This window comes from Panthera pardus, unplaced genomic scaffold (assembly GCF_024362965.1).
Source record: "Panthera pardus isolate Hobbes unplaced genomic scaffold, ASM2436296v1 HiC_scaffold_6, whole genome shotgun sequence".
Taxonomy (NCBI): Eukaryota; Metazoa; Chordata; class Mammalia; order Carnivora; family Felidae; genus Panthera; species Panthera pardus.
This window is the reverse complement of record NW_026526991.1, coordinates 31,336,351-31,408,439: the sequence shown is the minus strand read 5'-3', so window position 1 is coordinate 31,408,439 and position 72,089 is coordinate 31,336,351.

The window sequence follows — 72,089 nt, the reverse complement described above, 5'->3', positions numbered from 1 at the left end:
CCCCATGAAAGACCTTGAGCCAGAGACACCCAGGTAAGCTGCACTTAAATTCCTGACACACAGAGACAGTGAGATAAATGTTCCATTTTTTAACCTGCTAAATTTTGAAAGAATATGTTATAAGGCAATAGATAATTAAAATACTCAGCCATATGGTTTTCTGATATTCTTATATAAGGGAAGCTTTACAAGTATATTTTTATAATTATTTTACCTTAAAAAGGGTGGAAATCTGAGAATTGCAAGATGCTGGACTATGTTTAAGTTCAGAATATACAATTTTGGTTAAAAAAGCTAGATACAATCTTGCATTTTCTAGCATATTATTACTGCGATATTGTCTACTTAGCATGATCAATGAGCCAACAAGATGCACTCCTCCCATGTCTAATGAGCTAAACACAGAGCTACATAAGTGCATGAGAAATCAGCTCTCACTTATTATGGAGCAATCTTGAGAAAGATGAAGCAAAGAAAATAACGGCTACTGTCTATCAACAGAAGCTGGAGGAAAGGGAAGGAGAGAGAAACTTTGACATTAAATTCTAGTAGTAGGCCAGGGATATAGGATTTGGCATACTACATTCTGTTTATTTAAATCAATTTAAGATATATAACTCTACTTCTTGCTTTAGTCCTAGAGCAAACTCAATTGTGGTCAAGCCACATTCTGAGAGGACTCTTCATGCATCACCATCTATTTTTACCTCAAGAGAACATTGCTCTGATCATAAGGATAACCCATTACAGTGATACAAATTGGGACAATGTCTTTGTTTTCACTTCTTACCCTGTACCTTGTTGATGTCAACATCCTCTGCCCCCCAGACACTTACCTGGCTGATTTATCAAGGATCTAGATACCTTAATCTAAGTTAGGCTGCCGGAGTTCAGCCCCAGCCGGTCCAGGGGTTCCCGAAGGATGAATGGCATCGGCGAAAATAACAAATGGACACAGAAAACAGCAGTGTGTTAGACTGGCCGCTTTACTGTGGCAAGCGTGGCATTATATTTGTTAGCAATTTCCTTGTAGCGTGTGTCATCTATGTTTCTCGGCTTTACCTAATTCTAAAAATGTTCTTTTGTGTAATCACCCATTAAGGAACCTCATGGTTATTTCTTTGTAATGTTCCCTCCTGCCTTTTGCTTATTGATTAATTTCTTCATACTACTTTCATTATGTATCTATGTTTATTTATAGTTTATAAAGCGTTTGCTTCGCTATTTTCATGAAAGGTCATCTAGCTCTCAACACCTCAAGTGGAACATTTATAGGGACCTGACTTCTTAATTGTTTCTTTGAACCATTTGCAGTATAAAGAACAAAAGTATTCCCTTTGGTCTGGGGTTCCCGGAGGGAGCCAAGAGGGCCCTGGGAACCCACGCCTTATATGCTCCCGGAGAGACAATGTATACCTAGGAACTAATGAACCGTTCTGTACCTTAACCCACCAGGTCCAGTTATCATCTGGAATGCCTCCTGGGGGCCAAGTGGGACTAGGGGTTGGAGTAAGTAACTTGTATCCATAGATACATTCCTTTGTTGCCAGAGTGGGGATTTTGAACCCATTTGTCCCTCTCTTGGCTGGGAAATATATGGGGCTATCCTTCCTTTAGGTAGAGAAGTCTTTATAGGGTGTCTCAAGGGCTGGATGTAGGGCCGCATAATTTCCCTGTGGAATCTTATTTCTTTCCCCAATGGCTCTTTTCCTGGGGGGCCTGTTGTGGGCAATTCCCCAACCGACAAATCCCCAGGTACTTTCATTGGTAGGGGGGCTGCCCTGACCAACGCTAAGGCCAAATTACATAAAAGCAGGAGTACAAGAAGTTTCACTTTTGGTGGGCCGCCATGCAGTCCTGATCCGTCCACCGCCCGGGCCCTGCCATCAGGCTGGTTGGATAACTTCACATCTGGCATTAGGCAAATCCAATTCTCTTTCTTGGAAACATGAAACTTGATCAGAGCCCCAGAGGGAATGAAGGTTATTAGCACAAAGATAGCTAATATGAACACACAAGAGAAGGTTCAATAGTTTCTGATGTTAAAGACCCACAAACAGTCTTTGTCCTGAGACTGTCAAGGCAAGATGGTGGTTCAATGTTTTTCACTTCTGTGTGTTATCTTAATATTCTAATAAATTTAACTCTTTTGCTTGAGTTATCCAGAGTAATTTTCAGTTATTCAACAGTTATGTATTGACCTACCTATTTTATATACTACATCCCTATTATATAAACCTCTGCTTTAAGATTTATAGCTAAATTGGTTATGATTTTTTGAGTAAATAAGTATAAATTTATTATAGTTGTAGATTGATGAAAGCCAGAATATGTGGGATATACAGAAAAATAATTAAGGCATTTCTACTTAGTGTCTATTTGGTAAGTTTTTCTACAATTCCAGTTAACACTTTCCATTTATTTTTCTTATTTATTTTTATTTGACTTCTATAATTTTACATACATGTAATTACAGATATGGAGTGATATATACACATGGCTAGTGATTTTACTTACATGAGGTATCTAAAGTAGTCAAACTCATGGAAGCAGAAAATAGAATGGTGGTTGCCAGGGCCTCAGGGAAAGGAAAATGAAGAGTTGCTGTTTGGTGTGTGTAAAGTTTCAGTCATGCAAGATGAAGAAGTCCTAGAGATCTGTTATGCACCATGGTGCCTATAGTTAATGTTACTGTGTTGTACACTTAAACATTTTGAAGGCAAAACCATAAAACCTCAAGTTCTTTCTAAAACCCAGCAGAACCCTGTGAACCCTTGATGCATAGGACACAGCTTGAGACCAGATCTTGGTAGCACACTGACTTTCTGAGTTATGTTGCTTTTGTGCATTCTCTCAGGAAGTGTTCTGAATTACTAAATCTTTGCTTAAACGTGAATCAGAGAAGTTCTATTATTACTCTAATTAGTTTAGAGCCATCTGGAAGGACAAGATAGTATTTTAGTCTAATGTTATCTTACAACTCTATCATTACAATTTAATCATTGGGAAGATTACTTGCATCTTCCTTGGAAAAAGACACAGTGCAATACAGTGATTAAAAGCAAAAGATTTCACATTATTTCAAATCGTAAGTTTTTTGGATTTCAGCTGTTCCTCCATTTTAGAGAGTCTGATTCAGATTATCCTGGCAGATTTCCATATCAGTGTAATAGTCAAAGGCTCGCAGGATTTTTACTTGATGGATGAATATTTATGTCTGTTTGGTTAACTTTCCTCTGTGGCTGAGCAGCTGTTTCCTCCTGGTTATGAAACTTGGTTAGGTTAAATTAAAATGACATTACCACTTGGTTTCTCCTTCCATTGCTGCCATTATGTGGGAAGGAAAACAACTCCAGGCATTTATTCAACAAATATTTATTCAGCCCTTATTAGATGCCAGAAACTGAGGTTAAGATTGTTAACAACAACAACAACAACAAAATTATAGTTCCAGACTTCACAAAGCTTGTGGTCTTGTGGTCTAGGGTATCCAAAATGATGACCCATACTTCTCCTGCAACCCATCCAAACTACAAGGGGTCCAATCTCCAAGTAAAGGATTTTTAGGGATACTGCTGACTTTCTTTCCCCAAATAGCATCCCACTCTTGATTATGGGAGATATGTGTCAAAGGTGAGTATCTTTCCCTTTTGTAGATCAAATATTTTAAAAACGGCAAATATATAGTAGATTCTACAGTAAGACATTTTGGTAATTTACTAATGTCTTTATAAATGGAAATTCCTTTATTGTTTTCTGTTGTGCTTATTATTTTGCTTAGTGTGATATTCAGACATGGAGTCATATACCATCATCTTTACTGGAAATCTAATTTGATTCAAATTTGCACATTGAAAAAGTGAATGGCAAGCATTCCTTTGCTGTCTATCTTGGTCACTATTTCAACTGCTCTTCAAAAATGTTTCATATGAATGCAGACTCAGATTTGAATTTTTATGGATAAGATTAATCTTTTTCAATCAAACTTTTTTGAAAATGGAAATAGCTTTACAGATTTTTTTCCTTGAATACATAAGAAAAATATTTATAAAATTTTAGATAATAATAACAAATAATTTTAAAAGAAAATTATCATTGCTGATTTTATCATCCAAAGGTAACCAGTATTAACATTTTTATGTACATCTTTCTAAAATGTGTCATAGTCAAACACACACTTACAGGGACACAGGCAATTTTTCCCTCTCCTTTTAATTTAAGTAACTAAAATTACTTCATGCTATAAGACCACTTTATAATTAGATTTTATCACATAAAATATATCTTGGACACATTTAGATTTCACTTGATCTTAGCCAAAAGGCTGAGAAGCGATTAAAAAAAATAGATCTATAGCATTTTTAAATGGCTGCACCATTTATGCCATAATTTACTTACTCAACCCTCACATTTAGTTTTCTTTGCATTTTTTGTTCTTAGGGAATTTTATGCAGGTAACCTCTAGTTCCTTGCAAGACCTGATCTCTGTTATAAATTTTTCATTTATTTGTATCCATTTAATACTTAATAGAAACTCATCTAGCCCATTATTATTTCTAAAATTAGAAATAATTACACGCCAGCATTGTATTATGAATTGATTTCATACTTTTTATTTTCCATATGCCACAAACATTGGTAATTTGGGTTTAGCATTTTTCACTGGCCATTTTCCATTAGTTTCAAACTGTTCTTCTTCCAAATTTAGTAATGTTTATTCCAGATTGAATGTATTAAATCTGAACTAAAAGCAGCCAACACCCAAAGTAAGAATAAAGAGAAAGACAAACATACCACCCATCCAGGAGCCAGGGCATTACCAAGATAATTTTATCATCTCTCTCTTTCTTCTGCAATGTGAGATTTTTGCATTCTTCTCTACTAGTTTCCCAGGCTGCGGCCAGGAGAAGGAAAGAAGAGAGGTATCTCCATTACCCACCAAACACATTCAAGCAAGCACAAATGAAGGCAGAAGTATTGTGAATTTATCACTGGGTCACATCTTGTCTTTCCTCCCACTATTTGGTACTTTTATTATGGTATTCCTGGTTTAGGGGGATAGGAGAAGAAAACAAGGGAGGCCTCACAAATCTCCCTGATGAAGCAGGTAATAATAATAGCTAGCATGTATTTAGTAGTTACTTAGTACCAGGAATGGGTCTAAGTATTTTATATGTGCTAATTATTATACCAATCCCATGTAGAAGTTACCATTATAATTTTCAGTTTGTAGATGAGGAAATTGCACAGAGAAATTTAACAACTAAAATCAAACAGCTATTGAATGGGAGAATAGGATTAAGACCCAAGTTAGTCTGATTTTAGAACTTGCCTTCCTAACTGATTTGCTATGTTTCTATCTATAGCTTTACCAAGTCAGTTAAATGAAATAAATGCTTGACAGCCCAAGCATCTGGCAGGATTTATCTATTAAACTTAGATTAAGATTAATCATTGGAATCGGATAACATAGTCTTGGGACGCCAGGGTGGCTCAGTTGGTTAAGCGTCTGACTCTTGATTTTGACTCAGGTCATGATCTCACTCTTGGTGAGATTGAGCCCCATGTCTGACTCTGAGCTGACATCATGGACCCTGCTTGGGATTCTCTCTCTCTCCCTCTGTCTCTGCCCCTCCCCAGCTCGTGTGTGAGCTCTCTCTCTCTCTCTCTCTCTCTCAAAATAAATAAACTTAAAAGTCACATTTAAAACTTCTGCTCATATTATGTCCATTAACATGCCATTGGATGAAGCAGGTGCTCAGCTAGGCTGAATATCAGTAATTCAAGGAAATATACTCTGCTTGCTCTAGTGAGGGCACTCCAGCCTTAAATCAAAGGTTATAGATGTATGTTTCTATCACAAGGGAAGAAGTGAAGAATTGGAGGAAATGGTCTAATTTACCATTAAAGGAAATGGAATTGAAGTATTCTAAAGTTCGAGAGTTGTCAGGGAAGCATATAAGTTAATATTTCATATAAGTCCAACATACACATTTTAATCTTTAGAATAACCAAGAAAGAATAGTAAAAGCATGCAGATGGCCTTAAAGGTCAAAAAAAATACCATCTAAAAGCTACGAATCCTGTGGGAGACTTATATATATGAAGTCTGAGGCAATTCTGAGTTTATGATCTGGAAAAGGAAGCTCTGGAATTTGGATAACTTCAAACAGATCAAGTCACTTAAGTCAATTTCAATATGACATCTGTATTATGCCCCTCCACTTCAACCCTCCAGGTTTGAGGATAATGACCTGGAATCTTCTTGTTCATAGAACATCCTTTCACCCTTTAAAGGAACTCTTTCAAAAGAAAACTAAATTGTTTGTGATATAAGGAGATTCATGTTCATAGACAAACTTGAACATGAATATTTTGCCTTAGTATCTCATACAATTTCTTGTGTGCCATTCAGAAAAAGGTAATGCATAGCCAACAACAAGATAAGCTGATGCATATCAAGCAGTGAATATTTGTGTTCTGCTATATTTCGTTGGCACTTCTCTCAGCTCAAAGAGTCAAGGGACAGAGGAATAAAATAGCTGCCTTTGTGTTTCGCTATTCATTACAGATTCTCCATCTGAATTTAATGTTCATCAGAGCAAGGCCAGCAAAAGGTCAATAACCAGTTAGTATGCATCATATTATCTACTACTGAGGAAACTGGTCAAGGACCAAGAAGAATAAAGTATAATTTTGGTTATAATCAGAAGTCATGATGCAACTATGTTTTTATTTAGGGAATGGAAGAAAACAGAGCACTCTTTAAGGATATCACTGCATTAAAAAGTCAAGAATAGTTAGTCAAGAAAATTACAAATATTTTGTATATTTAATTAAGCATTTTATAAGATGAATTTCACCTTTCTAAAATGGATAAAGTAACACAAGATGGTCTAGTATAGCAGTTTGCTAAGTGTTGGTAATAATATTTTAATGACCAGGAAGCTCATATTTAAAATTAACCAATTTATTTACTTTTATTTTTTATTTTTTTCAATGTTTATTTATTTTTGAGAGAGAGAGAGGCAGGGCATGAGTGGGGGAGGGGCAGAAGGAGAGGGAGACACAGAATCCAAAGCAGGGCCCAGGCTCTGAGCTGTCAGCATAGAGGCACAGAGCCTGATATGGGGTTCAAACTCACAGACTGTAAGATCATGACCTAAGCTGAAGTTATATGCTGAACCTACTGAGCCACCCAGGCATCCCTATTTATTTTTATTTTAGAGAGATAGAGCAGGGCAGAGAAGCAGAGGTATATATAGAGAGAATCTTAAGCAGGCTCCACTCTTAGCTTGGAGCCGAAAGGGGGTCTCAATTCCACCACCCTGGGATCATCATCTGAGCTGAAATCAAAAGTCAAATGTTCAACCAACTGAGCACCCAGGCACCACAGAGCTCATTTTAATCTGTTGGTTTCTCCCAGCCAAGAATGCACTACAGCTCTCTCACACACGTAGGTATTTAAGCAGATATAACATGATTCCACATTCCAGAGATGTTAGTACATGTATTATTAGCTTGTGCCAAAACTTTACAAACTTTCCTATTGCGGCTTTCCAAGGAGGAACTAAATTCCACCTTTTTAGAATAACCCAATCATTTTCTTTTTCCTCTCTTGCTATAGAGCATTATAGAACTATAAATTTAGAGTTTTTAATCTCATCTTGACTTTGGCTCCATGCTAAACCTTTCACTTGTATTTGTTAAGTTTTTCTTCTCATTTCCAATTTCTTCTGGTCTCCCCCATCTCTATTCACTCTTCTTATCCTCAGCCTGACCTCACCCTGAACTCAGCAGGTAACAATGACTCTTCTTAGAGAAAGGAAAGTTGATTAGAAAACCCCTTCCACTTCTTCACTATCTCTGGGCTTCTAGTTGACCCTTAAGCAACATGGGTTGGAATTGCATGGCTCCACTTACATGGGGATTATTTTCAGTAAGTACAGTATGGTGTTGTAAATGTATTTTCTCTTCCTTATGATTTTCTTAATAACACTTTCTCTTCTCTAGGTGGAGGGACATGTCTAACCCCTTGTGTTGTTCAAGGGTTAACTGTATACAATTTCTCCCTGTGAACTGGATCTTATATTGAAAAATCAACCATTTCAAATGTCCTCTTTCATGTCTTTAGTATCTATAAAGATACCTAGAAATTAAATTTGCAAAGTAGATCACTTTTTATTTTCTGAAATGTTTTCTTGCTCCTAAAACTACTTGTCTCCTTGAATGGTCCATCTAAGGCAATGATGTCACTTAGGCTTCAAGCTAAAAATCTTCCCAGCTTTCCCAATTCTTACATTTCTGTCTCTGCTCCCTGTTATCTTACCTTCCACACAATCTCACCTGCGTAGGAACCAATCTACAAATTCTACCTCAGAAATGCTTTTCAATTTTATCCTTACCTCTTCATTTCCACTGTCACTGCTTTTTTCCAGATGTGTATTGCTGTTATTTTGAACTTTAGCAACTATCTCCTAACTGGGTTTTCTTCCACCAATGTCTTCTTTTACTCCAGTTCACTTTCTACATAGTAATTAAGGGATGAAGGAAGGAAAAGAGAGAGAAAGAAAGAAAGAAAGAAAGAAAGAAAGAAAGAAGAAAGAAAGGAAAGAAAGAAAAAATTTTTCCAAAAAATAGAAATGGAAGGAAAAACTTCCAAACTCATTCTATGAGGCCAGCATTACCTTGATTCCAAAACCAGACGAAGACCCCACTAAAAAGGAGAACTATAGAGCAATTTCCCTGATGAACATGGATGCAAAAATTCTCAACAAGATACTAGCCATCCGGATCCAACAATACATTACAAGATTTATACACCATGATCAAGTGGGATTTACACCTGGGATGCAGAGTTGGTTCAATGTCTGCAAATCAATCAATGTGATACATCACATTAATAAAGGAAAGGACAGGAACCACATGATCTTCTCAATAGATGCACAGAAAGAATTTGACAAAATACAGCATCCTTTCTTGAGAAAAACCCTCAAGAAAGTAGGGATAGAAGGATCATACTTCAAGTTCATAAAAGCCATATATGAAAAACCCACTACTAATATCATCCCCAATGGGAAAATCTGAAAGGTTTCCCCCTGAGGTCAGGAACACGAGAGAGATGTCCACTCTTACCACTGTTATTCAACATAGAACTGGAAGTCCTAGCCTCAAAAATCAGATAACACAAACAAAGGGCATCCAAATCATCAAGAAGGCAGTCAAATTTTCATTCTTCACAGATGATATGATACTCTATATGGAAAACCCAAAAGATTCCACCAAAAAACTGCTAGAACTGATATTTAAATTCAGCAAAGTTGCAGTATACAAAATCAATGCACAGAAATCAGTGGCATTTCTATACACCAAACATGAAGCAGCAGAAAGATAAATCAAGGAATTGATCCCATTTACAATTGCATCAAAAACCATAAAATGCTGAGGAATAAAACTAACTAAAGATGTGAAAAATCTATACACTGAAAGAAATTGAAGAAGGCACAAAGAAATGGAAAAACATTCCATGCTCATGGATTGGAAGAGGAAATATTGTTAAAATATCTATACTACCCAAAGCAATCTACACATTCAATGCAATACCTATCAAAATAACACCAGCATTTTTTTTACAGAGTTGGAACAAAAATCCTAAAATTTGTATGGAACCAGAAAGACCCTGAATAGTCAAAGCAATCCTGAAAAAGACAACCAAAGCTGGAGGCATCACAATTCTGGACTTCAAAATGTATTACAAAGCTGTAAGCATCAAGACAGTATGATACTGACACAAAAACAGACATGTAGATCAATAGAACAGAATAGAAAACCCAGAAATGGACCCACACATGTATGGCCAACTCAACTAATCTTTGACAAAACAGGAAAGAATATCCAATGGAATAAAGACAGTCTCTTCAGCAAGTGGTGCTAGAAAACTGGACAGTGACTTGAAGAAGAATGAACCTGGACCACTTTCTAACACCATACACAAAATAAACTCAAAATGGATGAAAGACCTCAATGTAAGACAGGAAGCCATTAAAATCCTCGAGGAGAAATCAGGCAAAAACCTCTTAGATCTTGGCGACAGCAACTTCTTAACACATCTCTGGAGGCAAGGGAAACAAAAGCAAAAATGAACTACTGGGACCTCATCAAAATAAAACTTCTGCACAGTGAAGGAAACAATCAGCAAAACTAAAAGGCAACTGATGGAATGGCAGAAGACATTTGCAAATGATGTATCAGATAAAGCATTAGTATCCAAAATCTATAAAGAACTTATCAAACTCAACACCCAAAAAACAAATAATCCAGTGAAGAAATGGGCAAAAGACATGAATAAACACTTTTCCAAAGAAGACATCCAGATGACTGACACATGAAAAAATGCTCAACATCACTCATAATTAGGGAAATACAAATCAAACCACAATGAGATACCACCTCACACCTGTCAGAATGGCAAAAATTAACAACTCAAGCAAAGACAGATGTTGGCGAAAATGCAGAGAAAGACGAAACCTTTTGCACTGCTAGTGGGAATGCAAACTTGGGCAGCCACTCTGGAAAACAGTGTGGAGTTTCCTCAAAAAGTTAAAAATAGGACTACCCTACAACCCAGAAATTGTACTACTAGGTTTTATCCAAAGGATACAGGTGTGCTGTTTCAAAGGGGCACATGCACCCCAATGTGTATAGCAGTGCTATCAACAATAGCCAAAGTATGGAAAGAGCTCAAATGTCCATTGACGGATGAATGAATGAAGAAGATGTGGACTATATATGCAATAGAGTATTACCCAGCAATCAAAAAGAATGAAATCTTGCCATTTGCAACAACGTGGATGGAACTAGAGTATGTTATGCTGAGTGAAACTAGTCAAAGAAAGACAAATATCATAAAACTTTACTCATGTGGATTTTAAAATACAAAACATATGAACATAAGAGAAGGGAAGCAAAAATAATATAAAAATGGGGGGGCAAAACATAAACATAGAGAACAAGCTGAGGGTTGCTGGAGGGGTTGTGGGAGGGGGAGATGGGCTGAATGGGCAATGGGCGTAAAGGAGGACACTTGGTGGGATGAGCACTGGGTGTTACATGTAGGGGATGAATCACTGGATTCTACTCCTGAAATCATTATTGCACTATATGCTAATTAACTTGGATATAAATTTTAAAAATTGATCCATGTTCTTCCTCTTTGTAAAAAGTTATTTTGGCTCCCTGCCTACAGGAAAAAGTTCAATTTTTGGCTTACTCCAAATGACCTTTCACTTTCTGTAGCTAACCTCTTACTCTGGTGTTATTTTACATCACTCCCTGATAAGTACCCTACTGTTCTTCTTAGGAAAATTCTTAGTGTTTACTACCCAAGACAGGCTTGTTGACAAATTTATGGTCTGATATGTTGTTCTTTCTTTCACCCAACCTGAATATTTTCATCTGGTGTACCCTACTCAGCTTTTCCACCTCAGCTGAAATATACCTTTTCTGTGAACACTTCCCTGACTTCTTCAGTGTTTTGAGCCCTTTATGGTCCCATATCACATATTCATACACTTATTGTTGTACTCAACTTTGAATTGCGAGTAATTTGTGTTTCAATAATCAGTTATTTTTCATGGTATCCTGTTTATACCTCTTTAATGTCTATTAAATTATACTGTAATCACTTCTTTATACTCTATGTCCCCACCAGATGTCAAACTTCTTTAAGAAGGGTCTATATCTATCTTTTTTATTTCATTATTTCCAGAACCAGTCATATGTTTAGCACATAGTAAATGTTCAAATATGTTTGTGTAATAAAAACATCCACTCATTCCTTTCCATCCTTCACTAGAGAAGAAGAGAGGTCATTTCTTTTTTTTCCTAGCATCTAATATTTTGCCTGCCACATAAGATGCATTCATACATGCTTATAATTAATTCTTTATGGTTATATTCTAAATCAATTTCTTTTAGCTGGTTTTCAGAGAAAGAGTGATAGTTAACATAGAAGGTAAAAGACATGAGAAAAAATGTTCTCATTGATTAGACTTGGTGAACTCTATGTTTATTTATGCATCTGAATTTTTCTGAGTCTTTTCCCAAGGACAATCTCTTGGTTTTAGAGTCATTGAGCTATTATTAATTTACTAAGTCAAAGCCTGACTAGATTAGAATTATACGCTCTCACCCACTTTTTGAGTCATTTCAGACACAAAAATTTCTATGAGCACTTAATTAAAAATAATGCATGGCCCAAAGCAATTGTTATACCTAAAAGAGGTTAAACAACAAGAAAATAAGGACAGGAGAAAAAGTCATTCACATATTTTATTAATTTTTCCAGCTCCTGAAGGTCTCCCCTCAACAGCCTGACCTTTGAGTTGCCTGAGTTTGGCAGAATAACAGCCGGCTGATGAAGCTGTATAGCATAAAATGGAACCAGCTCATTGGAAAAAACGTGACCCCCTTATGCTGTAGATTGTGCAACTTTGTGAGAAATACATTTTTTCTTTTAAATAGCTTAGGAAGTTTTTTTCCCCCTTTGTTTGAAAACAAACAAAAATTTCCCATGTATCTTGTATATTTGCAGGCATATATTGTTGTATGCTTACCTTGTGCCCACTGCTGTAAAAGATTCAAAAGCAATGCCATACAAAATTTAGTCCCTGGTCACTTCCAAGGAGCTGATAGTTTTGTTGAAGACATAATGTCTTGCTGTAATTTTTTTTCCTTTTCTCCCTCCTTCCCTCTCTTCTTACTTTACATTTCTCTCTCTTCCTTTCATCCTTCTTCCTTCTTTTTCTCTTTTTTTATTCTTCCTTCTCCTTCCAAATAGAAAACTATTTGTGTATTAGCAAGTGTTTATCCTCAGGACATCATAATAATTTACTTTAACTCCTTCAGTCTCTATCTAACCCTTCACTTGTTTTCAGTTCCATGGAAGGAAATAAACTGTCATCTAGGTAAATCTATTTCTTTCCCATGGGTCATATAGGCAAGTTAGAAAATCCTATGCCAATAAAAAGTTGACTATCTCTCTATTTATGATTAAATATGGTCTAAACTGGGAGAAGAAAGGAAGGCACATAGATATAAAGAGACAAATTTCATTTGGTGTGAAATTTCATAATTTGCAACTTGATCTTTAGAAATAAAAATGGTTGAAAAAAATTATAGATTTCCTAAGAGAGAGTATCAGAACTGTTTGCCTTAGGGTGAATCAGCCCAACAAGAATTTCTTCCTCTAATTCACCACTCTTTTTTTTTTTTTAATTTTTATTTTTTAATTGAGGTATAGCTGACAAATAATATTATATTAACTCCAGGTACACAACAGAGTCATTCAACAATTACATACATTATGAAATGCTCATCACAGTAACTATAGTTACTATCTGTTGCCATACAATGTTATTACAGTATTATTGACTACATTCCCTAAGCTGTACTTTATATTCCCCACACCACCTTTAACTATGCTATCTTCACACAATGATGTAGTGATCCGTTGAGAAGTGTCACAAATTTATTACTAGTATTAATACTACTAATATTAATGCTAATAAGGTACTTTAAACACTAGAGAGGATTCTTTTTTTTTTTAGAGCAATACCCTTTTAAGACCTCTGCGTCCTCTAATTGTTTCGTGAGAGAAAAAAGAGTTGAAGCGCTCATGGTTAGAATGCCCATGGGAATTGACTGCGGATGTGAACGTCAATTGCTAGATGTGTCACAGCTGAAGATGCTATAAGTCACAACTTTGAAAGAAAAAAGTATGAAAGTTATTTTGGAACATGGGACAGTGCCTGAATGAGGCAGCTGGGAGAAGAGAATAAAGAGGGCATATCAGGATTGATGTCTGAAAAAGAAAGCAAAAGCAGAGAGAAGTACCCAAAGAAAGAATAGGAGGACTTTGAAAGCAAACTTAGTCTATTTGATACTTTTAATTAAAACTGAACCTGGAGCGCCTGGGTGGCTCAGTGGTTAAGCATCTGACTTCGGCTCAGGTCATGATCTCATGGCTGATGAGTGCGAGCCCTACATTGGGCTCTATGCTGACAGCTCAGAGCCAGAAGCCTGCTTTGGATTCTGTCTCCCTCTCTCTCTGTACCCGCCCCTCTTCCCCCCAACCTCCCCCCACCCATGCTCTGCCTGTCTCTCTCAAAAATAAATAAACATTAAAAAAAAAAAAAACCCTGAAGTTGAATGCCTGTTCAGGCAAAGTTTAGATAACTGATTAATAATAGTGGAGTGTTGTATTTTGTTTTGTTTTACAGAACCATTTGGTTAGTTACCTCAACACATTATCTTCCTTGGGTGAATAGAATCTTTAAATTCACTGAAATTCCATCTTTCTCCTTTTCACACTTCTTAAGTCCTATTTCCTAACCAACCAAGCATAAATCAATTTACCTTTCTACTTCCCTTTATCCTTATTTAGCCAAGAGCATATGCTTCAATAGTTAAAGCACAAATTTTGCTAATAAGCATTATATATTTGAGGCATTGTGATAAAAATCATTACTTGTCCTAATATAAAAACCTGCTTCAAATATCTGGTTTTACCATTGAATCTTCGGTTTAACTCAAGGGTTTAACCTCAACTGTGTAACTACACCAACACTTTAGACATGAGATTTGACTTAAAGGGAATCCTGCTGCACATACAGCAGTTGAGTAAAGAAAATGTGATAACCTATATCTTGCATATGTGATGTATACTTTATTTTATTTAAACCTTTAAATCAATAGATGTTGTCCTCCAAATGCATTTTAACTCCTCAGAAAAATTTCGGTAGAAAACAGACTGTGAAGTAGTACAATTCCCTTCTTCACTTAGGACTTCCACAACACTTCCCTGTTGGTTGTGCTAAGTTTTACCCCAGGAGACAAGATGGGACGAATCTGGAGAAGGCCAAGTATTGTCCAATAAAGCACTTCCCTTAGTTCAGGCTTCTCTTACAACACTATTTTTCCTGTATTCACCAGTTATATGGAGTACTTTTGTTATCAATTGTTTCAGTCTATTAATCATCCTAGATTCTCTCTTTATCTTTCCATTTTTCTAAGATATATTCCTATAGGAAATTGTTCATTTTATCCAAGATTTCAAATTTATTGGTTTAGAGTTGTTGATAAAATAATCTTAATCTCATTTTAGCTTTGCATTTATTGATGGTTTTGATTTATATATTTGCATTTTCTAGTTTTTCTCTTGATTAATTTCACCAGAGGCTTATCTACTTAGTTGGTTTGTATTGTTTTCAGTTTCATTGATTTCTGCCCTTTATTGCCTTCCTACTTCTTTCTTTGGGTTTATTGTGTTCTTTTTAAAAACATACTCAATTGCATATGTAGCTAATTTCAGGGTGTCTTCTATTCTAAGAGAAGTACCTAAAGTTACAAATTCTTCTCAAAACACCATTTTTCCCAGTTTTAAATATGAAGGGTTTTTGTTATCATTCAGTTCAAAATCTTTCTAATTTTCATAATGATTTCTTTTTTAACCATGAGCTGTCTGGAGATATATAACATTATAAAATGTTCAAATGCATTTATTTTGAAAATTTATCTTTTTAGCCTCTAACATAATTGAATTGTGGCCAGAGAATGTCACTATGGAAAACCTTTACTGTGAAAGGTGTTAAGATTTACTTTACAACCCAATCTATGTAAAAGTTCCAAGTCTATTTGAAATACTAAAATTTGCAATTTTTGAACATGACTTTTGACTATTGCTCCTATTTCTTTAATGATTGTTGATCTTTCATGTTTTTTTTTTATTTTTAGCTAGACAAATTTTGATAATTTGTGTTTTTTCCAAATTATGTTTCTCTAGATTCCAACATGTGTGTACCATTTGTGGAAGAAAGAGTATAATTCATAGAGAATCTCTGGTGTGTCCTGACAGGAGAGTTGTAGACCAGATACCTAGGGTTCTAGAGCAAGTCCATACATTTTATAGCATAAAAGCAGAACCCATTCAATATTCAATAGGTAACTCTTGGCATGCTCCTGGGGATTGTAGGATAGCAAGTCATGATGCAACAACTACTTTTCATCTGACCCTGGGCGAGCGCAGCAGCAATCCATGGAAATGGTCTCTTTGGGGTTGGGCCCGAGCAATCACCTATTACAACAGTGTGTCTACTTTAGGTTACTCACCCCTCTGGGTTTCCTCATAACCAAATAAGAAAGAAGGAAAAACTCTGGATTCTTGTCCCTTCCTGAATTTCATGACAATGTTTATTAGAGTTATAATGACTTTTTTCTCCAATTTTATTGAAACATAATTGATTGTATAAGTTTATGGTGTACAAACTAATGCATTGATGTATGCATGTAGTGTGAAATTATTACCACAATAAATAGTGAATATTCATCACTTCATAAAGTTAGAATTTTTTTTCCTTGTGATGAAAACTTTTAAGATCTTAGCAACTTGACAATATATATAAGCAATATATATAGATATAGCAATAATATATTATATATATAGCAATATATAATACAGGATTATTACCTATAATCACCATGCTGTACCTTATGTCTCCAAGATTTATTTATCTTTTTTAAAGTTTACTTTATTTATTTTGAGAGAGAGAGAGAGAATGCACGTGAAAGCAGGCGAGGGGCCAAGAGAGAGGGAGAGAGAGAATCCCATGTAGGCTCCACTCTGTCAGCACAGAGCCTGATGGCAGGCTTAATCTCATGAACCATGAGATCATGACCTGAGCCAAAATCAAGAGTCAAACGCATAACTAACTGAGCCACCCAGGCGTGCCATGGGACTCATTTATCTTATAATTAGAAGTTTGTACCCTTTGATTATCTTTACCCATTTTTCCCACCCCCCTCAACTTCTGCCTCTGGCAACCACAAATATGATGTGTTTCCATGAGTTTGTTTGTTTGTTTTTTAGATTCTGTATATAACTGAGATTATACAGTATCTGTCTTTCTCTCAGTTATTTCACGTAGTATAATGCAAATCAAGTCAAATGCAAATGCAAATCAAAACCAGAATGAGATATCACCTAACACATCTAACACCTGTTAGAAAAGCAATAATTTTTGAAAGTTTTTTTGTTTTGATATATATTTAAATATAGAGTCAAGGATATTAGACCTAATGTAATTAGACCTATTAGACCTATTAGACCTAATATAATAATATTTAAAGATTAATGATGGTTGGAGGACATATCAAATGCCTTTTGACCCCTGTGAAGATGATTAAAGGTTTTTTTTTTCCTTTAACCTATTATTAAGGAAATGATATTTACAGATACCCTAAAATTAAATCTTTATTTCACTTATGAAATTAAGTCTTCTTTATTGTACTGTATTATTCCTGTAATAAGCAGATGAGTTCTCTTTGCTAATATGTTATTTAAGTTTTGCAATTATATTGTATTTGAGATATAGTTTTTGTTTTTTGCATTCATTGTTATGTAGGCTTTAGAATCTCTCTTTCTCTTTGATCCGAAATAGTTTAGATAGTATCAACTCATTCTATTCCTTAAAACTCTAATAAAATTTGCTAGTGACAAGTTGAAATATTTGCATTTTTACTATTTATGAACTTTCTGAATGCATTAGGCATATCCTTTCAATCTAGCAAATAGTTTTAACTAGAAACAATTAGTTTTTTTAGAACTTTAAATAAAGTTGGATAAAGTCTTTACTTCCAGAAAAGACCCACATTTTTAAAAAAGTTTTAACATTTATTTATTTTTGAGAGAGAGAGAGAGAGAGAGAGAGAGCATGAGCAGGGGAGGGGCAGAGAGAAAGGGAGACACAGAATCCAAAGCAGGCTCCAAGCTCTGAGCTGTCAGCACAGAGCCCAACACAGGGTTCAAACTCATGAACCACGGATCATGACCTGAGCCGAAGTTGGATGTTTTAACAACTGAGCCACCCACGCACCCTAAGGCCTACACTTATAATAAGGGCATAATGCCTGAGATTAAATAAAACACATTCTATTAAATTTGAAAAAAATTTTAAAGATCTTAACTCCAGGATTATAAATGATTCTCCTATTTTAGATTTATTTGCTTTATTGCTTTTTTCTCAGCATGGTGGGTACGTTGAGTTTCACAACACTAAAATAAAATTACTAAAATTATTAAAATTTCCAAATGTTAACAAGCTATATACAGCAAGTATTTTGTTCTCCACTATAGAATTATTGTGGATAAAGTAGTTCTGATCAGGTAAAACCACCTTCAGGTTTTTCAACTAATCCATATTTACAGCTAAACTTTAAGAATTGGCTTGGAAATATGGAAAACATTATAACTACAATACAAGGGGAATTTATCATAGAAATACAAAGTTTAACATTTGCTTCTCTATGTATTCCTAAGCATATGCTTTATTCTTGAGTCTCTTTTTGAAATTGGGAAAATACTGGCAACACCTACTTCATAATTTTTATGAAGATTATGTGAATTAGATATTTAAATTTTTTTCTGATTTTTTTTACTTTTGCTTATTAATTTAAACAATATTTAGAATAATTAGAGTAATAGATATAACAATGAAACCTTTACAAAAATCCACAACATTTTAGCTAGCTAAAGAAGAGAAAAATGAAAAGCAAATAGAAGAAAAATAAAAATATGGAAAAGGAAAAAGGAATGCTATCTGCTTTTCCCTGGAAGAAGTAGAGGGCTAAATTGAGTGTGAAAGGGGTTTTATGTATTACATGTCTTTATTTGTACACCTATAGTGTTTAGCTAAGTAGATGCTTACTAATTGGTTACCTAGTGATTCTGCTTTTATAGTTTGCCAGGAAATTTTATGATATTATGCTATAATATATTATGATATTATGTGTGACCAAATGGTACAGAAAAATAAGAATTTTAGACACAGCAAAATCACTTTAGAAGCAACTACAATCTTCTAGTGAGAAAGCAATACACAGATTTGATACAAAAATCACTCCAGTGGGGAGCCTGAGTGACTCAGTTGGTTAAGCGTCTGACTCTGGATTTGAGCTCAGGTCATGATCTCATGGTTCATGGGTTCAAGACCTGCATCAGGCTCTGCACTGATAGCATGGAGCCTGCTTGGGATTCTCTCTTCTCTCTCCCTCTGCCCATCCCCCACTCACTCTCTCTCAAAATAAATAAATAAACTTTTTTTGTAATCATACCATTTGTTCTGTGGAATTTTCCACATTCTAGACTGTCGGAATGTTTCCTTATGTTATTTCCTAACTTTAATACTCCAATATTTCCAGAGAATTTAGATTTAAGCCTTGATTAGATTTAAAGTATGTTTTTGTTCTTGATCTGTTTTTTTTTTTTAATGTTTATTTTTGAGAGAGAGAGAGAGAGAGCGCCAGGGAGGGGCAGAGAGAAAGGGGGATAGAAGATCTGAAGTGGGCTCCACACTGATAGACAGCCTGATGCAGGGCTGGAACTCATAAACCATGAGATCATGACCTGAGCCAAAGTTGGACACTTCACTGAGCCACCCAGTTACCCCAATCTGTTTTTTTTTTTTTAAGTGGGAATTCTTCAAAGGTCATTCTGTGCTGATCATATCCCTTCATATGGGGAAGCATTTACTTTCTGGCTTTTCATGAAGCTGAGATTGTTCACCTCAGTTCAAATGGTGAGAGCTTGATCTCTTCACGTCAGATTTTCCCATGAAGTTTTCATTTATTTTTGTTTTAACTAACCATTGATGATCTTTTCCTGAGTCACTTACTTCTTAAAGGATTGCAAAAATGGTAATTTTCTAATTGTATCATTTGCTTGCTCATATTAGGTGGAATTTTTCAGTGGAAAAATATTTCCTTCATCTGCCAGGGCTATTTGCTTTCTGCATTATACAGTACATTTAGAAAGGAAGGATAAAGTCTTAACATTTTTCTTTAATTATCAATTTGCAAGAGAAATGGTGTCCCAGTAACCCTCAGTGGTAAGTGGTTTGTTGTTGTTGTTTTTGAATATATTTGACATATAACATTGTATAAGTTTAAGGTGCACAATTTGTTAATTTGATACACTTATATATTGTAATTTGTTGCCACTATAGCAATATTAACATCTCTATCACATTACATAATTATCTTTTCTTTTTAGTTGTTTTACTATGTTTTAGTCTCATTAGCAAGTAGTACAATATTATTGTCTGCATTTGTTATACTGTGCATTATATTTCCATGGCCTATTTACTACTCTTTGCAAGTTTGTACCTTAAACAACATCGATCTTATCCCTTGAACTACCATCAGCAATCACCATCACTTTACTCTGTGTTTTTATGGGTTTGACTTTTTTAAAAAAAAATTTTTTTTTTAACGTTTATTTATTTTTGAGACAGAGAGAGACAGAGCATGAATGGGGGAGGGTCAGAGAGAGAGGGAGACACAGAATCTGAAACAGGCTCCAGGCTCTGAGCAGTCAGCACAGAGCCCGACGCGGGGCTCGAACTCACATACCGTGAGATCGTGACCTGAGCCGAAGTCGGACGCTTAACCGACTGAGCCACCCAGGCGCCCCAACTTTTTAGATTCCATATATAGGTAATATCATACAGAACCTGTCTTTCTCTAAATTATCTCACTTAGCATAATGTTCTCAGTGTCCATCCACGTTGTTACAAATGACAGGATACCCTCCTTTCTCATGGCTGTGAAATATTCCAGTGTGTGTGTGTGTGTGTGTGTGTGTGTGTGCCTGTGTACCCAATATACATATATATAGTATGTATATATAATATGATTGTTTCCATATCTTGGTAAATGGTTTTTAAATTCTTTTCATAGCAGGTGAAGATGAAGATGTGGAGAATATTTGTTTATCCATTTTTCTTTTTATTCTTAACAACTGAGTTGTAAATAATTTTTAAAAATGATCTCAAAATCTGTATTCAGTTTTGTAAATTTATTTAAAATATTGTTTACAAATATATTTGTGTTTCATTGGTTTCAGTGTTCACTTTTTTTTTCTTTAACATTTATTTATTATTGAGAGACAGAGCATGAGCATGGGAGGGGCAGAGAGAGGAGGAGACACAGAATCTGAAGCAGGCTCCAGGCTCTGAGCTGTCAGCACAGAGGCCGACACGGGGCTTGAGCCCACAAGCGCAAGACCATGACCTGAGCTGAAGTTGGACGCTTAACCGACTGAGCCACCCAGGCGCCCCTCAGTGTTTACTCTTAATATCAAGCAGTGCAGTGCCTGGCTGGCTCAGTCGGTAAAGCATGACTCTTTTTTTTTTTTTTTTTAATTTTTTTTTTTAACGTTTATTTATTTTTGAGACAGAGAGAGACAGAGCATGAACAGGGGAGGAGCAGAGAGAGAGGGAGACACAGGATCCGAAACAGGCTCCAGGCTCTGAGCTGTCAGCACAGAGCCCGACGCGGGGCTCGAACTCACGGACCGTGAGATCATGACCTGAGCCGAAGTCGAACGCCCAACCAACTGAGCCACCCAGGCGCCCTGGTAAAGCATGACTCTTGATATCTGGGTTGTAAGTTTGAGCCCCATGTTGAGTGTAGAGATTACTTAAAAAAAAAATCTTGAGGGGCGCCTGGGTAGCTCAGTCCATTGAACATCCGACTTTTAATTTCAGCTCAGGTCATGATGCCAGGGTTGTGAGATTGACCCCCACATTCGGCTCCCAGCTGAGTGTGAGCCTGCTTAGGATTCTTTCTCTCTCCCTCTGTCCCTCTCCCCCACTTGTGTTCTCTGTCCTTCTCTCTAACATAACTTTTAAAATATCAAGCATTGATTTCTACATTGCTGATTTCTTCGTTTGATTTCACCCATTGTGTTCAGGCATAAATGATATTTAGATTTTATATTTTCTGTTCCTATACATTACACACACACACACACACACACACACACACACACACACAAATGTACAACTTCAATGTCACTCGTCATAAAATTCTTCATTTAATAATTTTTTCCTTTAAATAAAGGATTCATCAACTGGATGCTTCCTATTCACCAATGCTCTCCCCATATTTTTCTTCCCCATTATAAAACTTTTTATTTTGAAATGAATTGTACATAGTACCTATGAACTATTTAAAAATGACAATAATGTAAACGTCCATGTGAATGATGTATTAAAGAGTAGAACACTTCATGTTAATGAAGCTCCAATGTGCTCTCAATCTTGTGTTTCTATCTCCGTTTCAAGAGGTAACCAGCAGCCTGAATTTTGTTACCTTTTTATTTTTCTTTATAGTTTAACAAATGTGTACGTAATCATAAAACATCACATCATTTAAATTGGCCTACTTCAAGCTTTATATTAAATTTATAATGCATAAAGTTTCCTTGATACTCTTATTTGCTCATTTCTATGGATTTTAGAAGTCATCCCTGTGACAACAAAAATGAAAGCAAACGAATTTAAAAATTGGCATTAGAGAAATGCAAACCAAGGTTACACTGAAGTATAACCTTATACTTGTCAGAAAGGCCACTATGAAAACAAAACAAAACATATGTTAGCAAGAACATGGAAAAATTGGAACACTTGTGGAGTATTTATGGGAATGTAAATGTTCTCTATGGAGAACGGTATGGCATAAAAGTAGAATTAACATATGATTCAGCAATTGCACTTCTAGGTCTATACTCAAAAGAGCTGAAAGTGGGGCACCTGGGCAGCTCAGTTGGTTTAGTGTCCGACTCTTGGTTTCAGCTCAGGTCATGGTCTCACGGTTCGTAGGATCGAGCTCCATATCGGGTTCTGTGCTGATGAGCCTGCTTGGGATATTCTCCCTTTCTTTCTGCCCTTCCCCTGCTTGTGCTCTCTCTCTTGCTCACTTTCTCAAAATAAATAAATAAAGTGAAGAAAAAAAGAGTTAAAGGCAAAATCTCAAGGAGATATTTGTACACACATGTTCATAGTTAAATTATTCAAAATAGCCAAAAAGTGGCAGCAACTCAAGTGTCCATAGATGGATGAGTGGATAAACAAAGTGTGGTATATACATACAATGGGATATTATTTGGCCTTAAAAAGGAAGGAAATTCTGACACATGTTGTAACATGGATGAACCTCGGGGATATTATGCTTAGTGAAATAAGCCAGTCACAAAAAGGCAAATACTATATGATTCCACTTATACAGCATACCTAAAGTTGTCAAATTTTACATACCTAAAGTAGAATGGTGGTTGCCAGAGGCTAAGGGAGTGAGGATGGGGAATTGTTGTTTAATGGGAATAGAGTACCAGTTTTGCAAGATGAAAAGAGTTCTGTAGATTGATTGCACAACAATATGAATGCATTTAATATGACTAAACTGTACACTTAAAAATGATGAAAATGGTAAATTATATGCTATGTGTATTTTACCACAGTTGAGAAATTTTAAAAAGTCATACACGTGATTCTGTATGCGATATCTTCATTATATTTTTAGGAAAGAAATTATTCATCCTTGGGAATATTTTCAAGATCAAGATCTTGCTATTACTTCTCTTTTTACTCTTTTTATGGGGGTCTTGAGTTGAAATTAGTTGTTAAGTTTTTTGTAGCCACACTTATCAATCTTTGTCTTTATGATTGGCATTTGTTTTTTTAAATGTTTATTTATTTTGAGAGAGAGAGATAGAGTGAGAGAGAGCAAGTGGGGAAGGGGCAGAGAGATTGGGAGAGAGAGAGAGAGAGAAAGAGAGAGAGAGAGAGAGAGAGAGAGAGAGAGAGAGAGAGAGAGAGAGAGAATCTCAAGCAGGCTCTGTGCCACCAGCACATGAATCATGAGATCATGACCTGACTGAAATCAAGAGTCAGATGCTTAACCAACTGAGCTACCCGGGTGCCCCTGTGATTGTCTTGTTTAATATATCTTTCTCTACCTTAAAAATTCTCATTAAAGTTTTCTATCTTATTTAAGTCTTTTTTTTCTTCCAAGATTATATTTAAATTCAAGTTAGTTAACCTACAGTGTAGTATTGGTTTCGGGAATAGAACCCAGAGATTCATCACTTCCATATAGCACCCAGTGCTCATCACAACAAGTGCCCTCCTTAATGCCCATCACCCAGTTAGCTCATCCCCCCACTCACCACCCCTCCAGCAACCATGAATTTGTTCTATAGTTAAGATTCTCTTATGGTTTGATATCATATGATATTTGTCTTTCTCTGACTGATACATTTCACTTAGCATAATACACTCTAGTTCCATTCACATCGTTGCAAATAGCAAAATTTCATATATATATATATACATATATATATATATATATATATATATATATATATATATATATATAACGTCTTTATCCATTCATCAGGCAATGGACATTTGGGCTATTTCCGTAATTTGGCCATTATTGATAGTGCTGCTATAAACATTGGAATGATTGTGCCCCTTTGATTGTGCCCCAATTGCTGGGTTGTCGGGTAGTTCTATTTTTAACTATTTGAGGGACCTCAACACTGTTTTCCCGAGTGGCCACACCAGTTTGCATTCTCACCAACAGGATAAAAGGGTTCCCAACATCTGTTGTTTCCTGAGTTGTTAATTTAGCCATTCTGACAAGTGTGAGGTGGTATCTTCTCATGGTTTGGATTTATATTTCTCTGATGATGAGTGACACTGAGCATCTTTTCATGTATCTATTAGCCATTTCTATCTTCTTTGGAAAAGTGTCTATTCATGTCTTCTGCCCATAATAAATAAACAAGATTATTTATTTTGGGGTGTTGAGTTTAATAAGTTCTTTATAGATTTTTGATACTAACCCTTTATCCGATATGTCATTTGCAAATATCTTCTCCCATTCCATTGGATGCCTCTTAGTTTTGTTGACTGTTCCCTTCACTGTGCAGAAGCTTTCTATATTAATGAATTCCCAATGGTTCATTTTTGCTTTTAATTCCCTTCCCTCTGGAGACATGTCTAGTCAGTAGTTGCTACAGCTGAGGTTCAAAGGGTTTGCTCCTTGTGTTCTCCTCTAGGATTTTGATGGTTTAGTGTCTTACATTTAGGTCTTTCATCCATTTTGAATTTATTTTTGTGTATGAGGTAAGAAAGTGGTTCAGTTTCATTCTTCTGTGTGTTGCCGTCCAGTTTTCCCGATACCATTTGTTAAGAGACTGTCTTTTTTCCATTGGATATTCTTTCCTGCTTTGTCAAAGATGAGGTGAAAATATAGCTGTGGGTCCATTTCTGGGTTTTCTATTCTGTTCCATTGATCTATGTGTCTGTTTTTGTGCCAGTGCCATACTGTCTTGATGATTACAGCTTTGTAATACAGCTTGAAGTCCAGTATTGTGATGCCTCTGGAATGTGATGCCTCCAGCTTTGCTTCCCCCCCCCCCCCACATTACTTTGGCTAATTGGCATCTTGTCTGGTTCCATACAAATTTTAGGATTGTTTGTTCTAGCTCTGTGAGAAATGCTGGTGTTATTTTGATAGGGATTGTATTGAATGTGTGGATCGCTTTGGGTAGTATAGACATTTAGCGATATTTGTTCTTCCAATCCATGAGCATGGAATATCTTTCCATTTCTTTGTGTCATCTTCAATTTCTCTTATACGTCCTCTACAGTTTTCAGGGTACAGATCTTTTACCTCTTTTGTTAGATTTATTCCTAGGTATTTTATGCTTCTTGGTGCAATTGTAAATGGGATCAATTCCTTGATTTCTCTTTCTGCTGCATCATTGTTGGTGTATAGAAATGCAGATTTCTGGTTTCATATCCTGCAATTTTGCTGAACTCATGTATCAGTTCTAGCAATTATTGGTGGAGTCTTTTGGGTTTTCTACATAGAGAATCTTGTTGTCTGCAAAGAGTGAAAGTTTGACTTCTTCCTTACTGATCTGGATGCCTTTTATTTCTTTTTGTGGTCTGATTGCTGAGGCTAGGACTTCCAGTACTATGTTGAACAACAGTGGTGATAGTGGAAATCTCTGTTCTATTTCTCAGTTTTCCCCTATGAAGGATGATATTAACTATGTGTCTTTCATATATGGCCTTTATGATATTAAGGTATGATCCTTCTATCCCTACTTTCTTGAAGGTTTTTATCAAGAAAGAATGCTGTATTTTATCAAATACTTTTTCTGCATCTATTGAGAGAATCATATGGTTTTTATCCTTTTCTATTTTATTAAAGTGGTATCTCATGTTGATTGATTTGCAGGTGTTAAACTAGCCCTGCAGCCCAGGAATAAATCCCACTTGATCATGGTGAATAATTCTTTTTAATATACTGTTGGATTTAATTTGCTAGTACCTGGTTAAAAATTTTTGCATCCATGTTCATCAGGAGATTGGCCTATAATTCTATTTAGTGGGGTCTTTGTCTGGTTTTGGAATCAAGGTAATGCTGGCCTTGGAGAATGCATTTGGAAGTTTTCCTTCCAGTTCTATTTTTTGGAACAGTTTAAGAATAATAGGTATTTAATCTTCTTTAAATGTTTGGTAGAATTCCCATTGGAAGCTCTCTGGACCTGCACTCTTGTTTATTGGGAGATTTTTTTTATTAGTGATTCAATTTCTTTTCTGGTTATGGGTCTGTCCAAATTTTCTATTTCTTCCTGATTAAGTTTTGGTAGTTTGTGAGTTTTTATGAATTTGTCCATTTCTTCCAGATTGCCCAGATTTGTTCCAGATAAAATCTTCCAGATTTTATTCATGATTGTATTTATTTGGTTCCTCTCTCTCTCCCCCCATTTACCCATCCCTCCCTCCCTCCTCCCTCCCTCTCTCTCTCTCTTTTGATAAGCCTGGCCAGGGTTTTATCAATTGTATTAAGTCTTTCAAAGATCCAGCTCATAGTTTCGTTAATCTTGTTTCTTCGATTTCAATAACATTTATTTCTGCCTTAATCTTTATCATTTACCTTCTTCTGCTGGTTTTGGATCTTTTTTATAGCTTCTTTAGATATAAGGTTAGGTTGTGTATTTGAGACTTTTTCTTGCTTCTTGAGGAAGACCTGCACTGCAATATACTTCTCTCTTAGGGCTGCCTCTACTGCATCCCAAAGGTTTTGGACTATCATATTTTCATTTTCATCAACTTCCATGTATTTTTTAAATTTCTCCTTTAATTTCTTGGTTAACCCATTCATTCCTTAGTAGGATGTTCTTTAACCTCCAAGTATTTGTGGTCTTTCCAAATTTTTTCTTGTGGTTTACTTCAGGTTTTATAGTGATGTGGTCTGAAAATATTCATACTATGATCCCAAAATTTCTGTACTGGTTGAGGCCTGATTTATGACCTAGTATGTGATCTATTCTGGAGAATGTTCCATGTGCACACAAAAAGAATGTCTATTTGCTGCTTTAGGATGAAATGCTCTGAATATATCTGTTAAGTCCATCTGGTCCAATGTGTCATTCAAAGCCATTTTTTTCCTAATTGATTTCCTGCTCAGATGATCTATCCATTGCCATAGTGGGGTGTTAAAGTCCCCTACCATCATTGTGTTATTATCAATGAGTATCTTTAAGTTTATTAATTTATTTATATATTTGGATGCTTTCAATTTGGAGGCATAAATATTTATAATTGTTAGATCTTCTTATTGGGTAGACCCCTTATTCTGATTTAGTGCCCTTCTTCATCTCTTATTATAGTCTTTGGATCAAAATCTAGTCAGTCTGATATAAGTATGGCTACTCTAGCTTTCTTTTGGTGTCCATTAGCATGATAAATTGTTCTCCATCCCCTCACTTTCTATGTGGAGGTGACTTTGGATCTAAAATGAGTCTCTTGTAAGCAGCATATCAATGGGTCTTATTTTATTTAATCCATTCTGATACCCCATGTCTTTTGATTAGAGAATTCGGTCCATTTACATTCAAAATAATTATTGATAGACATGAATTTAGTGCCATTGTATTACCTGTCAAAAATCTGTTCCTGTAGATTGCCTCTGTTCCTTTCTAGACTTTGTTGCATTTGGTCTCTCTTTCTTGCTCAAAGGGTCCCCTTTAATATATTTCTTGAAGAGCTGGTTTAGTGTTCATGTGTGGGTTCAGCCTTCTCCTTTGTCCAGCAAAGATGAGGGCAGCAGAAAGGATTAAAGACTCCACAAGCCAAAAGAGGTGAGAGGGAGGCTGAGGGAAGTCTACCTCAGCTGCTCTCAAGTTCCCCTATTTATTAGGCATACATTATAGGGAAAACATTGCACAGTATGTCAGTGGCTACCTGCCAGTAGGAACACATAGAAAGCTTACAAAGAAACAAAGCATTCCCAAGACTACAAAAGAGCAGATATCAAAAGCAGGCTGGAGTACAAGATAAGATATTCCATAGATAACATAGTCTAAGGAATTCATGAGCACAGACAGGACCCAACCCCTAATATGCATCAACTAGATACTGGTCAGCTGTTTTCATCAGGGTCAGAAAGCAGTGTATTGCATTCCCTCTAATCTTAACTAGGACATACCTGTTTGGTTTCCCACATACCCCCTTTTTTCTTTGAAAAGTCTTCTTGTTCATGGGAGTTGAGGAGGGTAATCAGTCATCATTCATGATATCTTGAGGAGGCCACTATGACGTAGATCATTCAAAGGGCTATGCAAAATACAAAAAAGATTAACAAGCACAGAGTTCCAATAATCCAAATATGTAAATTGAGGCCATGGAACAGTTGGTTGGAACATTTCATATTGTCAAATAACTCCTGTTCAACTTGTATCTGTGTTTCCTGTTGAATATCTAACACTTGTTGATGCATCTGGGAAGACAGAGCATTAATCTCAGATTGTAAATTGGTAAAAAAAAAAAAAAAGCTCCTTGTGGGTGTTTTTTTCCCCCTAAATCCCAGTAGTGTTAAGACATATTATATTGTAAGGGGGCGACACAAATTTTGTCATGTTGCCAGTCACATTATGTATTTTTAGGATGAACAAGTGCCTGTTGGCAGTACCCCATCTATTCCAGGGCTGCTTCTGCAGCTTGCAGTCTCTGCATGATACTGTTATCAATCTGCATTTGAGTAATCATTGCCTTGGTGATATTAGTCATTATGTGATTGACTACTTTAGCAGTATGGGTAGACTGTCAGGGAGACCACTGCAACAGAGGCTGTGGCTAAGATGACAACCAATGAGATAAAGAAGGCAATGAGCCATCCATCAAACCTTTTAGGTCTCTACATAGAGATGGCTTGGGCTAGTTCTGCAAGACCATTGGACCCTTCCCAGGGCCTTGTTAGATTTCCTGAAGGCCAAATTTGAGGCTGTCTTTTTAAGGTAAAGAAAAGTGTGTTGATATTGTAATGGCTGATACAGTCTGTATACCAAGCCAGAGGAGGTACTTCAAAAACATAATATGGGTTGTCAAATGTTATATTAACCAGCTTAAAGAAAGGGGGGAGGGGTCTATGATACAAGCCCAATACAGTGATGGAAAAGCAGTAGTGGCCTGGATAAAGAAAAAGATTAAGCAAATCTTGCTTAGTCAGGCTTTGAGAAACCATAGTGAAATATGCTAAAAGCCTATTTTCTGGGGTTGGTGGCATTCAAACATGGTGCATGATTTTGGTGACACGTTGATCGAGCTTCTTAAGTTGTACCCAGGTGATCTCATTTGCCTTCATCATTCGTGGGTATGGTATCCCCTGTTGACCTTGTAAGGACACATTGGCCATCTGAGGAAGAGGGTTAAGGGGCTGATCCTTCCAACTCATGGTATGGTTTAATCAGACGGGCAGGCACCCACTGCGGTCCTGATGGGAGAAGAACACATGCATATTCCCTTCCCCATGTTATTAGTTCATAGGGCCCTTTCCATGAACTATCACCTTGTATGTCTTTGAGTAAAACCTTGGCTCTAATATTTGAGCCAGGAGATGACACAAAATGCTGTTTGGCAGCTGTGAGGCCATGGGAATCACACTTTAAAAAATTTAGTGTGTATAAGTCTTTATACAGTGAATTCCAAGCAGAATCATTATGTAGGTTCCCCTTTTTGTTTGTGAAGCATTTGTTTTAAAGTGGCATGTGTATGTTCTATAATAGCTTGTCCAGTAGGGTTATATGGTATGCCTATAATGAGTTGTATATTCCAAATTTGGAAGAATTCCCTTACCATGGAGGAAAGGTATCCAGGCCTATTGTCTGTTTTAATTTGTTGAGGTTTACCAGCTTTTGAAACTGCCATGTAAAAAATGATGAATGGTATTTTTTGCATTTTCTCTGATGTGGATAAAGGCCACTATAAATCCTGAAAAGGTGTCTGTAGACATGTAGATATATTTGTGATGCCCAAATGGGCATAATGTGTAAAATCGGTTTGCCAAAGCTGACTTTCATTTAGACCTCTGGGGTTAATTCCCAATAATCCTCCTGATTGCTGTTGTCAATCAGGGCAGGCAGCAACAATTTATTTAGCTTGAGTAATTTATTTAGCTTTAGTTACGGTAAGATGTAATTAATAAGGGACTTATAATTTTGATGAAAAAAGTCGTGAGATAATTGAGCAGTTTTAAAAGCCATATTGTAGCCAACAAATTGGTCTGCAACCTCGTTTCCTTCTGTTAAGGGTCTAGGTAAGCTTGAATGTGATTTTATTGAGTGATAAAAAGAGGGTGTGTTCGTTCATCTGGTAAGGCTTGTAAAGTTAAAAATAATAACAGTAAGGAAGAATCCTTTAATTCCCCAATAGAGGCCTGTTCTATATTCTGTATCACCTAAACTACGTATTGAGAATCTGCTACAATAGAAATAGATGGGTTAGGAAATTGTTCTGGTCTTTGAGTAGATGTTTGTCCTTTGGAGATTACTTTATGCCATCGTCGGTCAAACCAAGCAATAGCAGATTTAGTAGTTTTCCAGAGCCATCTATAAAAACAGTGATTGCCTGTGAAATTGGCTGTGGAAATACTTTTTTTTTGGTAAAGTTATGTTTAAAAGAGGTAATTATTACAATAATTACAATTATTACAATTGTTATAATAATTATAACAATTTGTCTGATGGCAGAGAGTAAACAAGTTGGCCTACAAAATCTGCCATAGCACTTTTGGAGTTCCATAGATTAAGAATCCATTGAAAGCATTCATAAGACACCCCAAGATATATGGAATCAGGATCATATCCTGTTAGTTGTTGGCAACAATATCTGCCCCTAAATAATAATTCCATAATTTGTTGTATATAGGGAGTGAAGGTTTTCTTAAATGAGTGGGGTGGGGGGGTGGGTAAGCCATTCTAAACAGTGAATTTCTTTTACAACTTGGCCTAGAAGTCCAGCAGGCATATGGAGGGTAGGGAATATAAATAGATAAATGGGGTAAGCTAACTGTCGGTGATACAGTTGCCTGTTTTTAAATGCCTGCTCAATAATAATTAATTATTTTTCTGCTTCAGGGTTTAAACTACAAAGAGAATCTAAAGCAGTGTCTCCTTTTAAAATATTAAATAATTTGGAACGTTGTCCTGTAGTAATTCCCACAGTGGGAAGAATCCAATTAATAGCTCCTAAAATTATTTGAAAATCATTTAAGGTATTTAAATGAGTAGTATTTAAGGAGATGCACTGAGGCTGTATTGTCCAAGCAAAGACTATGTGTCCTAGATACTGCCAAGGCTCCTGCATTTGAAACTTCTCAGGAACTATTTGAAGCCTACGTTCCTTTGTGGAAAGTTGTAAATGTTGATATATTGTGAGAAGTAAAATCTACGTAGGAGCAGCAAGAAGAGTATCATCCATATAATGATAAATTAGACAGGATGGAAATTTTTTACGAGTGGGCAGTAAGGCTTGTTGAATTAATTATTGACAGATAGTTAAACAATTAATTGTTCCTTGAGGTAACACTTTCAATTGATGTCTAGACAAAGACCTGTAGCATTTTCTACTCCTATCAGAATACCCTAATCTTATTATGAATTGCCTGTGCGGCACAACCCTCTTGATATTCTAAAGTCCACACAGCATGCTAAACAGGAGAAGTATGTTTTTTGTTAATGCCTTCCAATCCCAAGGGTCATTTTATATCCATTTCCTATTGTTTCAATTACCCCTTTGTAATTTAGACACCATTCTCAGCAACACTTCGTTTCAATTCCTTGAAGACAATAAAACAATAAAAGGGAGTGACTCATGTCTAGGTTGATGTCCAGCAGTGGTAATGATGGGGAATGTATGAAACTCCCCAGCAGCATATCCCTCTTGTAAATATTGCTGGATAACTGATGGCTTGTATAACACCGATATAGGTGTTAGTTTTAAGCCATCGGGAGGAATAAGGACAGGAGCAGGCAGCAGAGGGAAATCATCCTACATTGTAGGGGGTGCCGTGGGAGAGGCAGGTGTTCGGCTTTCTTTTTTAATTTGTTCCTTCTCTAGAGATACATGTAATGGACATAATGATGTGGGGACTAAACTCCAGGTCACTAAAATGGAAGCAGGAACCTTCTCTCCTTTTTCAAGTTTTCTTTAAAAAAATGTTTCCCACTTGTTCCCATAGATCTAAATCAACTGTACCATGGTTGGGGAAGCAGGAGCAGGAGTCTCATATTGTTCATAACAATTTACTCAATTGATCTTTTTAACAGTACAATAAGCCACCTTTAAAATCTGCTGTGAAGTTTTTAAATATAATAGCTGTTCCTATGTCATTTTTTGGCCCCTGGTAAAGAAAGGAAATACTCACTGAAAACTAGACATGATGGCAGCTATCCCAAGCAGGTATAGCTGTCCCTTACCAGGATGAGGTCTGTCTGTCTGAATTCCGGATGGTTTCACTTTCTTCTCCTTTACAGGTGGATTCTGCCACCTGAAAATCTTCCTCTCGAAGCTGTTACTATCACATCCGGGTCACCAACTGTGGGTTCGGCTTTTGGCTTTGTTCAACAAAGCCAAGTTTGGCAGAAAGGATTACTCAAGACTCCATGAGTCGAGAGAGGTGAGAGGAAGGTTGAGGGAAGTCTCCCTCAGCTGCTCTCAAGCTCCCCTATTTATTAGGCATACATTATAGGGAAAACATTGCACAATATGTCAGTGGCTAAGTGCCAGTAAGAATATGTAGAAATTCTGCAAAAAACAAGGCATTCCCAAGACTACAAAAGAGCAGATGCCAAAAGCAGGCTGGAGTACAAGATAAGATATTCCATAGATAATATGGTCTAAGGAATTCGTGAGTACAGGCACGACCCAAACCCTAAATATGCATCAACTGGATACTGGCCACCTGTTTTCAGCGGGGTCAGAAAGCAATGTAATGCATTCCCTACAATCTCTTTAACCAGGACATAGCTATTTGATTTCCAACATTCACAAGTTCCTTTAGTTTTTGTTTGTCTTAGAAACTCTCTATCTTTCCTTCAATTTTGAATAACAACCTTGCTGTATCAAGTGTTCTGGGCTGCATATTTTTCCTATTTTTCTCATTAAATATATCATGCCACTCCCTCTGACCCACCAAGTTTCTGTGGGCCGGTCTACTGCTAACTTCATGTGTCTAGCCTTCTAGGTTAAGGACCTTTTATCCCTAGCTGCTTTCAGAATTCTCTCTTTATCTTGTATTTTGCAAGTTTCAGTATGATACATCTTGGTGTCGACCTGTTTTTGTTGATTTTGAAGGGCATTGTTGTGCCTCTTGGATTTGAATACCTATATCATTCTCCAGATTAGGGAATGATTTGTTATAATTTGTTCAGATAAACGTTCTGCTCCTTTTCCCCACTCTTCTTCTTCTGGGACTCCTATAATTCAGACATTATTGTGCTTTATGGAATCATTGAGTTCCCTAAATCTACGTTCATGATCTAATAGTTTCCTTTACCTCTCCTTTTCAGCTTCATTGTTTTCCATAATTTTATCTTCTATATCACCTATTTGTTCCTTGCTTCTTTCATCCTCATGGTGATTTTACCAGTCAGTTTTGCATCTCAGACATAGCGTTTTTTATTTCTGGCTGACTAGTTTTTAGGTCTTTTATCTCTGCAGCAAGGGTGTCTCTGGTGTCTTCTATGCTTCTTTCAAGCCCAGCTAGTATTCTTATGCCTATTCTTCTACATTGTTATTCAGATATATCACTTATATCTGTTTTGAGCACATCCCTGGCTGTAGTTTCTCCTTGATTTTTCTTTGGGGGAGAATTCCTCCATCTGCCATTTTGTCTGAGTTTCTGTCTTTTGCATGTTATGAAAGCTTGCTATGTTTTTTCTGCTCCTGAAAGTAATGCTATATTAAGAAGGGGCCATACACTGAGGAAGTGTTTCTGGTATATGCTGTGTTTTACTCTGTTGTTGTGATTTGGCTGATTTTTCCCCCAGGTCCTTCATTTGCATAGTTCCTCTTTGCTTGCAGTGGTGAGTGTTTGGACCTTTAACCTAGTACACTTTGATTTGTTTGTTAAAATAAGCCTGATTAAAAAAAAAAAGGCTGATCCAAAAAAAAAGAAAAGGAAAAGGAAAAACAACAACAGCAAAACAAACAAACAGACAAACAAAAACTATAAGCCTGATTACAAAGAAAAAGAAAGCAAGAAAGAAAATGTAGGGGAAAAAAAAAGAAGCCTGATCTAAAAAATGAGACAAATGAAAAAAAGAAACAAATGGACAAAAAACTATAAGCCTGGTTTCAAAAACAAACAAACAAACACAAAGAAAGAAAGAAAGAAAGAAAGAAAGAAAGAAAGAGAAAGAAAGAAAGAAAGAAAGAAAGAAAGAAAGAAAGAAAGAAAGAAAGAAAGAAAGAAAGAGAAAGAAAAGGAAAGAAAGAGAAAAAGGCTATCCTACTTCTGCCAGAACTGAAGCTAACACTTTGGAGCACCCTATTATCGTTAGACTTGGGGCATGTGCGGGAGGCTGTGCTGGTCCCCTGGGGGAGAGGCCCACTGTGCTGGCTCACAGTCAGATCCATCTAGTAAAGATGCACCTGAAAGGTGCAACTGGTAGCAGTTTGGGGCAAGTGGCTCCACTAGGGGCGCTGGGTTGCTTGCTGAAGTACCATTTGGTTGGTGGTAGAGGTGGGGGAGGGGAAGGAGCTTGGTGTCACCCAGCTCTCTTGCCCCAGGGACCTTGCACCCACCACTGTTCAGGTAGACCACACAGACAAGTGAACAATCTCCCATCCTGTATCCCATGCTTCCATCAGGTCCCTGCCCTCAACCTTTCTTTGCCTGGGCCCTTGACATATCTGGCACCGCAGCTCTTCTGTGTTTTATCTCTGGCTTGTGACTGGGATTCAAAACTTTTAAAAGGACCTGGTAAGGCCTAGACCAACCCCCCTCCTCCTCCTCCTCCTCCTCTTCCTCCGCCGCCGCCTCCTCCTCCAGGGAGCCTCACAACTTTGTGCGTGGCGCCGTTCTGTCCCAGAAAAGCAGTTGCACAGCTGTGCAGGTGCCAAGAGTTCCTGGTGAAGCAGAGTGAAAAGCAGCAACCAGGTTATCTGCCCACTGTGCTGCTTCTGTCCCCTGCTGTTGAGCAGCCATTCAAAGGCCCCAGGGGGTCTTTTATCCTTGAAGAGGCAATATACCATCTTCCAAATGCACTCCAGGAAGGGGAACGTTCTTTCCCAGTGCAACCCAGGGAATCCCCACACCACACTGTCTGCTGTCCTCTCCAGGACCTCCCCTCCTTCTCCTCAGGAGCACTGTTGCCCTCCCAGATGGCTCCAGTGAATGGCACAGACTTCCAAAACTTCAGATAGTCAGTGCCTCCTGATTCCCCAGTCAGTGGTTTGGGGGGAGGTTTTTTCTTGTGTGAACCTGATGCGGTGCTCTCTCTCCCTCTTTCCTTCCACAAAAAAGGCTCCCTCCCTTCTACAGCACTGAGGCTTTTCTCTCCCCCAATTCACTTCATAGTGCATACCTGTCATGTTCTCTCCCTCAAATTATGTGGATTGTTCTTTTAATCCTCAGATTGATTTCCTAGGTGTTCAAAATTATTTGATGTTGACCTACCTGTGTTTGAGGGGCTAGACAAGCTGAGGGCCCCCCTACTACTCTGCCATCTTAACTCCTCCGCTATCCTATTTAAGTCTTTGATCTATGTAAAATTGATTTTGTGAAACAAGATATTTATTTACTACTCCCCCCATATAAATAACAAAATGGCTCTGCAGCATTTACTAATTAGTATTTTCTTTCCTACTAATTTGCATTTACAACTCTGTCATGAATCAAGTTTCTAGATTTTCGTAAGTCTAGTTTTGGGTCTCTCATTTGTTTTCCACCGATCAAAGTTTTATCTCTGCAGCACTACTATCTTCTTAATTCATATATTTTTAGTGTACAAAAATTGTGTTTTCTAATGTGTGTTGCTGGGATATAAAAACTTAGTTGTATTTATATATTGATTTTGATTAAACTCTTAATAATTTGATAATTTTTCTGTATTCTTTGGGGCCTTATATTTAGAGAATCAGACTATTTGTTGATACTTATATTTTCATTTTCTTTCTAAGCTTTATTATTTTCAGTTTTTTTTTCTTCTCTAATATTATAGGCTAGGAACTCTAGTATAATATTTGTATATGCAATAGCATCTTAGTCTTGTTCCTAATTTTTTAGCAAATGCCTTAACATTTCATTATTGTGCTTAATGTTTGCTGTAGATTTTTTTTGCGTATACTTTTTATTAATTTAGGAGTTTCTTCTATTCCTAGTTTGCTGAGTTATTCACATGGATGTATGTTGCCTTATAGCTGATGCTAATCTGGTAAAAATAATTGTATGATATTTCTCCTTTAATCTGTTAAAAAGATTACTTCATGCTGAGTTATATTAATAGATTGTCTAAGGTTAAGCAAATTTGGTTATTACACATTATTTTTATAGACATTTGTGATTTTGTTAAAAAATTTTTTTTAATGTTTATTTATTTTTGAAACAGAGAGAGAGAGAGAGAGAGAGTATTGCAGGGGAGGGGCAGAGAGAGAGGGAGACACAGAATCTGAAGAGGGCTCCAGGCTCTGAGGTCTCAACACAGAGCCCAGTGTGGGGCTTGAACCCATGAATTGTGAGATTATGCCCTGAGCTGAATGAAGTTGGATGCTCAACCGACTGAGTCACTCAAGCACATGCCTACATTTTTGATTTTGGTTCATTATGTTTTTCTTAAGATATTTAATTAATTATATTGGTTTACAATGTTCTTTTTTTTTTTTTTTTTTTTACTGTCCTTGTTTGGTTATGGTATCAAAGTTCCACTTCCACTAGCCATTTAAAATTCATGGTGATATTTTCTCTACTCTCTGGAAGGGTTTGTGTAAAACTGGAGTTAGATGTTACAGTATTTTCTTTTCCTTCTTTTTTTTTTTTTTATTAGGCTCCATTCCCTTGGAAACCAACACGGGGCTTGAACTCACAGCCCTGAGATCAAGGCCTGAGCTGAGATCAGGAGTTGGATGCTTAACGGACTGAGCCACCCAGAAGTCCTAATATTATTGTATGTATGTATGTATGTATGTATGTATGTATGTATTTATTTATTTATTTATTTATTTATAGTAAGCTCTATGCCCAATGTGGAGCTTGAACTCAGGACCTTGAGATCAAGAGTTGCATGTTCTACCCACTGAGCCAGCCGGGCACCCCTGTTATGGCATTTTCTTTGAATGGAGTTTATTTATTAAATAAATAATTCATTCTTTTTCATGTTTATAGGTGCTTTTCCTACCCATTTGTGTCATGAAAATTTTGATGAATATTACTATGGGCTTCTTCCAGTTAGTATTTATATTGTTCATGCTACATTTTTAAAAAATGTCCTCCAAACTTAATACTCTCTTTTCATACATATTATTTACTTGTATTGCTTTTGTGTTTTTTTAATGACTTGAGCTATTATTTATTTTATTCTTTTCAGTCTGTTTATTGGGTGTTTTGTTAAAAACAAATGCCCATATTTTGGGTTCTTTGTTTGTAGGTGTGAGGAAGGGTTATATACTTACCCACACTTTGAGGTTAAAGTGTGGCCATGTGACTGCACTTGCCAATGAAACATGAGGCTATATGATTCATGTCACTCCCAGATGTGTAAATCTTCATGTTCTCTCTCTCTTCTGTGGCACATGCGGAAGCCACTTGTTGAGACGGAGGGCATAGTGGGGACTCTGTCAGCCTGAGACCCTGAGTGGCTCCAATGAGTAGAAATTCCCTGTTGACTCCTAGTGATATGCAGTATGAGTTAGAAATAACTTTATGTTACTTTTAGTCACTGATACCTGTGTGGTATTTGTTTCATAGCATAACTAGCCTATCTTGACTCTTAAAACAACATATTAACATTTGTTATAACTCATGATACTACTCGGATTTCTATTATATTGTTTTACATATTTTTTGTATGTTTGGAATCTTTTATTATATTTAAAATTTAAGTTAAAAATAATATTAAAAGTATGTTGTTTTCATGTTCACATATATTGCTTTATTTTAAGGAATAGGGAATTACAGGCTTGAACATAAAAACTTGTTCCTAGGTCAAAATTGCAAAGCATATCCTCACATATTTAATTCAAATTCCTATGAAAATAGCCCACTGAAAGCACTTTTCTTTTCCTTACTTGAATTCAATTTCTCTATGTGCTTTAATATAGAGGGTTACTAATTAGTGTGCTTGGTTTCTGGTCTCAGGATCCTTGCCCTGGGCCGTATTCTGAGAGAGACACTGTTACTTTGCCATAATTCCTGCAATAAAACACTTGGGAAATGTTTAGGCATCATTGCTTTGTAACTACATTTCATATAGTAGTAATCTGCTCATTCGTTAGTTCATTCTCATGTCTGTATTCCGGGAATTATGACAGAAATATAGGTCACAAATTATGTACCAAGGGCCATGTCCTCTATGTATTCTAGAGTTTCACTGGCTCTAAGCCAGAGTTTTTAATGTTACTCTCTAAGCTTGAGAATCTCCATGCTAAGTACTATTAATATGGATTCACAAAAACTTCTCACAGAAAATTTTTTATTCTTCCCCAGAGTCCAACCATAAATAACCAGAAATTATCAGAAATAACTCGAAATTCTTGTCTCTTCCCTGACCTACCTACCAGGTAGATTTTCATGAATCATTTCTTTTTCTAACCTTTTTTTTTTTTTTTCCGAGTCATCTTTTGCTGCGTACAGCCTTTATGTAATATTTTCTGTTGTGGAGTACAAAACACTAGTTTCTAGATAAACTTTTTTTATGTATAAAATTTTCTAAGAAATCAGCAACAAAAACTTCAAAAGCCCAATAGAAAGATGGGAAAAGGACAAAAGTAGAGCTCAGAGAAGAAGAAATATAAAAGATTCTTAAGTGTATGAAAAGATACTCATCACCATGCATAACAAGATAACGTGTGACATGCAATTTCACATCTAGAAGATTGGAAACAATCCAAAGTTTTGACATGTGCTTTGTGCATCAGCTTGGAGAAGAAGAAACATTCTTTACAGTGCTGTTCATATTATCAAATGGTGCAACCTACATGGAGGACAATCTGGCAATATCACTCACAATAAAACATGAACTCATTCTATAATCCAAGGAAACCACTTCTAGGAATTAATCCTACAGATATATTTACATATATACACTATGATTTAATTACATGTTTATATACTGCAGCAACCTGTGTCCATCAATAAACAATTGCTTTTCACACGAATGAATACTGTGTGGTGGTTTTTTTTTTCACTTTATTATCTTATTTTATTTTATTTTTTACTAATATGAAACTTGTTGTCAAATTGGTTTCTATACAACACCCAGTGCTCATCCCAACAGGTGCCCTTCTCAATACCCATCAATCTCCCTCCCCTCCTTTCCACCCCCCCCATCAACCCTCAGTTTGTTCTCTGTTTTTAAGAGTCTCTTATGTTTTGGCTCCCTCCCTCTCTAGCCTTTTTTTTTTCCTCCCCCTCCCCCATGGTCTTCTGTTAAGTTTCTAAGGATCCACATATGAGTGAAAACATATGGTATCTGTCTTTCTCTGTATGACTTATTTCACTTAACATAACACTCTTCAGTTCCATCCACGTTGCTACAAAAGGCCATATTTCATTTTTTCTCATTGCCAAGTAGTATTCCATTGTGTATATAAACCACAACTTCTTTTTCCATTCATCAGTTGATGGACATTTAGGCTCTTTCCATAGTTTGGCTATTGTTGAAAGTTATGCTATAAACATTGGTGTACAAGAGCGCCTATGCATCAGCACTCCTGTATCCCTTGGGTCAATTCCTAGCAGTGCTATTGCTGGATCATAGGGTAGGTCTATTTTTAATTTTTTGAGGAACTGCCACACTGTTTTCCAGAGTGGATGCACTGTTTTGCAGAGTGGTTTGCATTCCCACCAACAGTGCAAGAGGGTTCCTGTTTCTCCACATCCTCGCCAGCATCTATAGTCTTCTGATTTGTTCACTTTAGCCACTCTGACTGGCATGCGGTGGTATCTCAGTGTGGTTTTGATTTGTATTTCCCTGATGAGGAGCGATGTTTAGCATCTCTTCATGTGCCTGTTGGCCATCTGGATGTCTTCTTTAGAGAAGTGTCTATTCATGTCTTCTGTCCATTTCTTCACTGGATTATTTGTTTTTCAGGTGTGGAATTTGGTGATATAGATTTTGGATAATAGCTCTTTGTCTGATATGTCATTTGTGAATATCTTTTCCCATTCTGTTGGTTGCCTTTTAGTTTTGTTGATTGTTTCCTTTGCAGTACAGAAGCTTTTTATCTTGATGAGGTCCCAATAGTTCATTTTTGCTTTTAATTCCCTTGCCTTTGGAGATGTGTCAAGTAAGAAACTGCTGCAGCTGAGGTCAGAGAGGTTTTTTCCTGCTTTCTCCTCTAGGGTTTGAATGGTTTCCTGTCTCACATTCAGGTCCTTTATCCATTTTGAGTTTGTTTTTGTGAATGGTGTAAGAAAGTGGTCTAGTTTCATTCTTCTACATGTTGCTGTCCAGTTCTCCCAACACCATTTGTTAAAGAGACTGTTTTTTTTTCCATAGGATATTCTTTCCTGCTTTGCCAAAGATTAGTTGGCCATACTTTTGTGGGTCTAATTCTGGAGTTTCTATTCTATTTAATTGGTCTATGTGTCTGTTTTTGTGCCAATACCATTCTGCCTTGATGATTACAGCTGTGTAGTAGAGGCTAAAGTCTGGGATTGTGATGCCTCCCACTTTGGTCTTCTTCTTCCATATTACTTTGGCTATTCGGGGTCTTCTGTGGTTCCATACAGATTTTAGGATTGCTTGTATTATCTTTGAGAAGAATGCTGGTGCAATTTTGATTGGGATTGCATCGCATGTATAGATAGCTTTGGGTACTATTGACATTTTAACAATATTTATTCTTCCAATCCATGAGCACGGAATGTTTTTCCATTTCTTTATATCTTCTTTAATTTCCTTCATAAGCTTTCTATAGTTTTCAGGATACAGATCTTTTACATCTTTGGTTAGGTTTATTCCTAGGTATTTTATGATTCTTGGTGCAATTGTGAATGGGATCAGTTTCTTTATTAGTCTTTCTGTTGCTTCATTATTAGTGTATAAGAATGCAACTGATTTCTGTGCATTGATTTTGTATCCTGCGACTTTGCTGAATTCATGTATCAGTTCTAGCAGACTTTTGGTGGAGTTTATCAGGTTTTCCATGTGTAATATCATGTCATCTGCAGAAAGTAAAAGCTTGACTTCATCTTTGCCAATTTTGATGCCTTTGGATCAGATGGACTTGACAGATATATTTAGAACTCTGCATCCCAAAGTAACGGGATAGACTTTCTTCTCGAGTGCACATGGAACATTCTCCAAGATAGATCACATACTGGATCACAAAACAGCCCTTCATAAGTATACAAGAATTGAGATCATACCAGGCACACTTTTAGACCACAATACTATGAAACTTGAAATCAACCACAGGAAAAAGTCTGGAAAACCTCCAAAAGCATGGAGGTTAAAGAACACCTTACTAAAGAATGAATGGGTCAACCAGGCAATTAGAGAAGAAATTAAAAAATATATGGAAACAAATAAAAATGAAAATGCAACAATCCAAACGTTTTGGGATGCCGCAAAGGCAGTCCTGAGAGGAAAATACATCGCAATCCAGGCCTATCTCAAGAAACAAGAAAAATCCTAAATATAAAATCTAACAGCACACCTAAAGGAAATAGAAGCAGAACAGTAAAGACACCCCAAACCTAGCAGAAGAAGAGAAATAATAAAGATCAGAGCAGAAATAAACAATATAGAATCTAAAAAAACTATAGAGGAGATCAATGAAACCAAGAGTTGGTTTTTTGAAAAAATAAAATTGATAAACCTCTAGCCAGGCTTCTCAAAAAAGAAAAGGAAGATGACCCAAATAGATATAATCATGAATGAAAATGGAATTATTACAACCAATCCCTCAGAGATACAAGCAATTATCAGGGAATACTATGAAAAATTATATGGCAACAAACTGGACAACCTGGAAGAAATGGACAAATTCCTAAGTACCCACACACTTCCAAAACTCAAACAAGAAGAAATAGAAAACTTGAACAGACCCATAACCAGTGAAGAAATTGAATCATTTATCAAAAATCTCCCAACATATAAGAGTCCAGGACCAGATGGCTTTCCTGGGGATTCTACCAGATATTTTTTTTTAATGTTTTTTTTTTTTTTTTTTTTTTTTTTTTTTGAGACAGAGAGACACAGCATGAGCAGGGAAGGGGCAGAGAAAGAGGAAGACACAGAATCTGAAGCAGGCTCCAGGCTCCGAGCTGTCAGCACAGAGCCCAACGCGGGGCTTGAACTCACAGACCGTGAGATCATGACCCGAGCCAAAGTCAGATGTCCAAGGGACTGAGCCACCCAGATGCCTCAGAATTCTACCAGACATTTAAAGCAGAGATAATACCTATCCTTCTCAAGCTGTTCCAAAAAATAGAAAGGGAAGAAAAACTTCCAGACTCATTCTATGAAGCCAGCATTACTTTGATTCCTAAACCAGACAGAGACCCAGCAAAAAAAGAGAACTACAGGCCAATATCCCTGATGAATATAGATGCAAATATTCTCAATAAGATACTAGCAAATCGAATTCAACAGCATATAAAAAAGAATTATTCACCATGATGAAGTGGGATTCATTCCTGGGATGCAGGTCTGGTTCAACATTTGCAAATCAATCAATGTGATACATCACATTAATAAAAGAAAAGAAAAGAACCATATGATCCTGTCAATCAATGCCGAAAAAGCCTTTGACAAAATGCAGCATCCTTTCTTAATAAAAACCCTCGAGAAAGTCGGGATAGAAGGAACATACTTAAACATCATAAAAGCCATTTATGAAAAGCCCACAGCTAATATCATCCTCAATGGGGAAAAACTGTGAGCTTTCTCCTTGAGATCAGGAACACAACAGGGATGTCCACTCTCACGACTGTTGTTTAACATAGTGTTGGAAGTTCTAGCATCAAGCAATCAGACAACAAAAGGAAATCAAAGGCATCAAAATTGTGTGGTGTTTTAAAAGACAAAGGAAATCTCTATGTACTGATATGGAAATATCTCCAAGATACACTGTTCACTGAAAGCAACAGCATCAAATCTCATTAAGATTACATACAAAAGGTGGCCTACATTTTGGGTATAAAGGAGAAACAAATGTACTTACATTGTCTAAGAAACACTGGAAGGATCATAATAAACTAATACAATACATTGTTGATGGAAAGAAGGGGAATTTGTGGATGGAAATTGGGTAAAAGTAAAACTTATTATATAGTTTTTATTTTTTAAACCAGGTAGATGCATCATCCATTCAAACATAAAGTATAAAATAATAACAACAAACCATAGCCCCTAGCTGTCAAAGCCTTTATAATGTCAAAGACTTCTTTAGGCCACTCAGGTGCTTATAACTCTGGCTTTAGATTTTTTCCTTGATTTCTGAAACCTGAAGGTTTTAATTTTTTTTTTGTTTTTTTTCCCCATTTTTTAATTTTTATGTTTTTATTATTTGTATTTATTTTTATTGTTTAATATGAAATTTATTGTCAAATTGGTTTCCATACAATACCCAGTGCTTATCCCATCAGGTGCCCTCCTCAATACCCATCACCCGCCCTCCTCTCCCTCCAACCCCCCATTAACCCTCAGTTTGTTCTCAGTTTTTAAGAGTCTCTTATTTTTTTTATTGTGAGCTCACCAATGCATTTAAAATTAAAAAAAAAAAAGTATTATCCAGCATTATCATGATTGCCACAGGAGAGGTCTCCAGTGTGTTGGCTCCCAGGTTGCTAGAGGCCCAGGATATTCACAGGGTTAAGCAGCCAAAAAGATTTCTCAAAAGTCAAAGAGCAGAATGATTTGAACTGCAAACTTAATACAAGGCTTACCCACGTGGGTGGGTGGGAGATAACACAATTGGTTCTTTGTGATCATCTCTTCTTAAAGAGGTAAATAAAAATGAAAGTCAATATTGGGTTGTATATATCACGAAACTTTTGAAATATGACGTTATGCTTATTTCCCCTTGTCAATAGAGTCCTAGAATCCTACTCTGTGTGTTTAGTTGCAGATAATGAGTACGGCTGACCCTTAAACAACATGGGTTTGAACTGCACGGGTCCACTTACACATTTTTTTTAATAGTACAGTACTATAAATGTATTTTCTCTTCCTTATGATTTTCCTAATAACATTTTCTGTTATCTAGTTTACTTTATTGTAAGAATACAGTATATTCTTAATATAATACATAAAGTATTATACAGTATATAATACATAAAGCATAAAAAATATGTGTCAATTGATTGTTTAGGTTATCATTAAGGCCTCATGTCAACAGTAAGCTACTAGTCGTTAAGTTTCAGCGGAGTCAAAAGTTATACATGGATTTTTGTCTATACAGGGGGTTGGTGCCCTTGAACCTCACATTGCTCAAGAGTCAATTGTATATTTTAATACACATTACATCAGAAGTCATTTGTTCCATGTGGCAAGTTTTAGCCATTAAAATGTTTTAATTCCTGAGTATTATCATCCTAAATTATATAAAGTATTTGAACCAAGCATAGTTAGGTCTTTCACTCTTCAGTTCACCTCCATTGCTGATATAAATACATTGTAAGAGAAATGTTTATGATAAGGATGGAGAGGAGCTCTGTAAGAGCTATCAGAAATTGTGATTGCTGACGGACTGACACTGAATTCAACTGCTACACCAATCCTCATACAGTCCCTTAGGATTAGTCTCATGGAATAAGCAATTTAAAGTGAAGGATCTAAGGATGCCTGGGTGTCTCAGTGGTTAAGCATTAGACCTTGGCTCAACTCATGATCTCGTGGCTCATGAATTCGAGCCTTGTGTTGGGCTCTTTGCTGACAGCTCAGAGCCTGGAGCCTACTTTGAATTCTGTATCTCCCTCTCTCTCTCTTCACCTCATCTGCTCACACTCTGTCTCTCTCTGTCTCAAAAATAAATAAACATTAAAAAAATAAACTGGAGGATCTAAAAAAATCAAATTGTGCATTAAATTATGTCCCACAAAAATATGTTGAAACCTTAACCCCCAGTTCCTGTGAATGTGACCTTATTTGGAGCAGGTTTTTTTCAGATATAAGCAGGTTTTTGGACATAGGGTTTCTGTAGATGTAATCAAGTTAAGATGAAGTAATACCGAATTAGGATGGGTTCTAATCCTATCTGATTTATGAGAAGAGAAGAGACAGACACAGGGGAGAAGGCCATGTAAAGATGGAAACTGAGATTGGATTGATACAACTGCAAGCCAAGAATGCCAAGGACTGCCAGCAGTTACCATCAGCTAGAAAGAGACAAGGAAAGATCCATCCCCTGGAGCCTTTAGAGAGAGCATGGCCCTATCAGCACCTTAATTTTAAACTTCTAATATCTAGAACCGTGAGAGGATAAGTTTTGTTCTTTTAAGGCATTCAGTTTGTAGTAATTTCTTGTAGTCATTCTAGGAAACATGAGACACAAGTCAAGATCAAAAGATGTCATTTACATGATTTCCACTTTCAATCACAGTCATCCCTGTTCTCATGGAATCAAGATTGGAAGAATAGTAGGATGGTAAATTGGTGCCACTATTTCCTTCTTGCATTACTATATCCATTAAAAAGACCTCTTTACCATTTTTAGAGGCTTGGGTTTAGGGGCACTTACTTTTATCAAACTCTTTGGTCATTTGGTAGAAAATATATACTAAACTTTTTATTGTAAAAACAGTATAATTAACACTGTCAAACAGTGCACATGCTTATATGTGAAAAGCATCCTTCCCTCTTCCTACGTCTATCATACCCTTCAGAGAAAAGCACTGTAAAACATATTTTCATACCCTTTTAGAAATGTTTTATGTATATACAAGCATCTTCAAAGTCATATATATCTACACACTATTGTTGTATTCTACACAATAATCTATGCCTTCTTCTCTCTAATATATTTTGCGTATGTTTTTAATAATGACTCTTACAAAAGCTACTTTATTCTTTAAAAAATTGCATAGTATTCTATTGTAAGGATGCTATAACTACTATACCAAACGTCTACTTGTGAGCACTTAAAGTGTTTCCAGTGTGTTAGTTATGCTACAGTAAATGTGTGTGCATATTTTAAGGATCTGTACATATAAATATCTAGAAACAAAATCCACAGAAACAAAATTGCATGTCAAATTAAAAATTTGATGTCTATTGTCAAATAACTCCTAATGAGAAATGTTGATATATTTCCATATCACTCAATTCCCATAGCTAATTCAGAGTGTGTGGAACTATTAAATAGTAAAATCACAACAAGATTTGTTTGGATAACTTTTTTTTTTAAGTTTATTCATTTATTTGTGTGAGAGAGAGAGAGCTAGAATGCACAAGTGGGGGAAGGGAAGAGAGAGAGAGAAGAAGACACAGGATCCGAATCAGGTTCCAGGCTCTGAGCTGCCAGCACAGAGCCCAACATGGAGCTCAAACTCATGAACAGAATCATGACTTGAGCTGCAGTTGTATGCTGCACTGGCAATGAGCCACCCATGTGCCCTGGTTTGGATAGCTTTTATTATTAAGGATATACTCAATTTTAAATAAAAGTAAGTAATCATAAAGTATTTTAAGGATGGAGAAGGCAGAGTCTTTTCTACATCTCAGCCTTAATGTACTATTTCCCATCAATAGTCAAAAATGTCTTTAAGCAACTTTCCAGGGAAGCTTTGAGAAATTATTTTGTTACAGACATTTTCCAGAAAGTGACTCAGAAGGAAGGGAACCTAGTGAAATCTTTCTATTTGCAAGTATCTGTGCTGTATCTAAGAAATACACAAGTAAAGCAAGAGAACCACCATTAATGAAGTAGTTTTTATCCTTAAATTTGAACACTTAGCTTTAACTTAGAGACATAGGAATAGTTATGATTTGTGTATCACCTCTAGTAAAATGAATTGGCCAGTCCAGGGTGGATTATTTCTGTGAGTAATGTGAGAAGTAAATGAGGAGCAGTGGATAATTAAGGGTGTCACCACTTATCCTTTTGAGCAGTTGATTGTTGACACCAGAATCATCATATTCTAAACTCTAAGGTATTAGTATTTTGATGTGAATTTATGGCCAAGTTTTAGGTGTTTATTAAATAACATATATTCTCTATATGTAATTGTATGGTCACTCTACATTTAAGAGACCATCAATATATATCAGTGTCTCTCTATTCTTCTAAAATTAATTCTGTAATATGGATTGCCCTTTTCACTCATAAAACTGCATCTTTATTAAATCTATAAACAAAGATCCCCTTTCAGCTATTGTTCAAAGCAAAGTATTCAAATAAGAAGATCCAGAGGAAATTTGCAATTATCTTAAGTGTCAGCATGCAAACTTCTACAAGAAATTGATTTTCTGATAAAACACTGCCTGAACAAGATGTATATTGGCAAGACTATCAAGCTACCTGACCTGTTTTGCGTCTGTCCTAAAACTGTGAAAAGATGGGCACCTTCCTGCAAAATATATTTGCCTGTTTATATGTGCATATGATGGTGATGGTGGGGATTGGGGAGTAATATAGGTTCTTTTGTGCTGGGCCATCCTACTATCCAGGGTTATTTGTTTTTCTAACCCTGAACACTTGTGGTAGGAAGACATGATGTTGTCTGACTCAACCAGTTAGCTTGAATTATGTCCATTTGCACTTGTCCTGTGTCTATCTCCCAGAACTGGACCCCATCCTTGTTCTCTCATGTCTTATTTTCAAATGGAATTCCTAGCTCTGCAGCTCACTTTATGTCCCCTAAGTTCTTTCCATCTAGCCCATAAATAGCCTGTATCCGCTTGAGTTTCCTTGGAGATAGTCTCACTGTTGCCTCCTCTCCACAATTAGGGCTACGGCCTCAATCCGTGTTTTGCCCACAAATTCACACTAATTGTACTACAGCAAACTTGACACTTTTCCTAGCAGGCTTTATGGTCATTGGAGCACAGTGGTATAGCACCTTGCTGGGATCTAGAGTTGACTATTCAAAGACTTATATAACAAAGAAGTAGGCCCCCTAGCATTTCCAGGTGGTAGGATAGGGAATAAACCCAAAATTTACTTTCAGTGTCCTTCTATAGGGAGGACTGTTTTCCCCAAATTATTAATAATGGATTCCACCTATCAATATGGAAAATTATATGAAACAAGTCTATAAATGCTTTAGAATTTCTCTACTTCCTTTTCATTTCTGCAATATAACTCTTGGCAGCAACATGCGATGAGGACATAAAAGTGACACCAAAGAAGCCTGAGAAACTTCAAGATCAGCAAATTACAGATGTTTATGAATAAAACAATTGAATCAGTGTTTAACTCACCAATAATGGAACTGATTCTTAATATCTTTTAACAATAAAAAAGTTAATAAGCGAATTAAGCAACACTGTCCCCACCTAGACATTTCACTAAAATAGAACTTGGCTGATTGTTCCCAGTTACTTCTCTCTTATTTCCCACTGAAATATCTATGAAGACAATGATAGAAAATGTTACAAAAAGAACACTGAACACTAAGGTTCATAGGTCACCTAAACTTAGATTTTGGAAAGAGTCTTTATTAAGTATGTGAGAGTTAGTATGATTAGGAAAAACAAAAACTAGCTACAGGTCACCGCATAAGTGATCCAGATTTCACCTCATAAATAGAGATAATACTTTACACCTGTCCCATTGAAGTTTTGAAGGTTGAATCCTCAACATCAGTAGCAATCAGAATATTAACTTACTGTCCTTCTATTATTTGACAATTGATAATAGACAAGAAATGCTTAACATTTATTATCTATCAGATCTATTATCAAAATATTTATTGTGTTTTGGGACAACCAGAATAGCATGAGTATACTTCCATTTTTTGTCTCCTGACTCCTATTCTTTATCTACTCAAAGAAAGAAAATCCCAGAAAGTCAGTGGGACAGTGTAGGTCTAGTAATGAAGAAAAGCACTATCACCAACGAAATGTAGTTTCCACAAATCAAACACTATAGCAAGAATTTAACACTATCAGAAATTCCTAGAAAGAATATGTCCTGAGAATTGCAGTAACTTATACAGCTTATCATTCAGAAGAGAACAGAAAACTTTCTGTAGGATTAATAGCAGCCATAGTGGTACATAGCCGAATGAGGGATAGCCTTGTAAGAAAATGAGAAGTGATTCAGGAACTGTTTACATCAACCTTCTCTTCAGCTGTTGATTTGGAAGAGACTTAACCATTATCTAAGAATGTATGAACTGGGCCAAGGGCAAGACACACAATTTTTCTGTTGACAAATACAAAACCTGAAAAGATTTGGCTTCATTCAGTGATGACCAAACAACAAGAACAAGAGGGAGCAATGTGAAAGGACTGTAGAGTATGGGGAAAGAAACAGCAACTAAAAACTCAGAGGAAGAAAATATTTCTGAAAATAACCTAATATATAATCATTCTAAAGCTTAGAAAATGAGTAGACATTCTTAATGGCATGCAAGAAGTCTTTGCCTCTTTGAGACAGGAGCAGAAAACTGTAAGGGGAAAACATGATTAGCTAAAGGGAGGTGACTAAATAAGGATTTCAAGACACAAAGAAAAAAATAGCATTGTTAAAATTCATTGCAGAAGAAAAGAAACAAATAATATTACATAAAATTAAGTCAGTGGTATACAGAAACTTCCAAAGCTTTTCCAGATATAGTGGGAAAGAAGGAAGATGAAAAAATTATGATAGGGAACTGAAAACATGGAATAAAAATAGAGAATAAATATCTAGATTGTAGATTTGACAAAAAAAGAAGAAATCCCCAGCAAATCAGAATAAATAATAATGAAAATATAAATAAAAAACAATTTTCTGAACTGAAAATAGACCTGCATATGCGTTCAAAGAGCTCGTCACATTCCAGGAAAAAGCAACGAAAAGAAAGAAACATTTAGATATATCCTGGTGTAATTTTGAGTTGTAATCATAAATTAAAAGTCCTCTTTTTGTACAGAATACAGAAAACAAACAAGCAACTGAATCTTGACCTCACGACAGAAATTAAAGTTAAGATACATTCACTGTTTATACAACACTAAGTATCAGAATAATAAGCAACATCCAAAAATAATCATATTTACCATTTAATTGAGAGCCTGATGCATATAACATACCTACACATTTTATCTCCTTAATTAAAACAACAGCCTCAAAGATGAGTAATATATCCCCGTTTGGGGAAATTGAGATTCAGACAATTAGCATGACCATGATCCTATAGCCAGAAAATTGTAGAATTGAAATCTAACCTATGTTTATTTGATTCTAAAATATGTGCTCTTTATATTGTAATGTGCAACCTTTATATTACCTAAGGGAAAATGCCTTTGATCTAAAATTCAGGACACAGCTAAGTTGTTTTTAGCAGAACATACTTATAAGAAAGAGGAGTCTATTTAACTTTATGGAAAGGTATCTAAGCTGGATAGATCTTTTGAAAAGAATCTTACCACGGCTTTTGTATTTCTAAATCCAGAACTGCTCCTTAGGTGCAGAAAGTCTCCTTGGTCTGTCCTGTCATTTTGAAATAGACTAGGAATAGAGTCAGGCTACCCTCTTCTTACTTCTTGCTTATTTCTTCCACAAGTCAACCTGCAGAGCAGCAGTGGCTGCCTACCCTTTACTGCTCCTGAGATAGAATCATGTCATTTTTTTCCCCCTTGAACATATAGAGTTTCATATAAATAGATGCAAGACACCAATATTACATCTTTGTGAACTATATCAATGCTGTCAAGTCACCATCCACTTATTTAGATGACCCAGGAAAAAGGAGTCCAGTGACAGACCAGTGGAATATACGATGTGTGATTGAATGAAATGCTACAAAATGAATATATATTTTTTGACATTGAATGAAAGATTAAGAACACTCTGAAATATTTAACAAATGAGAGAAAAATAATTTTCCAGGATTATCTTTGAGGAGATGTTTCTTTGGGTTCAGAGTTTGCTTATCTGTTTGTTCATTTTTGGTAAACATTGTTTTCACACATTGAAGAGAGTTGCTATAATCTTCACATCTCCCTACTCTGAGATAATTTAACTGGCAAATTATTTCCCCAGTGTTAATGTTTTTGAACTTGGCAATGAATAAAAAAGAAACGCATGTTAACGTCACATCAAATGAGGTTGCAGCTGAGCAGAACCTCATTCCTTGGCTCTCAAGGTGAAAGAGATAGGGTAAGTGAAAACAACGAATGAGACAAGCATGCTTATTGATATTGAAAAAAAGGTAAATAGAAGTATAGCTGAGAAAGAATTATGGCTGAGGGAGTGGAAGAGGGCTCTGGTTGCCAACAAGTAGACTCACAAAGAAAAATTAAAAATAATAAAAATGATATCAGCATTGGGTGAGAACTAAAACTGGAGAAAACTAATAGTTAAAACATGGGGAATAATTCAAAGAATATTGAGAGGACTATATTGAGTATAAATATTTGAAAGCAGTACCATTACAACTGGGTTCTGATCATTTTTTCAGTTCATTTCCAAGATATAGCTTAGAACGTCTTAGGATAGAAAAGATAGATGGAAATATACATGCAAATAATAGGACCGAGGAATATGTTCTCAGCATCTGGACATTTACAAATAGGATTGATTGAAGGGACTTGGAGTTTCCATAACAGTTCATGGTTCAATTACTTAACTGACTGATCTATCACAAGGCTTTGTCAGAAAAGATAAGATCATGATAGCTATAGATTACAATAATAGTTGACAGAGAAAATGTGAAAGAAGATAACTGAAGTAATAGAAGACTTCTGAAGGCCTACTCAGATATGTGTACATTTCCTAACACACAGCATGAGTATACTGCATTTTATCATCACCATTAAAAAATGTTTCAAAAAATTGATGTTAAAATGTTTTAATGATTTAAGAAAACATATACAGGTGGTTCTGTATGACACGTTGTTTAACTACCTTTAATAAAATTGGCCGGCTTCTATTAATTTACAGAATGCTGTCCCAATCAGACATTTGCAACAAAAATACTGACACAATAGTTTAAACTTCTGAGTGTTTCCACTATATCTGGTAAATCTGTCCATGTGATGAAAGAATTTGTTGGAAAGATTTGGTTGATTCAGTTTTCTCTCGTTCAGCAAATGAGTATTTAATGTGGAAAATCTTGAATAACACATTTGGCCGGGTCCTTTTTTTTCATTTCAAAAGAATCTCAGAGTCACACTATGCGTTACAAAGCTCATAAAAATAAGCCAGCTGGTCATAACGCCGTCTAAACAGAGAAAAGGAGATCAAACAGACTGGAACGTTTTCATGATATTTTGCCATAAATATTTTCTTGAGATAGATCATTGAGTAGGCATCAATATTTTGGGTAATGAAGACTCTCCATTCTTTGATCCTATCTATGGGCCCTCTGCTCTGGAAAAATGCACATGTGTTCAAGAAACATTTTTACATGTCTTTGAGCCCGTTCCTGGACCTCAGGGGTTTTCTTGCATGACAGGCTAAGAATCTTTATGGTGGAGTACTATCTGAAACATTATTTTTTTGTGATCATACGATTACTAAACTTTGCCATAATTCTTCCTTCTTATCCTAATTTCTCTTCCCTCCCCTTCCAAGCAACAGAGCTCTTCTTTTAATTTTTGTTTATTGAATTTTATTTTTTTTTTTATTTTTTTTTTTTTATTTTTTTTTATTTTTTAATATATGAAATTTACTGTCAAATTGGTTTCCATACAACACCCAGTGCTCATCCCAAAAGGTGCCCTCCTCAATACCCATCACCCACCCTGCCCTCCCTCCCACCCCCCATCAACCCTCAGTTTGTTCTCAGTTTTTAACAGTCTCTTATGCTTTGGCTCTCTCCCACTCTAACCTCTTTTTTTTTTTTTTTCCCTTCCCCTCCCCCATGGGTTTCTGTTATGTTTCTCAGGATCCACATAAGAGTGAAACCATATGGTATCTGTCTTTCTCTGTATGGCTTATTTCACTTAGCATCACACTCTCCAGTTCCATCCATGTTGCTACAAAAGGCCATATTTCATTTTTTCTCATTGCCACGTAGTATTCCATTGTGTATATAAACCACAATTTCTTTATCCATTCATCAGTTGATGGACATTTAGGCTCTTTCCATAATTTGGCTATTGTTGAGAGTGCCACTATAAACATTGGGGTACAGGTGCCCCTATGCATCAGTACTCCTGTATCCCTTGGATAAATTCCTAGCAGTGCTATTGCTGGGTCATAGGGTAGGTCTATTTTTAATTTTCTGAGGAACCTCCACACTGCTTTCCAGAGCGGCTGCACCAATTTGCATTCCCACCAACAGTGCAAGAGGGTTCCTGTTTCTCCACATCCTCTCCAGCATCTATAGTCTCCTGATTTCTTCATTTTGGCCACTCTGACTGGCGTGAGGTGGTATCTGAGTGTGGTTTTGATTTGTATTTCCCTGATAAGGAGCGACGTTGAACATCTTTTCATGTGCCTGTTGGCCATCCGGATGTCTTCTTTAGAGAAGTGTCTATTCATGTTTTCTGCCAATTTCTTCACTGGGTTATTTGTTTTTCGGGTGTGGAGTTTGATGAGCTCTTTATAGATTTTGGATACTAGCCCTTTGTCCGATGTGTCATTTGCAAATATCTTTTCCCATTCCGTTGGTTGCCTTTTAGTTTTGTTGGTTGTTTCCTTTGCTGTGCAGAAGCTTTTTATCTTCATAAGGTCCCAGTAATTCACTTTTGCTTTTAATTCCCTTGCCTTTGGGGATGTGCCGAGTAAGAGATTGCTACGGCTGAGGTCAGAGAGGTCTTTTCCTGCTTTCTCCTCTAAGGTTTTGATGGTTTCCTGTCTCACATTCAGGTCCTTTATCCATTTTGAGTTTATTTTTGTGAATGGTGTGAGAAAGTGGTCTAGTTTCAACCTTCTGCATGTTGCTGTCCAGTTCTCCCAGCACCATTTGTTAAAGAGACTGTCTTTTTTCCATTGGATGTTCTTTCCTGCTTTGTCAAAGATGAGTTGGCCATACGTTTGTGGGTCTAGTTCTGGGGTTTCTATTCTATTCCATTGGTCTATGTGTCTGTTTTTATGCCAATACCATGCTGTCTTGATGATGACAGCTTTGTAGTAGAGGCTAAAGTCTGGGATTGTGATGCCTCCTGCTTTGGTCTTCTTCTTCAAAATTACTTTGGCTATTCGGGGCCTTTTGTGGTTCCATATGAATTTTAGGATTGCTTGTTCTAGTTTCGAGAAGAATGCTGGTGCAATTTTGATTGGGATTGCATTGAATGTGTAGATAGCTTTGGGTAGTATTGACATTTTGACAATATTTATTCTTCCAATCCATGAGCAGGGAATGTCTTTCCATTTCTTTATATCTTCTTCAATTACCTGCATAAGCTTTCTATAGTTTTCAGCATACAGATCTTTTACATCTTTGGTTAGATTTATTCCTAGGTATTTTATGCTTCTTGGTGCAATTGTGAATGGGATCAGTTTCTTCATTTGTCTTTCTGTTGCTTCATTGTTAGTGTATAAGAATGCAACTGATTTCTGCACATTGATTTTGTATCCTGCAACTTTGCTGAATTCATGTATCAGTTCTAGCAGACTTTTGGTGGAGTCTATCGGATTTTCCATGTATAATATCATGTCATCTGCAAAAAGCGAAAGCTTGACTTCATCTTTGCCAATTTTGATGCCTTTGATTTCCTTTTGTTGTCTGATTGCTGATGCTAGAACTTCCAGCACTATATTAAACAGCAGCGGTGACAGTGGGCATCCCTGTCGTGTTCCTGATCTCAGGGAAAAAGCTCTCAGTTTTTCCCCGTTGAGGATGATGTTAGCTGTGGGCTTTTCATAAATGGCCTTTATGATCTTTAAGTATGTTCCTTCTATCCCGACTTTCTCAAGGGTTTTTATTAAGAAAGGGTGCTGGATTTTGTCAAAGGCCTTTTCTGCATCGATTGACAGGATCATATGGTTCTTCTCTTTTTTTTTGTTAATGTGATGTATCACGTTGATCGATTTGCGAATGTTGAACCAGCCCTGCATCCCAGGAATGAATCCCACTTGATCATGGTGAATAATTCTTTTTATATGCTGTTGAATTCGATTTGCTAGTATCTTATTAAGAATTTTTGCATCCATATTCATCAGGGATATTGGCCTGTAGTTCTCTTTTTTTACTGGGTCTCTGTCTGGTTTAGGAATCAAAGTAATACTGGCTTCATAGAATGAGTCTGGAAGTTTTCCTTCCCTTTCTATTTCTTGGAATAGCTTGAGAAGGATAGGTATTATCTCTGCTTTAAATGTCTGGTAGAACTCCCCTGGGAAGCCGTCTGGTCCTGGACTCTTATTTGTTGGGAGATTTTTGATAACCGATTCAATTTCTTCGCTGGTTATGGGTCTGTTCAAGCTTTCTATTTCCTCCTGATTGAGTTTTGGAAGAGTGTGGGTGTTTAGAAATTTGTCCATTTCTTCCAGGTTGTCCAATTTGCTGGCATATAATTTTTCATAGTATTCCCTGATAATTGTTTGTATCTCTGAGGGATTGGTTGTAATCATTCCATTTTCATTCATGATTTTATCTATTTGGGTCATCTCCCTTTTCTTTTTGAGAAGCCTGGCTAGAGGTTTGTCAATTTTGTTTATTTTTTCAAAAAACCAACTCTTGGTTTCGTTGATCTGCTCTACAGTTTTTTTAGATTCTATATTGTTTATTTCTGCTCTGATCTTTATTATTTCTCTTCTTCTGCTGGGTTTAGGCTGCCTTTGCTGCTCTGCTTCTATTTCCTTTAGGTGTGCTGTTAGATTTTGTATTTGGGATTTTTCTTGTTTCTTGAGATAGGCCTGGATTGCAATGTATTTTCCTCTCAGGACTGCCTTCGCTGCATCCCAAAGCGTTTGGATTGTTGTATTTTCATTTTCGTTTGTTTCCATATATGTTTTAATTTCTTCTCTAATTGCCTGGTTGACCCACTCATTCGTTAGTAGGGTGTTCTTTAACCTCCATGCTTTTGGAGGTTTTCCAGACTTTTTCCTGTGGTTGATTTCAAGCTTCATAGCATTGTGGTCTGAAAGTATGCATGGTATAATTTCAATTCTTGTAAACTTATGAAGGGCTGTTTTGTGACCCAGTATATGATCTATCTTGGAGAATGTTCCATGTGCACTCGAGAAGAAAGTATATTCTGTTGCTTTGGGATGCAGAGTTCTAAATATATCTGTCAAGTCCATCTGATCCAATGTATCATTCAGGGCCCTTGTTTCTTTATTGACTGTGTGTCTAGATGATCTATCCATTTCTGTAAGTGGGGTGTTAAAGTCCCCTGCAATGACCACATTCTTATCAATAAGGTTGCTTATGTTTATGAGTAATTGTTTTATATATCTGGGGGCTCGGGTATTTGGCGCATAGACATTTATAATAGTTAGCTCTTCCTGGTGGATAGACCCTGTGATTATTATATAATGCCCTTCTTCATCTCTTGTTACAGCCTTTAATTTAAAGTCTAGTTTGTCTGATATAAGTATGGCTACTCCAGCTTTCTTTTGGCTTCCAGGAGCATGATAAATAGTTCTCCATCCCCTCACTCTCAATCTAAAGGTGTCCTCAGATCTAAAATGAGTCTCTTGTAGACAGCAAATAGATGGGTCTTGTTTTTTTATCCATTCTGATACCCTATGTCTTTTAGTTGGCGCATTTAATCCATTTACATTCAGTGTTATTATAGAAAGATATGGGTTTAGAGTCATTGTGATGTCTGTATGTTTTATGCTTGTAGTGATGTCTCTGGTACTTTGTCTCACAGGATCCCCCTTAGGATCTCTTGTAGGGCTGGTTTCGTGGTGACAAATTCCTTCAGTTTTTGTTTGTTTGGGAAGACCTTTATCTCTCCTTCTATTCTAAATGACAGACTTGCTGGATAAAGGATTCTCGGCTGCATATTTTTTCTGTTTAGCACACTGTAGATATCGTGCCAAGACTTTCTGGCCTGCCAAGTTTCAAAGGAGAGATCAGTCACGAGTCTTATAGGTCTCCCTTTATATGTGAGGGCACGTTTATCCCTTGCTGCTTTCAGAATTTTCTCTTTATCCTTGTATTTTGCCAGTTTCACTATGATATGTCGTGCAGAAGATCGATTCAAGTTACGTCTGAAGGGAGTTCTCTGTGCCTCTTGGATTTCAATGCCTTTTTCCTTCCCCAGTTCAGGGAAGTTCTCAGCTATAATTTGTTCAAGTACCCCTTCAGCACCCTTCCCTCTCTCTTCCTCCTCTGGGATACCAATTATGCGTATATTATTTTTTTTTAGTGTATCACTTAGTTCTCTAATTTTCCCCTCATACTCCTGGATTTTTTTATCTCTCTTTCTTTCAGCTTCCTCTTTCTCCATAACTTTATCTTCTAGTTCACCTATTCTCTCCTCTGCCTCTTCAAGCCGAGCCATCGTGGATTCCATTTTGTTTTGCAATTCGTTTAAAGCGTTTTTCAACTCCTCGTGACTGTTCCTTAGTCCCTCGATCTTTGTGGCAAGAGATTCTCTGCTGTCCTGTATACTGTTTTCAAGCCCAGCGATTAATTTTATGACTATTATTCTAAATTCACTTTCTGTTATATTATTTAAATCCTTTTTGATCAGTTCATTAGCTGTTGTTATTTCCTGGAGATTCTTCTGAGGGGAATTCTTCCGTTTGGTCATTTTGGAGAGTCCCTGGCGTGGTGAGGACCTGCAGTGCACTTCCCCTGTGCTGTGGTGTATAACTGGAGTTAGTGGGCGGGGCCGCAGTCCGACCCGATGTCTGCCCCCAGCCCACTGCTGGGGCCACAGTCAGACTGGTGTGTGCCTTCTCTTCCCCTCTCCTAGGGGCGGGATTCACTGTGGGGTGGCGTGTCCCGTCTGGGCTACTTGCACACTGCCAGGCTTGTGTTGCTGGGGATCTGGCGTATTAGCTGGGGTGGGTAGGCAAGGTGCACGGGGGCTGGAGGGGCAGGCTTAGCTCGCTTCTCCTTAGGTGATCCACTTCAGGAGGAGCCCTGTGGCAGCGGGAGGGAGTCAGATCCGCTGCCGGAGGTTTGGCTCCGCAGAAGCACAGAGTTGGGTGTTTGCGCGGAGCGAGCAAGTTCCCTGGCAGGAACTGGTTCCCTTTGGGATTTTGGCTGGGGGATGGGCGGGGGAGATGGCGCTGGTGAGCGCCTTTGTTCCCCGCCAAGCTGAGCTCTGCCGTCCGGGGGCTCAGCAGCTCTCCCTCCCTTTGTCCTCCAGCCTTCCCGCTTTCCGAGCAGAGCTGTTAACTTCTGACCTCCCAGACGCTAAGTCGCGCTTGCTGTCGGAACACAGTCCGTCCGGCCCCTCCGCTTTTGCCAGCCAGACTCGGGGGCTCTGCTTGGCCGGCGAGCCGCCCCTCCGCCCCGGCTCCCTCCCGCCAGTCCGTGGAGCGCGCACCGCCTCGCCGCCCTTCCTACCCTCTTCCGTGGGCCTCTGGTCTGCGCTTGACTCCGGAGACTCCCTTCTGCTAATCCTCTGGCGGTTTTCTGGGTTCTTTAGGCAGGTGTAGGTGGAATCTAAGTGATCGGCAGGACGCGCTGTGAGCCCCGCGTCCTCCTACGCCGCCATCTTCCGGAACCTGTTTATTGAATTTTAAAGCACAATATAGATGTGTTTAGACATCTAAGAGATTTTAACATCTAAGAATTCCCAATTTTTCACCTAGATCTGAGTTCTTTCTTGAGCATCACTAAGTTGATTTTCTTTCTGATTTGTTTCAGACTCATACTTCAGAAGTGCTGCAGGGTTTAAATTCTGTGGAATAGGGTCCACAGTTAACATCTGGTGACATGATACTTGACATAGTGAAAAATCTTAAATATGTATCCAAATTCTCAGATCAAGCTCAACTAGCACACTTACTGTTTATTGAAATACGAATTTTAGTTCTGAGAACGTGAAAGGCCAAAAACTATTCAAGGATTTGGTTAACCTGGTTTAAAACAGTTTAATTGAGTTATAATTGACACACAATTACTACACATATTTAAGTGCACAGTTTGAAGTTTTCTCATGTGTATACAGCCACTAAACCACAACCACAATCAAAATAATAAACATTATCTATCTCCCCCAAAAGTGTTCTCATGCCCCTTTGAAAGATCTCCCTCTTAATCTCCCTTTTACCCTACCCCCACCATCTTCAGGCAATCACTAATTTAATTTCTGTCATTAAAGATTACTTGGTAATTTCGAGACTTTTTAGAAAAGTAAATCACAGTACATGTATTCATTTTGGTTTGGTTTTTGTTACTCAGAAAAATTATGTTAGGACTTAACCATGTTTTTAATGTGATCAGTAATTCACCTATTTTTTTTTATTGTTATGTAGTATTTCCTTGTATGGATATACCACAATGTATTTATTCATTCATCATGAACCAAAGAATGTGGGGAACCTCTAGAAGCTGAAAAAGGAAGAAAATGGTTCTTTTCTGGAACCTCCAGAAGTAACACAGTCCTACCAAACTATTTTAAACTTCTGACCTCCATAATTATAAGATAATATATTTGTGTTGTTTTAAGCCATCAGCTTTGTGGTATTTATTAAAGTAGCAATAGAAAACTAAAACAATACTTTTTATCAGTTTTTATCAGGTTCCCTTATATTTCTAGTTTGCTGACAACTTTTATAAGAATCAGTGTGAGATTTTTGTCAAAAGCTTTGTCTGCATTTATTGCAATGATTATATGGTTTTAACTTTTTACTCATACAGTAAAGTATATTAGTTAATTTCTAATGTTAAACCAACCTTGCATTTATAGGATTAACCCACATTTAATCATGTATATTACCTTTTTATTCATTCTCTGACTTGATTTGATAAAATTTTATTAAGAACCTGAGGATAGTGGTTTGTGGTTTTCTTTTCTACTAACGTTTTTGGTTGTAATATTGGATTTCCTTGTCTTCAATTTTCTTTGGGTCCTTGATATACACATGGATCTTTGGGTTTTTTTCTTTTTTTTCCTTCTACTCACATAAGGTTTTATTTGTTCTTTTATTCTGCATTTATTGAGGTAACCATGTCATTTTAATTAATTATTTTTAATACATTGAAGTATATTGATTCCGCATTAAGTGTTTCATAAAGTAGAAGTTGAAGCCCTTCGTTTAAGATCTTTTCATTTCTAAAGTAGGAATTTACTACTATAAATGTCTAAGTACTACTTCAGCTATATGCTAAAAATTTTGACATATTGTGTTTTCATTTTCACTTGGCTCAAACTACTTTATCTGATTTTTTTTTTTCTTTAACTCATGTGTTATTTAGAATTGTGTTATTTAGTTTCCAAATATTTGGGGATTTTAAAAAAGTTTTTATTTAAATTCTAATTAGTTAACATACAATGTAATATTCGTTTCAGGTGTCCAGTTTTCACAACACCATTTGTTGAAGAGACTGTCTTTTTTGCATTGGGTATTCTTTCCTGCTTTGTTGAAGATTGATTGACCATATAGTTGTGGGTTCATTTCTGGGTTTTCTGTTCTGTTCTATTATCTATGTGTCTATTTTTGTGCCAGTACCATACTGGTTTAATGACTACAGCTTTGTAATATAACCTGAAATCCAGAATTGTGATGCTTCCAGCTTTGCTTTGCTTTTCCAAGTTTGCTTTGGCTATTTGAGGTCTTTTGTGGTTCCATACAAATTTTAGGATTGTTTGTTCTAGCTCTGTGAAAAATGTTGTTAGTATTTTGATAGGGATTACATTAAATGTATGGATTGTTTTCAGTAGTATAGACATTTTAACAATATGTGTTTTTCCAATCCATGAGCATGAAATGTCTTTCCATTTCTTTGTATTCAATTTCTTTCATCAGTATTTTATAGTTTTCAGAGTGCAGCCTTTTCACCTCTTTGGTTAGGTTTATTAATTTGTATCTTACTGTTTTTGGTGCAGTTGTAAATGGGAGTGATTCCTTAATTTCACTTTCTGCTGTTTCATTATTGGTGTATAGAAATGCAACAGAGGGGTGCCTGGGTGGCTCAGTCGGTTAAGCCGGCGACTTTGGCTCAGGTCATGATCTCGCGGCCGGTGGCTTCGAGCCCCGCGTCAGGCTCTGTGCTGACAGCTCAGAGCCTGGAGCCTGTTTCAGATTCTGTGTCTCCCTCTCTCTGACCCTCCCCCATTCATGCTCTGTCTCTCTGTCTCAAAAATAAATAAGCGTTAAAAAAAAATTAGAAATGCAACAGATTTCTGTAGGTTGATTTTGTATCCTGCAATTTTACTGAATTAATTTATCAGTTTTAGTGGTTTTTTGGTGGAGTCTTCTACCTTTCAATAAATGATTTCAAATTTAATTTCACTGTTGTCAGAGAACATACTTTGTATGGCATGAGTAATTTTAAATTTATTGAGACTCATTTTAATGGCTCAGAATAGCATCCCTCTTCCATATATACTTAAAAAGAATACGCATGCTCTTGTTGGCTGTAGTGTTCTATAACACAAGTGAAGTGTGTCAAGTTGCTCAACAGTGTTATTTTCAAGTTTTCTATATTCTTGTTAATTTTCTCTCTTGTTCAATTCATTTGAATATTTCTTGTTCAATTCATTATAAAGAAGTGTTGAGGGGCGCCTGGGTGGCTCAGTCAGTTGAGCGTCATACTTCGGCTCAGGTCATGATCTTACACTTCGTGGGTCCAAGCCCCTCATCAGGGTCTGTGCTGACAGCTCAGAGCCTGGAGCCTGTTTCAGATTTTGTGTCTCCCTCTCTCTCTGCCCCTCCCGCACTCGCTCTCTGTCTCTGTCTCAAAAATAAACAAACATTTAAAAAATTTACATTTATAAAGAAGAGTTGATTTTACAGAAATTTATTGTCTCACAGTTTTGAAGGCCAGAATTGCTAAATCAAGTGTCAGCAGGGCCATGTTCCTTTTATTATGCTAGATAAGAAACTGTTTCGTCCCTCTATTCTAGTCTCTGGCAGCCAGGAGCATTCCTTGGCCTGCAGATGAATCACTTCAATTGTCTGTCTTCACTTGGCATTCTTTCCATTTTCACATTGTTTTACGTCTGTGAATGTCTGTCCTCTATCTCTCCAAGTGTCCTCTAGGAAGAAGGACACCCATCATATGACCCCATTTTAACTTAATTACTGCTGTAAAGATCCTTTCTCCAAATAAAGCCACACTCTGAGGTATTGGGGGTTAGGATTCCAATATATCTTTTTTGAGGAGACATAATGCAACTTATAACATGGGTCTTGCTTTTTTAAATATCCAATTTGACAATGTATGGTTTTTAACTGAGATGATTGGATTACATACAATATGATTATTGAGATGGTTAAGTTTAAATCTATAATCTTGCTATTATTTTCTATTTGTTTCATATGTTATTTTTCTCTCTTCCCATTTTCTGCCTTTTTTGGTATTAATTTAGTATTGATATTACTTTATCTTCTTTTTTGCTTTGTTATCTATAATTTTATGTTGTGTTACTTAATGACCACTCTATGGCTTAGAGTATAAATCTTTAACTTAATATTGTCTACTTTCAAATAGCATTAAAATATTATGGTACATTTCCATTTTTCTCTTCTGGGACCTTGTGTTACTGTTGTCATTTGTTTTAATCTACATTTGTCGGAAACCCCATGTTACATTATTATTATTATTTTTTTAAGCAGTTGATTATTTTTAAAGGGAATTTATATAGCAAGAAAAATATTTTATAATTTCCCAGGTATTTATCATTTTTAGCACTCTTTATTCTTTTTTTGTGGATCCAAATTTATTTATAATAAATTAATTAGATAAATAAGATGTATTCAATCATCTAAAAGTAAGTAAGAATAATAAAATATAACCTCTGTCTCTTGAGCTTATGTGAAGGATTTTTATATTTTAATATTAATAATGATTGAATTACAAAATATTTTTGGAATTCTTATACTGACAGTATACTTACTTCAAAAATGATAATCGTTATATTTAATTAATACCAGTGGGAACATATAGAAACTTGACAATGTAGTTATTAAGAAAGCATTCCTAGGATGCCTGGGTGGCTCCATCACTTAAGCATCTATCTGACTCTTAGTTTTGGCTCAGGTCATTTTCTCACCATTCATGAGTTTAAGCCCTGCATCTGGCTCTGTGCTGACAGTATGGAGGCTGCTTGGGATTTTCTTTCTCTCCCTCTATCTCTACCCCTCCCCTGCTCATGTTCTCTCTCTCTCTCTCCCAAAATAAATAAATAAACTTTTTTTAAAAAGACAGAATTCCCTTGATTAATTTTTAAAACATTAGGCTAGTGCTTTACAATCATTTTCATATTATGGCAGATACAGAAAGCAATCATATCACTGTGATATACTAAAGTATACTGAGCTTTTCCATGGCTCCAGGGGCTCTAATTATCCTTGGTTTCACAAAGTCACCCAAGAGGTATAAGTATAAATATCAGTATAATTCTGACCTGAGAAATTCCACATTAAGCCACAGTACTTCAGTGTGGTTATTTTACTGACCATCCAGCCTTATTCTACCTTAATTTAACATTTCCTTACCATTTTTTGTCATGTTGGATGGTAGGGAACAGAAACGAAGCCTAACCTGTAACACAATTTTTATCTAAAGTTGGCAGGCTTAATGCTCCAACCATAAGTACCATAGAAAAATAGTAGTCAAATGAGAGTAATTACCAAAGGCAGAATATAATTTACCATAGGGTCAATACCTGATAATTTCTGGGACTCATGCATATCCTTATGTCCATGATTGCATCTGACAAAAAAAAAAAGTGGATTTATAACAGAATGAAAGAGATAAAAATCCCAAGCCTACAGAGTAATAATTATATATTTTTTTCTTTTCTCAATTCATTGAAAGTAGAAACTTTTTCTAAAAGAAGCAGAAAGAGAACTTAAATGATATAACAACACTGAATACCAGCATCTGGAAAGAAGACTGGATATACTTAACAGACAAATTTGCCTTTCTTTATATTAAGTTTGATCAGATTTTACAGAGAGTATAGCTCTTAGTAATACTGAACAATGAATGGTTCCAGCTGCTGGATTAAAAGTGTACCTCATCATTTCCCTTCTGAACTTTTTACAAGGCTTTAACTAAACAAGCAATAGCCATTGTTGGCAAAGACTCATGTTCCTTGCAAAGAAGTCCTTTGGTCAACAATAATGTCAACAAGGATATTAGTCTTCTCTTTCTAAATTAAATACTATCACAGTCTCCTAGAAGTAATAAAAATAAAGAATGATGCTTGGGTTTATAAAATGAAGCTGTTGTGTGTTTATAATATGGAGAGTAATCAGAATGCTACTGAAAGAAAACTTAACCTAATAAATCACTGGCTGCTATCCCAGGTGAAAATCCTTCCTACATGACAAGGAGAAATGTTTGAGCTTAAGTTGCCTTCTTTTTTTTTTTTTTCATTTATTGAGGTATAATTGACATACCACAGTATATTTCACATTTTTTTTTTGAGGATGAACCTTTCTGCATCAGCTTTGACTTCATGGCATCAATCAATTTCAGAGCCAGCTATATGTCAGTTTTCAATTAAATAAAATGTTATTATATTCAGTTGTTAGATGGATGTTTGGGGTCTTTGATTTTTTTTGTACTGAATACTAAAATCATCATTTAAATTTTATCTAATTGAATTCTAAAGAAAATGGGAAGTTTATTCTGTAAGCAAATATATATTTTAATGCTTTATGTTATAATTTATAAATGGGGGAATTTGAGTCCAAGAATTGAAGGATCTATGCTCAATTTCACCTAATTGCACCTAACCTCTGCATTTTCACAGCCATTCTCATAAAGTGTCTTAAAAATTTAGAAATAATATTATCTTTACAAGGAAGTCATTTATACTTCTTTTGTTGTTGTTGAAGCACATTTGTAGCTATATTATTCATGCAAACACTTATTCATTAACACTTATTCATAAATGTGCATTTTAAAAATACTTACCATGTAGCTTACCTTTGGCAGGAGTTGAGAAAATTGATGAGAAGACATGATCTCTGTTTGTCACAACTTTTTGCTTTACTTGGGGGCTAAATATTTAAAACGCTAATTATAATTATGTAGCAAGTGCACTTATAAAGAACTAGTAAATGAATCTTAGAATCATAACATTGAGTGAAAAAAGTAAATCTCGGTAGACGACTTAAACTATACTTAAACTATATATAACAATATATAACTATATAAACTATATATAACTATATACAACAATACTTTTGTAAAATTTAAAAAACCAAGCATAACCAAATATTTAGATATATCCCTGAAACGCAATGAAATAATAACAATGATGATGATTATGAAGAAACTTTTAGGAAATAATAAAAAGTCAGGACAATGGCTAAAAGGGAAGAGACCAGGGAGAAACACCAGCTAGATAAAACACTATTTGTTTTTTTTCTTTTTTTTCAATTTTTGTATTGTTTATTTATTTTTGAGAGAGACAGAACAGGGGAGAGGCAGAGAGAGAGAGAGAGAGACAGAGAGACAGAGAGACAGAGAGACCGAGAGACAGAGAATCCAAAGCAGGCTCCAGGCTCTGAGCTGTTAGCACAGAGCCCAACAAGGGTGCAACCTTGAGATCATGACCTGAGCTGAAGTCAGACACTCAAACCAACTCAGCCACCCAGGCGCCCTGATAAAACACTATTTGTATTATAATTTAAATTGAGTGTTGGATTCAAGTGTGTTAATTTCATCGCTATAATTCATAGCATGAATATGTTTTTTATGCATGTACAATATTGTTGAATTTTACTTTTTACTAAGGAAAATTTCTATCATGTACAAGAGTAGAGAGACCAGTGCAATATACTTCATGTTCCTATCACCCAACATCAATGAGGATCAACAATACTATTTAATCTAATATCCCACCTGCATTATTCCCTTGATAATTTTCAGGCAAATCTAAGACACCATGTAATTTCTTTTTTTTTTTTTAGTATAATTGATGGTCACATTGGCTAACACAGTGTGTACAACATGCTCTTGGTTTTGAGAGTAGATTCCCATGATTCATTGCTTACATACAACACCCAGTGCTCATCCCAACAAGTGCCCTCCTCAATGCCCATCACTCATTTTCCCCTCTCCCTATGCACCTCCCCCTCACATCTACCCTCACACCCTCAGTTTGTTCTCTGTATTTAAGAGTCCTCTTATGGTTTGCCTCCCTCCCTCTCTGTTTGTAACTGTTTTTTTCCCTTCCCTTCCCCCATGGTCTTCTGTTAAGTTTCTCAAATTCCACATATGAGTGAAAACATATGATATCTGTCTTTCTCTGACTGACTTATTGCACTTAGCATAATACTTTCCAGTTCCATTCATGTTGCTGCAAATGGCATGATTTCATTCTTTTTCATTGCCAAATAGTATTCCATTGTATGTATGTGTATATATATATATACATACATTGTATGTATGTGTATATATATATATATATATATATATATATATATATATATCACATCTTCTTTTCCATTCATCAGTTGATGGACATTTAGGCTCTTTTCATAATTTGGCTATTGTTGAAAGCGCTGCTATAAACATTGGGGTACATGTGCCCCTATGAATCAGCACTCCTGTATCCTTTGGATAAATTCCAAGTAGTGCTATTGCTGGGTCATAGGGTAGTTCTATTTTTAATTTTTTGAGGAATCTCCACACTGTTTTCCAGAGCAGCTGTATAAGTTTGCATTCCCACCAACAGTGCAAGAGGGTTCCCATTTCTCCACATCCTGGCCAGCATCTGTTGTTTCCTGAGTTGTTAATTTTAGCCACTCTGACTGGCATGAGGTGGTATCTCAGTGTGGTTTTGATTTGTATTTCCCTGATGAGGAGTAACGTTGAGCATCTGTTCATGTGTCTGATGGCCATCTGGATGTCTTCTTTGGAAAAGTGTCTATTCATGTCTTTTGCCCATTTCTTCACTGGATCATCTGTTTTTCAGGTGTTGAGTTTGGTAAATTCTTCATAGATTTTTGGATACTAACCTTTTATCCAATATGTCATTTGCAAATATATTTTCCCATTCCATTGGATGCATTTTAGTTTTGTTGATTGTTTCCTTTGTAGTGCAGAAGCTTTTTATCTTGATGAGGTCCCAATAGTTCATTTTTGCTTTTAATTTCCTTGCCTTTGGAGATGTGTTGAGCAAGAAATTGCTGTGGGTGAGGTAAGAGAGGTTGTTGCCTGCTTTCTCCTCTAGGGTTTTGATGGTTTCCTGTCTCACATTTAGGTATTTCTTGCATTTTGAGTTTATTTTTGTGTATAGACACCATATAATTTCATTTATTTAATATTTGGTATGTATGTCTGAAAGAAAAAAGATTATTTTTTTAAGTTTATTTATTTTGAGAGAGGGAGACAGAAGGAAATATATATATATATATATATATATATATATATATATATATAGAGAGAGAGAGAGAGAGAGAGAGAGAGAGAGAGAGAAACAGCAGGGGAGGGGCAGAGAGAGAGGTGGGGACAGAGGATCCAAAGCAGGCTCTGTGCTGACAGCAGTGAGCCTGATGCAGGGCTCGAACTCACAAACCATGAGATCATGACTTAAGCCAAAGTCAGATGTTTGACTGAGCCATCCAGGAACCCTGAAAAAAGATTATTTTTAAAAAGTAACCACAAGTCCATTATCATACTTAAAGAAAAAATTAAAACTAATTTCTCAGAATTATCACAAATCCAGTGTTTGAATGTAAATTTCCCATTATCTTATTATTCTTAAAAGTTTTTATATATTTATTTTCTTACTCAGGAGCAAAATAAGGAACAACCATATATTTAACCTGTAGGTTCTCTTATATTTTAATTTTATTTTTTTTTTTAATTTTAAAAATGGACTTTATTTGTAAAGCCATTTGGGATTCACAGCAATATTATGCAGAAGGTACAGAGATTTCCCATATATCTCCTGCTTAACACATGCATTATCCCACACTATCTCTCATTATCACTATCCCCCACCAGAGGAGTACCTTTGTTATGACTGGTGAACATACCTTGGCCCATCATAATCACACAATCCATAGTTTATATTAGGTTTCAAACTTAGTATTGTGCATTCTATAGGTTTGGACAAATGTATAATGATATGTATCTATCATTATAGTGTCATACAGAATAGTTTCACTGCTCTAAAATTCTGTGCTCTGCCTATTTGTGTCTCCCTCCCCTGTAAGTCCTAGCAATCACTGGTCTTTTTTTTTTTTTTTCCAACCATCTCTATAGTTTTGTTTTTTCTACAATGTCATATAGTTGCAATCATACAGTATGTAGCCTTTTCATATTGGCTTCTTTCACTTGGTAATACGCATTTAAGTTGAATGTGTTGTTGCTCTTACTATTGTAAACAAACAATTAACTTCAAAGACCATCAAAAAACAAGAACAATAAAAGTTTTTATTTTAGCTTCACTTATTTCTTCTCTGATGCTCTTCCTTTCTTTATGTAGACCCAAGTTTCTGTCCTATAGCATCTTCTGTTTAAAGAATTTCTTTTAACATTTCTTGCAATGCAGATCTACTGAAAACAAATTCTCTCAATTTTTGCTTGTCTGAGGAAGTAATTTTCCTTCACTTTTAAAGAATAACTTCATGGAGCAGCTGGGTGGCTCAATCAGTAGGGCCACTAACTCTTGATTTTGATTCAGGTCATGATCCAGTGGTTCATGGGATCAAACCCCACATTGGGCTCTCCACTGACAGGGCAGAGCCTGCTTGGGATTCTCTCTCTCCCTTTCTCTCTGCCCCTACCCGCTCTCTCTCTCTCTCTCTCTCTCTCTCAAAAATAAATAAATAAACATTTTAAAAAATAAAGAACAATTTGACATAGTACAGAATTCTAGGTTGGTGTTTTTTTTGTTTGTTTGTTTTTCTCTCTTAACACTTTAAATCTTTCACTCTGTCTTCTTGCTTGCACGGTTTCTTAGAGAAGTCCGATGTAATTCTTACCTTTGATCCTCTATAGTTAGATGTCTTTTCCTCTGGTTTCTTTCAGGATTTTTCCTTTATCTTTGCTTTTCTGTAGTTTGAAAATGAGATGCTTAGGCTAAGACTTTTTGTTTTGTTTTGCCATTTATACTACTTGCTGTTCTCTGAGCTTACTAGATTTTTGGTTTTATGTCTGACATTAATTTGGGGAAATAGTCACTATATTGTTTCAATTTGTTTTGTTCATTTCTCTCTTTCTTCTCCATTTGGAATTCCTATTACACATATCTTATACATAGTTTTCCCACAATTCCTGGATATCTGGTTCTTTTTTTTTTTTTTTAGTTTATTTATTTATTCATTTATTTATTTTTGTATTTATTTTTGAAAGAGAACATGCACACACACTTGTGTGCATGCGTGAGTGAGGGAGGAGCAGAGATACGGAGCGGGAGAGAGAATCCCAAGCAGGCTCTGCATTAACAGCGTGGAACCTGATGTGGGGCTTGAACTTACAAACCATGAGACCATGACCTGAACCGAAACCGAGAGTCAGACGCTTAACCAACCGAGCCACCCAGGCATCCATGGTTCTGGTTTTTAATCTCTTTTCTCTTTGCTTTTCAGTTTTGGAGGTTTTTATTGAGATATCCTTAAGCTCAGAGATTCTTTCCTCAGCTGTGTCCTGTCTACTAATGAGCTAATGAAAGGCATTCTTCATTTTTGTTACAGTGTTTCTGATCTCTACAATTTCTGTTTGATTCTTTGGTTTTCCATCTCTCTACTTACATAGTTTATCTGTTCTTACATGCTCTCTTCTTTACCCTTAGAGCCCTTAGCATCCTTTTTCCAGTTTTATTGAGATATATTTGATGTATAGCATTGTATAAGTTTAATGTGGACAATGTGATGATTTGATACATATATATATATATATATAGTGAAATGATTACCACAGTAAGGTTAGTTAACACATCTATCACCTCACATAATTACCATTTTTTTAAGTTACTGTGATGGTTGGGACATTTAACTTTTTGGGGGTGCCTGGGTGGTTCAGTCAGTTATGCCTCCAACTCTTGATTTCAGCTCAGGTCATGATCTCACAGTTAGTGAGTCTGAACCACGGGTTGGGATCTGTGCCAACAACTTGGAGTCTGGAGCCTGCTTCAGATTCTGTGTCTCCCTCTCTTTCTGTCCCTCCCCAACTTGTGCTCTCTCTCTCTCTCTCTCTTTCAACAATAAATAAACATTAACTTTTTTTTAATCTACTCTTTTATATGCCCTAAACTAATGTAACATTATATGTAAACTATACTTTAAAAAAATGTACTCTTTAGCAGCTTTCAAGAATACAATACAGTATTGTTAATTATAGTCCCCATGCTATACATTAGATTGCCAGAAGTTATTTGTCTTATAGCTGGAAGTTTGTACTCTTTGATCAACATCTCCTCCTTTCTCCCACCCCCTAGCTCCTAACATCCACCAATCTACTCTCTGTTTCTATAAATTTGAGTCCTTAGCATCTTAATCATAGTGTTTTAAATTCCAATCTATAAATTTCAACATGTCTGCCATCTGACTCTGGTTCTAATGCTTGCTCTGTCTCTTCCAACAGTTTTTTGCCATTTAGTATGTTTTATAATTTTTTTCTGATAGCTGGAAATGATACACTTTCTAAAAGGAGCTACTTTAAATAAGTCTTTGGTAATGTAGTAAGGTGTGGGGTGAGGGAAAGCATCCTATAGTCCTATGAGTATGTCTGCCTTTTAGTGGACTTATATCTCTGGGTTGTAAACCTCACACTGGTTTCTTATTTTCCAACCCCCTGCCCCTAAATGGGATAGGATGATTAAAGGCAGCTGAAGTTGCATATGTCTCTTCCCCCAGGTCTGATAACACCCCAGCAGATTAGGCTGCAGTTAAATAGTTTTTCCTGTGGGCAGATACCTTGTTAAGAAGAGTGCTCTGGCATATTTCAATGTGGCTCATTTTCCTGTCCCTCAGCCAGAGACAGAAGGCAACTTTTCCTCTAATATTCACTGTGAGAACTTAGTTGAACTTTTGGAGGTAAAATACACAAAAGTATGCAGTCCCCCCTATGATTGTGTCTCCCTTTTGTTTTTATTTCTCAGCTGTGTCTATGCTGAGCTTCCAGCAGTTCATCAGTTACACTTCAGACCTCCCTGGTTCCTGCAGAGATGTGTGCTCCTGGGTCTTTGCTCTGGTAAGTTGTGATTCTCTAAATTTGGTCCTTGGTCTCTACAAATTTGGGGAACGTTGGTTTGCCCTGTGACCTCACTTCTCTTATGCAGCTAGGAAGAGTTGTTGATTTTTCAGTTTGTTTACCTTTCTAGCTTCTTACACGCCAGACTGGAGTCTCTTTTTTCTTAATCAGTTTACTGTATAGAGTCCTGTGTTATCTATCTGAATTTTCTTGGATTTTGCTGGTTCTGTTCTTATAGTATCACTAAACATCTTTCTTTGTACTCAGAAAATTGGTCATTAGAGGTAGAGGCTTGATCTGATTCAGTTTTGTTTTTGACAAGATTGCTTACAGATGGTATATATATTTTGCTAAGGAGGTGTCCATTATCTGGATAGCTCTGTTTTTGTGATTTTAGC